General features: G+C 39.3%; 2 protein-coding genes across 2 annotated transcripts; one reads left to right on the top strand and one right to left on the bottom strand.

Annotated features, from left to right (window-relative positions):
• The first annotated feature begins 25244 nt into the window (after positions 1-25244).
• On the top strand, positions 25245-25616 carry LOC107824753 (uncharacterized). The gene has a single exon (XM_016651566.1). It carries the CDS (start codon positions 25245-25247, stop codon positions 25614-25616), a length of 372 nt encoding a protein of 123 aa, XP_016507052.1.
• Positions 25617-28481: 2865 nt separating this feature from the next.
• LOC107824755 (uncharacterized) lies at positions 28482-29721 on the bottom strand. Its single transcript, XM_016651567.2, has one exon. The coding sequence runs from the start codon at positions 29627-29629 to the stop codon at positions 28751-28753; it is 879 nt and encodes a 292-aa protein (XP_016507053.2). The 5' UTR covers positions 29630-29721; the 3' UTR covers positions 28482-28750.
• Positions 29722-72089: the final 42368 nt, after the last annotated feature.

Raw genomic sequence — 72089 nt, 5'->3', positions numbered from 1 at the left:
TGCACGGCATCACCCTTCGTGCTTTATCACTCTTCCTCACCATATGCATAAATAGAAATGTGCGGCATCACCCTTCGTGCTTTATCACTCTTCCTCACCATATGCATAAATAGAAATGTGCACGGCATCACCCTTCGTGCTTTAACTCTTTCATAATCATGGTGCGGCATCGGAATCACCCTTCGTGCATTAACACTCACTCACAATATCATGCACGGCATCACTCTTCATATTTTACACTCTTCCTCACCCAAACAATAGAAACAATAACATTCTGGCAAGGGAATCAACAATGGAAACAATAACATCCCGGCAATGGAATCAACAATGGAAACAATAACATCCCGGCAAGGGAATCAACAATAGAAACAATAACATTCCGGCAAGGGAATCAACAATAGAAACAATAACCTCCCGGGAAGGGAATCAACAATAACCAATCTTGTTTCAACAGTTACCTTCGCAATATAGATCTCAACTTGAGTCAATACTCAACAGTGGTCAATTATCGAGAGAATATCATAAGTCTTGTTCAACATGAATAATCGTCAATTTAAGCATGAATAGTACATAATAAGGATCATAAAAAAAACTAAGAAGCACAACAACCCTAACAAAACAACAAGACATAATAAGCACGTGATAACTACACTAGTAACCACAACAATTGGATATATAACATATTTGCACAAAATCATAGAGGAACTCACAATCAAGAAGTATCAAAACAATGAGGAAGGCAATCACTTCAATTAAGAAAATTAAGGGTCAAGTAACAAGTAAGAATTAGAGGAAAGATAACAACGTCAAATGGAGCATATAGAGGTAATTTAGGCAATTAGGAAACTCAATCATAATGGAATACTTTCCACATAATGAACATAAGGACCTAAGAACCCTAAAGGCAAATTTCCCACAAATAAGTCCGAGCACACACTCGTCACCTCGCGTGCACAGACTACAATTAGCATAGAAAACTCAAATACTAAGGGAAAGTCCCCCACATAAGGTTAGGCAAGATACTTACCTCAAAGACGACAAATCAATACTCTAAAATGTACTTCTCGGGTGAAAAGACCTCTGGATGGCTCAAATCTAATCAAGTTAACTTCAAAACACAAATAAAACACATAAGAAACTATTTCTGAAAAAAAGTCTCAATCTTTAACAAAATCCAAAAATCGGTCCAAAAGTCGACCCCCTGGCCCGCGCCTCGGAACCCAACAAATTTTACAAAAACTGAATACCCATTCCAATATGAGTTCAATCATAAAAAATTTATTAAATTCCAATACCATTTGGTCCCTCAAATTGTGATTTTTTATTTTAGAAATTTTCTTCAAAAACCAACATTTTCCTCAACCCAAATCACAAATTAAATGATAAAAATACAGACAAATTCATGGAATATAATCAATTCTAGGTGAAGAACACTTACCCAATCGTTTTGCTTGAAAACACCACAAGGAATCGCCCAAAACCGAGCTCTAGAACTTCAAAAATGGTGAAAATGGCAAACTCTCGGAATAGAGTACTATATATTCTGCCCAGGTCTTAAAGCATCACGAACGAGGAGGAAGTATCGGGTTCGCGAAGAAGAAAAAGGAAGGTGCCCAGGTTACTCATTGCGAACGCGACAACACGTCTGCAAACGCAAAGAAGAGTGGAAAAGCATAACTACGCGAACACGTGAGGGGAACGCGAACGCGATGAAGGAGAAGGCAGAGCTTCGCGAACGCGAGGTGTTAAACGTGAACGCGAAGAAGAATTTTCAGGTGGTTAGCAACAAAGCTTCGCGAATGCGAAAGGTGGTTCGCGATCGCGAAAGAGGATACTAGAAGCTGAAAACAGCAATTCAAAAACAAGGGAAAATGACACGTAGCCCACCCGGAACACATCCGAGGATCCCGGGACCCCGTCCACACACACAAACAAGTCATAACCTAACACGGACTCGCTCGAGGTCACAAATCACATCAAACAAATCTGAAACGATGAATCACACCATGAATCGAACTTAGGAACTTTCAAACCTTCCTACTTCCAAAACTCGTGCCGAAACCTATCAAATCAACCCGAAACGATGCCAAATTTTGCAGACAAGTCCAAAATGACATAACGGAGCTGTTCCAACTTTCGGAATTGCATTTCGACCCCGATATCACAAAAGCCAACTATGGGTCAAACTTCTCCATTTTTCAAACTTCAACTTTTCCAACTTTCCCCAAAACGCCTCAAATTACCCTACGGACCTCCAAATCTGAATCTGGACGTGCCTAAGTCCAAAATCACCATACAAAGCTGTTGAGATCACCCACAACTCATTTCGGGACCGTTTACTCAAAAGTCCAATTCTGGTCAAATTCTCACTGTTTAAACTTCCAAAACTAGTTTTCTTCTTCCAATTTAACTCTAAAGCATCCGTTAATTGAATTCAACCATGCATGCAAGTCGATACACATATTATGAAGCTGTTCGTGACCTCAAACTGCCGAACCGGAGAAAATTGTTCAAAACGACTAGTCGGATCGTTACACTAAGATTCGGGTAAGGGTATGTATGATGATTGTGAGCACGTGATTTTTGCCTCATATGAATTACTCCAAAATAATTCCCAAAATTAGGTCTTTTCTTTAATTATGTGTTATTTTTAGGAAATATTGTGCGATTTTCCTGTTTGTTTGCATAGATCTGTGTGCATGTTTAATTTTATTAATGCATTAAAAAAATACAAAAAATATAGCATTTGCATTTAGGATTGGATTTTTATATTTTGGAATTAATTAATAATTAGGTATTTTACAAAAATAAAAATTCACAAAAATAACATATTATTTGTATTTTGGTCAAATTGTGTGATTTTCTTTGAATTTAAGTGTTTAATTGTTTGTGATGGGTGTTATTTAAAGTTAATTAATATTTTTAAGTTAACTTAGGTCTTCTATAATTTAATTTAGGATCTTTAAGTTTAAGTTTTGAGAGAAAAAGAAGAAAAGAAAAGAAAAAGAGTTAATAAAAAGAGAGGAACTCAAATTTGGGCCAGAAGATCCTCAAGCCCAAACAAAATCCGTCCATACCCACGCCAAACCAGCCCAGACCTGTCTACCATACCTGGTCTACCCCCACCAGAACCAAACGATGTCATTTGGACACGTTTCAATCTGGACCATTGATCTCAGCCGATCAAACGGTCCCAAAGCTTTGACCAAACCCGACCCCCGACCCGCTTACCCCGAACCACGCCCGCCCCAGCACTACCCCAAAATGACACTGTCTCCCTTAAATGAACTAATCCAGGCCATTGATCGTGCCTGGTCCAACGGCCAGGATTAGACCATCCCCTCCGTATATAAACCTAACCCCTCTCCTCACACCCCCCTAAGCCATACCCTGTTCATCGTCTCTTTCAGAGACGAACCCAAGCAACCCTCCCAAACCCTAGCCGCCCTGAAACACCCTTCGCTTGAAAGCTGGCGGCAACAACGCCGGTGACCACCAAAATAACACCCCTGAACCTCCTAACCACCCTCTCCACAAATCCCTTAACCGTTTTGCTCGAATCAGACTCCAGCTTCTCGAATCTTCAATCGAAGATTCGAGCAAACTTGAAACCCACCCCAATCAGTCCCAAACTCACACCAAGGCACCCCCTAACCACCCTCATTATAGATCTGTTAACCATTGTCCTCGAATCATCATCGGCTTCTTCGAATCTTCGATCGAAGCTCAGGACCCAAAACCCTAGTTCATCTAATGAACCCCAAACTCACACCAGTTATCCACCTGACCTCCCTCGTACCTAAAACGCCCTTGGTTCGGCTCGAACCTTGCCAAAACTGTTCGAATCCCAAATCAAACAAACGGAACCCTAGAAAAAAAAAAGAAAACTGGTTTCTGTCCGAAGTTTGAGGCAATTTGGCTGTTTAACTGACCTTAGTCGAAGTGTTCTCAGTTAAGAACACTTGATTAAGGTCCGTTTGACCTCAAAAAAGTTCAAATTCGAGTCGATTCGAGTCCATCTGTTCCTTGTTCCATTTAAGGTATTTTTCCTTTTTTATTTTATTCTATTTTCTGATGTTTTAAGTGTCTGTTTATGTGTTTAGTATTGTTATATTCATTTTTCAGTTTTGTCGATTATTCTTTCCTTCTCCATCAGACCTTTTTATTTGGTCGAATTTGTTTCTGTTCTTTGTTGTATATAATTATATGTTGTATGATCAATTCAAATAAGTTTCGTCGATTAGTTGTTTTATTATAAACCTCTGTTCTTGTCAATGCCGTTTGAAATTGCCTGATTATCTATTTTCAGATTGATTGTTATCAATTGTTGTAGGTAATCGGTTAATTAGTTCTCGTCGATTAATTCGTTCTTGTTTGTAAACCAATAAGCACCTCAAATGGTTGTTGTGTATGCTTGATCTGTGGACACTTAGCTTCAGGGCATTGTCAGTAGGCTGACAATGAACCTGCATTCTTGTGCATTTTTTATTCAATTTTCAATTTCAGTTTAAATGATTCTATTGAGTTCTGTGTGGTGATTTAAATTCAGTTCATTTGTTTCAATTGGAATTCAACCTTAGTCATTTAGCTGTCAATAAGTTTGGTTATAGTTGTTAGTCAGGTTTAGTTTTTAAATCTTTGTTAGCTTGAACAGATTTCAGAATTGAGTTTTAATACAGTTGAATAATTGTATTAGGGGCAGTAATATTAAGGGGTTTCAGGGTGGATTTGGGAATGAAACAGTTAGGATAATATTTTAATGTTAGTGTTTTGTTAGTGGGATATTAATGTCTTTAAATTAATTTGGTAATTAGGAATAAAAGGGAATGGGGGGCTGAAAATAAGGAAAAGTATTCCTTAGTGGGATTTTAAGTGGAAAAATTCAGATTTTAGTGGAAAAAAAGGGTCGGGCAGTAGGTTTAAAAGGTAAGGCAGGTATGTATAAGAGAGAGAGAACATTCTGAGAGAGTGGGAGAGGAAATAGATACAGCAAGAGAGCTTAAGAGATTTATTAGGAGAAAAGATTTAAACTCTAAGAATTCTGAAAATTGAGGGCTAAGACATACACGGATATACACACACAGGAAGACAATTCTACTGTTCCATTGAATTTTTCACTGATTGAGAATTATTTTAAAACTTCTGAAACAATTTCAATTCACCTGAGTGAGAAAGGTTTAGAATTGGTCTTCAAATTTGGTTTAAAGTTGTACGAGATATTGTTTGATTGGGGTTGTTTGTTGCTGCTGGTGATTGTTGTTGTTATTACTGCTGGTCTTACCTCCTTTGGACTTTCATTTCCAGGTATGTAAGGACATTTGAACCTTGAAGTAAATCTAGACCAGAAGCCTATGAAATCGAGAGGAAATTGTTGTTTTATTCTTTCAAATAGAAGCTATTTGTTTTTTGATTTCTGCACATTTATCTCGTCAATCATTATGAGTAGTTAGTCATATAGTTTGTAGTCTATTTCCTTTTCAGACTTGGGATTTTCACCAATGTGTTATAAATAATGTTAGATTATTGGATTATTATAATGATGTAAGTCAGTGCTAAGCTAAGCCACACCTATGTTTTGTTCATGAATGTCATTCATGTCTTTGGGAAACTGTTAGAATGTGTAGAGGAGTTTGACCTTCCCTATATCAGGCTACTCATGATATAGGTTTGGTTACTGAGGAGAATTTTCCCAGGACCTACCTGCATTTTTCAGGAAATATGCATTTGTTCTAATGTGTTCATCGTAAGGTTTATCTTTCAGAAGTTGGGGTTTTGCTATCTCTATCCGTTCTTATATCGAAATTTGTTTTATTCCGCTAAAGTTTGCTGGATTCGGGTCATAGCTTTACTGTCAGTCTTCACAATTCAATCGTTAGTTTTAATATACGCCCGGAGGTATGATTCTTTGCTAGGGCGTTTCAAATGTATTATTAGAAAAATAGCTTTGGGCTTTAAGAAATCAGGTTTTGGACAATGGTTTGTGCTAATTCTTGGGGATTATGTCCAGCTCGCCTGGATCTTCGAACTGGTCATGTAACCAGATTTAAAGGATGTAATTTCAAGCAAAGAATATGGGCCTAGCAAATAAGCTGCTAGGCCCTTCTCCACATTAACATTTCTGGGCTGCAAATCCATGTGCTTCGAATTAGCCCATTTGTTTTTTCACAATGTAGCTGGCCCATAACTTGTGGCCCTAGCAATACTAATTCGATTCAGGGATAATTGTTGAATATTCGTAGAGAAACCTCTAAGGCCATTTAAAATACAATTGTGATTGCGCACACGTTCGCATGGCATGATTACAATTCTAAAAGCTAAATTCGGAGTATGCGTTTGCGCAACTCTGAGCAAACCTTCTTAATAATAAAAAATGAGTTTTCGGAGGTTATTAAATTAAATTAGCTCATATAGTCTGAGGTGTGCCGCCTACCATTTAATCATACAAAATTAACAAATGTTCGTAGTTTGTTTTAAGCACGCGCAACTTCGGCCAAATTCATTTTTATAATAAAAAATGTTATTAATTTAATTATGTACACGTACGCGTGACATGATTCCTTACATAAAAAATAAAATAAAACGAATATACGTACGCGTGATTCGTTTCAAGACAATTCTATAATTACAAATAATCAAGTTAAAAGTGGTAATAAAAGTTAAAAATACGCGATAAGTTTAAAATGTGTAATAAGTCAGATAATTAGGCCAAGTATAAATTGTTAAGCGACCGTGCTAGAACCACGAAATTCGGGAGTGCCTAACACCTTCTCCCGGGTTAACAGAATTCCTTACTCGGATTTCTGGTTCGCAGACTGTTAAACAGAGTCATATTTTCCTCGATTCGGGATTAAAACCGGTGACTTGGGACACCATAAATCTCCCATGTGGCGACTCTGAAATAAATAAAAAAATCCCGTTTTGATTGTCCTTTGATTGGAAAAACTCCTTTATATACTCCCTTCTCGGGGGTATAGGTAAGAAGGAGGTGTGACAGCTCTGGCGACTCTGCTGGAGACCGAACCCAGAATCTCTGGTTCAAGGTTCAAGAATTCGAGCTTAGAATAATTGTATTATTTGGCTTTATTTATTATCTGATTTTTACATGTTGATGCCTAATGTGCTAAATGTTGTTTTTTACCGCTTTGATATTATCTGAATTGTATATATAAAACTGCTACGAAACCCTTCTTCTTTCTGAGTCTTCTGAATTTATGGTGCACACGTGCGCGTGGCCCACCTTTCTGTTAGAAGTCATACCAAATAGAACAAAGTTGGGACAAGTAACTAGGCCGGGTAGACTTTCGTGCTCCTGGTACGTTGCCCCCACTTCGGCTCAAGATGTCCGCTTGGGTAAGCCAGGTCTAGAACAGTATACCCCAGGTTTTACACTTAGAATAACTCAACTTCATGCCGGATCCCTAGTAGGAACGTTGTTTGCATCATGTGCATTTGACTTTGGAGACTCAACACAAGGGTTGGGTCTGTCTAGGACAGGTGCACCGAGATGAAAAGACCATCCTGATGGATCTTACTTGCTATTTGTGCATTCATTTGTTTCGGATTTGCATTTTGACCAGCTATAGGAAAAAGTTAGAAAAGGAAGATCAATGTGAGAACCGAGAAAGAAAAATCGGCTGTTTTCGAAAAAATATAATTTCCAAAACATTTTGAAATTCTGTCGAAATTTTGAGTAGGGAAGGAAATGTCGTGTTTCTTTTAAAAATAGTTTTATTATTTCAAACTACGTAAGTTTGATTCTCGCCAGATGTGAGATACGTAGGCAACCTACATCGGGCCCAACTATTTATTAAAAAAATAGATAATAAATAATTAAAAGTGTGGGTACATAAATATCATTGTATTGTCATAAGTAAGGAGATGTCATTCTTGTCCAAAATATGTCGAATGTCCCCAAAAGGACGCCGGAAGGCTGTTTTTGCAAGAACGGCCGCCTTTGGTCGTTTTTCTTCAAAAAAAATATTTTGTCGGTCAACAAACACAGCCTTTAAACCTTCTTCATCGAAGTGTTTTTTTTAATACCTGATTTTTTCAAGATGAGTCTTGATTTTGGGTTTTTAAAATTAACATCGCTCATAGGTACAAAATGAGCACCATCCAAAACTCACCGTTCACAGATGTAGATGAGTTTCTATTTCGGCTTCAGATGTGGTGGAATGAGTTAGGAGGAGATGGTCAGAAATGGGTCATTAAGTATTTGGGAGCTCTCACAGATATTATGAATGTTAAACCACGCAATAATTTGATTATGGCGCTAGTGACTTTTTGGGACCCTGTTCACAATGTCTTTCGCTTCTCTGATTTCGAGCTTACTCCCACATTGGAAGAAATAGCTGGATATTCCGGTTTTGACGGAGATCTGAGAAACCAGAATCTTATATTCCCAAAGGCTCCCTCAGTACACCGATTCTTTAGTCTTCTGAATATCAGTAATCAAATCAGAAAAAGCAATGTTGTCAAAGGGTGTTGTTCTTTCAACTTCCTATATTCAAGGTTCGGAAGGCCGGATGGATTTGAAATTCATGAAAAGGGCCTTACCAACAAACAAAACAAGGACACCTGGCAGATTCACCGACGCTTCGCTTTCATGGTGGTTTTTCTGAGAAGCATGGTCTTCCCAAACAAAGAGAGGACGATTGATATTCGCATAGCCAGAGTCGTACAAGTCCTCACTACCAAGGAACGTCACACCCTTGCCCCGATAATTCTCTCAGACATTTATCGGGCATTGACTTTATGTAAATCCGGGGCAAAATTCTTCGAAGGATGCAATATTTTGTTACAAATGTGGTTGACTGAACATCTCCGACATAACCCCAAGCTCATGCAGTATGGTCCAAGCAAGGACAATTTTATCGAGAGTTATGAAGAAAGAATAAAAGATTATAAATCTCCAGAAGGGGTGGAAGCCTGGATATCCCATTTAAGATCTTTAATGGCAAGTCAAGTTGACTGGACTTTGGGATGGCTCCCGATAAGAGAGGTGATACACATGTCAACCTTGAAGAGTTATTTGCTGCCGTTGGGTTTAAGAAGCGTCCAGCTGTATGCACCACAGAGAGTTCTAAGACAGCTAGGGAGATACCAAGTGGTGCCTGATGATGAAGATTTGAGTGTGCAAGTGATCGAGCTACACCCCGAAGCCACTCTCCCTGAGGCTTTAATCCAGCAGATTTGGAATGGTTGTCGATACTTGAAAGATGATACTTAAGTTCCAGATCCTGCGAAAGGCGAGATAAATCCGGGATATGCTAGGTGGTTTGAGAAAAGATCCTGCGTGGATGATGCACCAGAACCTGATCTTAGAAGGCCCATAAAAAGACCGCATGTTCAAACCTTTGATGACAAAATCCAAGAACGGTTGGCTTGGGGTGAAAAGGAAAAGGGGTACAAAGCAATTATTCATGCCTTAGAAGAAAGTCTGAGGAACCTTAATTTGGAGAAAGACTTACAAGCACAAGAAGCAGAAGGTGAAAAGAAGAGTCTGATTAGTGAAAATAAAACTCTCCACGCTCAGTTTCAACAGATAAAGAAAGCCTCTGAAGCGCCAGTGAGAAGTTGGAAAGATCAGAAAATCATTGCCAATCTGATGGAAAAAATGCAAGATTATGACTCCATCTTGACAAAGACTGAAAAGGCGTTAGACAAAGCTAAGAAAAAAATCATACAGTTAAATGAGGAGGCCAAATCTAATGAGGAACGCCAAGTAATGAGATTCGAAGAAAACATGGCTCAATTCAAGAGAGAGAAGGACCATTGGATACATTCAGAAGCTCAACTCCATGCACAGTTGGAAGAAATAAGAAGGTACAATAGAGAACATCAGCACGCAGATATTAATAGGGAAAGAGCACAGGCAAGACTCGATCAGGCCAGACTTCGAGTTCAATTGGAGTCAGCTTTAGATCACGAAGACCGCATAAGAGATATATCCACCACTCGCCAACAGCAATTGCAAAACCAAGACAAAAATCTCCAAGATTTCAGAGCACAAATCCATGATTTGGCTGTTTACACCTCTCAAAGTTATGTAAACTGCCAAGGGATGGATTATGAAAGGTTTCTAGAACATGCACCCACTTTTGCCCGTCATCTTGAAATAGAGTTAGAGAGAATGTACCGTACACTAGGAGGTCATCCGGGTCAAGCCCCACCATGAGCAGATGTTCAATTAATTGAAAGCAAAAGATTATAGAGTGGAGCGTAGTCATAGTTGTTGGAACTTTTTATATAATAGTCATGTTTTAGGTTGAGTCTGTGTCAAGTCTTTTAAACCATTTTCTTAAAGTGTTGTCCAAATGTAATGTCATTTTTGTCTTTGTACTGTTTCGTTTGTTAAAAAATAAATAACAGTATTAATAATTGTTTCCGTCAGAACTACGCACGGTCTGATTCATGCGGGGACATGATACGTAGGCAATCTCTATAAGATTCGACTACAACCAAAAGAAAAGAATAAAATGAAAAGGGGGAGGGAAATAAAAACAGGCGTGAGTGACAATAAAAGGAAAGATCAGGAAAAGCTGGGATGACACAAGCAACCGAGCAAATAAATGATAGAAAATGGTTAATTGCCTAGGTGCATTGCATCCCAACGTGTAATTGCATATGTGTTAAACTCTAAAAACTAACAAGTTTGTTCATTTCCAGAATTCAATCAGTTAGTTTATCTAGAGTATACTGACACATTATCATTACCAAACCAGATCAAAAGGACCAATACCCGAAATCATGTCTATCCCGGATGTCGACGCAAGTGTTGAGGTAGAGGAGCTGGACGTCAGTAAAATGAAAGAGGAGATGCTTAAACTTAAGCAACAGATGGCCGAGATGTATCAGGCCTGGTCTAAAGGACAATCACCCCCAGCTTACCCTTCTAACCCTACTTCCACCCCACCACCGGCTCAAACTCAGGATCATCCTGCCACCGATCTATCCCCGAGTTTTCCCATTTACCAGCACTACCGGGGCACCACTTCTCATACACCACAATCTCCACCCCCTAAACCAATTCCATACCCTCCTCCACCAGTAACTCCTGTCTTCGTAGCACCTCCACCAGCTACACTCCACAAATCTCCTAGCGAGCCTATGTTCCAGGCCCATGACGAACCAATACTACCCCTCGGAGCCCACTTTCAAAGCTTTAGAAACCCATTCATATACTCCTCGCTTTGACCTCCCAATAGAAGCTGATAAACCAGTCAAAAATACCGAACATGAGGAAATGTTCAGGAAAGTTAAAAGCTTAGAACAATCATTCCGAGACATGCGGGGGTTAGGAGGGCAAGTCAGTGTGGCCTACAAGGACCTATGTCTGTTCCCAAATGTGCAATTACTGGCCGGTTTCAAGATGCCCAAGTTCGATCTATACAACGGGCACGGTGATCCAGTGGCCCACTTGAGGGGTTTTTGCAGCAAGATGAGGGGAGCTGGAGGAAAAGACGAATTGTTAATGGCTTACTTCAGTCAGAGTTTGAGTGGATCAGCATTGGAATGGTATACCCGCCAAGACCATGGGAGATGGTACACATGGGATGATCTGGCGCAAGCATTTGCTTTTCACTTCCAATACAATCTTGAGATCATTCCAGATCGACTATCCTTGACTAAATTTGAGAAGAAGCATAGTGAAAGCTTTAGAGAATATGGCTTCCGGTGGAGGGAACAAGCAGCAAGGGTGGATCCCCCAATGAAGGAAAGTGAGATGGTAGATTACTTCCTACAGGCTTTGGAACCCACTTACTATGGTCATTTGGTCTTAGCTGTTGGAAAATCATTCAACGAAGTAGTAAAGATGGGGGGGCATGGTAGAAGAAGGCCTCAAGTCGAATAAAATCATGAGCTATTCGGCTATCAAAGCGACTACTCAGGCTATTCAAGGCGGCATAGGAGGGATTGGGAAGAAGAAAAGAGAGGAAACGGCAATGGTTGATTTAGGAACTTGGTCCGGATCCAGAGGTTCACCTTACCACTACAATCAACCTCGACCCCACCAACAAACCTATCACCATAATCCACCCCAACACTACTATCCCCCACCGGAACCTCATTTTTCCGTCCACCATGCACAAGTCTACAACCAACCTCCTGCCCACGCTCAATGGCGCGCTCCTGTCCTACCAAATACTTATCCACATCCACGAGCCTACCAAAACACTCCCGGACCAAGTTTCAGGCCGAGTCAAGCACTCAAGGGTGAAAGGTTGCAGAAAAAGAAAACCTTTACTCCGTTGGGAGAATCATACACTAGTCTGTTCTACAGGCTAAAACATCTAGATATGCTAAGGCCGATACAGTCTAAACTGCCAAATCCTCCTCCAAAGAATCTTGACTATACTGTCAGCTGTGAATATTATTCTGGTACTACGGGTCATGATACAGAAAGGTGCTGGCACTTGAAAAGTGCGATACAGGAGCTGATTGATACCAATAGAATTGAAGTTCAAGCTTCTGAAGCACCCAATATCAACAGGAATCCGATGCCAGCCCATCAGGAGGCGAATATGATCGAAATAGTGCATGTGGAGGGGGAACCCAAGAAGCCATCACAAACCGTCATGATGATTCGGTCTAGTGGAGTCAAGACAGATGAACAATCAGCAGATGAGAAGTTGGTGCTCAAGCAGAGCAAAAAGAGTGTTGAGCCATCTGTGGCAGTTGAGAAGGGGTCTTTAAGCAAAGTTGCAACGAAACAGGAAGGGGTAAAGGTGATTGTACCGGGAACGGCCAGCAAAACCCATCATAATCGTGGAAGGAGTTCGCTCAGATCGGGTTATTATCAAGCTAGTAACCTAGCTACCAGTAATCAACAGCAAGGCTATTTCATGGAATTACGAACGGGTAACAGTGATGTACAAAGGGAAGGAAGTCAAGGAAGAAATCTGTGAAGCACAGGGTTTGACTCGCTCAGGAAGGTGTTTTACTCCCGAGGAGTTAAGAAGAGCTAAAAATAATCCAACACCAATGAAGAAAGCCGTAATTGAAGAAGAATCAGAAGAATTCTTGAGGAAGATGAAGCTGCATGACTATTCTATCGTGGAACAATTAAGAAAGACGCCCGCTCAAATTTCACTATTGTCATTACTGATCCATTCGGACGAGCACCGTCAAGCTTTAATGAAGATCTTGAATGAGGCACACGTTCCCGATAAGATCTCCGTGAATCACTTGAAAAAAATAGCCAACAAAATCTTCGAAGCAAACAGAGTCACGTTTTCTGATAATGAATTGCCTGTAGAAGGTACTGAGCACAACAAAGCTCTTTACCTCACATTAAAATGTGAAAACTCTGTGGTGACCCGGGTATTGGTTGACAATGGGTCAAGCGCAAACATATGTCCTCTCTAAACTCTAAGCAAGTTGAAAATAGAAGAGGAGAGGATCCATAAGATCAGTATTTGTGTGCGGGGATTTGACGGCGAAGGTAAAGATTCAGTTGGGGACATAGTGCTGGAGCTGACGATAGGGCCAGTCGAGTTCACAATGGAGTTTCAGGTGCTGGATATAGCTGTTTCCTATAACTTACTGTTGGGTCGACCCTGGATCCATGTCGCTAAAGAGGTCCCATCAACACTACACCAGGTAGTCAAATTTGAATGGGATAGACAAGAAATAGTTGTGCATGGGGAAGACAGTTTATGTGCTCGCAGCAATGTCATCATACCAGTCATTGAGGTGGAAGATGACCAAGGACCATGGGTCTACCAGGTTTCTGACACGATGTTGGTAGAGAAAGTTCCGGAGGGGAAATACATTCCAAATCCAAAGATAACCGCCGCATCAGTCATGGTAGCCTATGAGATGTTGAAGAATGATTTTGTACTCGGTAAAGGTTTGGGCTCGTCTTTGCAAGGCATCATACATCCGGTGTCTCTTCCCGAAAACTTGGGAACATTTGGTTTGGGATTCAAGCCCACTTCCGCAGACATAAGAAAGGCTAGAAAGCTAAAACAGAAGGTCTGGGTCCTTCCAAAGCCAGTCCCACATCTTTCCAAATCATTTGACAAGTCCGGTACCAGAAGTCGCCCGGTAACAACAATTCCCAATTCTATGATTAATCCTGACGAGGACTTAATTGAAAGATTTGAAAAGTTGTTTGACGGTGTGAACATGGTGGAAAGCGGTGAAGGTCCTAGCAATGTAGAAATTCAATTCGTTGGGCCAGAAACAAAGCTTAATAATTGGAAAGTCACTCCTCTCCCCGTTCGAAGGGAGTCTTGGTAGTTTATTTTGATTTTCCTTCAGTTTGTTTGGGTTATTCCAGGGTTGTAATCCAGATTTTTATCTTGCAGTCTGTTTGAAGTGTGCAAACCTTGTTATCTTTCATCATTCAATGAAATGCAGTTTCCCTTTCTTTATCATTCCTGATAGTTTTTCTTTTGTTTTCTGTACAGTTTTTTTTACGCTGGTTCTAGTGATATGGCATGCATAAGGAATCCTCAGCCCAGTCTTAAAAATCAATCTAATTCCGAAATAATAGTTCAAGAAGTAGATTGTGATTACGAATCAGAATACGATGAGGATGAGGCCTTCGAAGAGATTAGTAAGGAGTTAATTCACTTTAAAGAAAAACCCAAACCAAACCTGAATGATACAGAAGCCGTCAATTTAGGAGACACAGATAATATCTGAGAGACTAAAATAAGTGTCCACCTTGAGCCAAAGATCCGGGAAGAGTTAATTAAAGCACTCATCGAATTCAAAGATGTTTTTGCGTGGTCATATGACGACACGCCGGGTTTGAGCACTGATTTAGTGGTCCATAAATTGCCCACTGATCCAATGGTTCCTCCCGTCAAACAAAAGTTGAGAAAATTCAAAACTGATATGAGTGTGAAAATTAAAGAAGAAATCACCAAACAGTTGGATGCAAAGGTCATTCGGGTCACTCGATATCCTATTTGGTTGGTTAATGTTGTTCCTTTTCCAAAGAAAGACGGCAAGATCAGAGTATGCATCGATTACCACAATCTCAACAAAGCAAGTCCGAAGGATAACTTCCCATTACCCAATATCCATATTTTGATCGATAATTATGCCAAGCATGAGATAGGATCTTTTGTGGATTGCTATGCCGGGTATCATCAGATTCTAATGGATGAAGAAGATGCAGAAAAGACAGCATTCATCACACCATGGGGAACTTATTACTACCGGGTAATGTCATTTGATTTGAAGAACGCCGGGGCAACTTACATGAGAGCAATGACTACGGTGGTTCATGATATGATACATAAGGAGATTGAGGTATATTTGGATGATGTGATCATAAAATTAAAGCATCAGGCCGACCACATTGGGGATTTGAGGAAATTCTTCCTGAGACTTCGCAGGTACAACCTCAAGCTTAACCCTGCCAAGTGCACATTTGGTGTTCCATCTGGAAAGTTGTTGGGATTCATAGTCATCCGGCGAGGCATCGAGTTGGACCCATCAAAGATCAAAGCCATCCAAGAATTGCCACCTCCGAGGAACAAGACTGAAGTAATGAGTCTGTTAGGGAGGTTGAACTACATCAGCAGGTTTATTGCTCAGCTCACGACAACTTGTGAGCCTATTTTCAAATTGCTGAAGAAGGATGTTGCGGTCAAGTGGACTGATGAGTGTCAAGAAGCGTTTGATAAGATAAAAGGATACTTGTCAAACCCACCCGTGCTAGTTCCGCCAGAACCAGGAAGACCTTTGATTCTTTACTTGACAGTCTTGGAAAATTCATTTGGTTGTGTACTGGGGCAGCATGACATCACCACCAGAAAGGAACAGGCCATCTACTATCTTAGCAAGAAGTTCACGGATTATGAGGTTAAATACACTCATCTGGAAAGGACATGTTGCGCCCTAACTTGGGTAGCTCAGAAATTGAAACATTATTTGTCATCCTACACTACTTACCTCATTTCGCGTTTGGATCCGTTGAAGTATATCTTTCAAAAGCCTATGCCGACAGGGATACTTGCGAAGTGGCAGATATTGCTCACAGAGTTTGACATCATCTATGTGACTCGGACTGCGATGAAAGCCCAAGCATTGGCCGATCATTTAGCCGAAAACCCGGTCGACGAAGATTACGAGCCATTAAGAACTTATTTTCCCGATGAAGAAGTGATGCATATCGATGAACCGGAGCAAATTGAAAACCAGGCTGGAAACTTTTCTTTTATGGGGATGCCAACATGAAAGGAGTCGGGATATGAGCTGTGATTATTTCTGAAATAGGGCATCACTATCCTGTTACGGCTCAGCTTCGATTTTATTGCACCAACAATATGGCTGAGTATGAAGCATGTATTTTGGGTCTAAGGCTAGCTGCAGACATGGATATCCAGGAAATCTTGGTCTTGGGAGACTCGGATCTTCTGGTACATCAAATTCAAGGAGAATGGGAAACGCGAGACTTGAAGCTCATACCATACCAATAATGTTTACATGATCTTTGTCAACGGTTTCGATCAGTAGAGTTCAGACATATTCCAAGGGTCCATAATGAGGTCGCCGATGCATTGGCTACCCTGGCATCAATGTTGCACCATCCGGACAAAGCTTATGTGGATCCACTGCATATTCAAGTCCGAGATCAGCACGCTTACTGCAACATGATTGAAGAAGAAATTGATGGTGAACCATGGTTCCATGATATCAAGGAATACATCAGAATGGGGATATATCCAGTGCAAGCCACAGGGGATCAAAAGAGAACAATGAGATGGTTGGAAAATGGATTCTTCTTAAGTGGAGGAGTTTTGTATAAGAGAACACCTGACCTTGGATTATTAAGATGCATAGATGCTAGACAAACTACGGTTGCCATGTCCGAAGTACATTCAGGAGTCTACGGACCACATATGAGTGGATATGTGTTGGCAAAGAAAATTCTCCGAGCAAGATATTATTGGCTTACCATGGAGCGAGACTGTATCAATTTTGTGCGCAAATGTCATCAGTGCCAGATACATGGAGATTTGATTCATTCTCCACCATCGGAATTGCACACAATGTCGGCACCATGGCCCTTCGTCGCTTGGGGCATGGATGTCATTGGACCAATTGAGCCAGCAGCATCCAATGGGCACAGGTTCATTCTGGTAGCCATTGATTATTTCACCAAGTGGGTTGAGGCCAAAACATTCAAATCGGTGACCAAGAAAGCAGTGGTCGATTTTGTTCACTCAAATATCATCTGTCGATTCGGAATCCCAAAGGTGATCATCACAGATAATGGTGCTAATCTTAACAGTAACTTGATGGAAGAGGTATGTCAACAGTTTAAGATTACACATCGCAATTCTACCCCATATCGGCCCAAGGCGAATGGAGCAGTCGAGGCAGCCAACAAAAACATAAAGAAGATACTTCGGAAAATGGTAGAAGGTTCGAGGCAATGGCACGAAAAATTACCATTTGCGTTGTTGGGATATCGCACTACTGTTCGCACTTCGGTAGGTGCAACTCCTTATTTGTTAGTATATGGCACTGAAGCAGTAGTACCTACAGAAGTTCAAATCCCTTCCCTTCAGATTGTCGCTGAGGCTAAGATTGATGATGATGAGTGGGTCAAAACCCGTTTGGAGCAGTTGAACTTGATTGATGAAAAACGATTGGCAGCAGTATGTCATGGCCAGTTATATCAAAGAAGAATAGCAAGAGAATACAACAAAAGGATACGTCCCCGAAAGTTTGAAGTGGGTCAGCAAGTGCTGAAACGTATTCTTCCACATCAGGTTGAAGCAAAAGGCAAGTTCGCCCCGAATTGGCAAGGGTCATTCATTGTGACTAGAGTATTATCCAATGGCGCTTTATGTTTAACAGATATCGAAGGAAAATGCATAGACATGGCCATCAATTCCGACGCGGTCAAGAGATATTATGTATGATTTCTTTGTTATAATTGTTGATTGTTTCTACTTGGCATTGTTTCAAAGATTGGAATGACGAAGGCAATTTATTTTTCTACCTAAACACTTTACCCTTTGTTTCCCCTTTTTGAGCCGCATTTGTTTCTTTCATACCCCACTCTTGGAATCAATAACAAAAAGAAAAAGGGAAAGAAAGAAAAAGAGAAAAGAAAAGAAGTGAAAAGAGAAAATATAACAACAAGGAAATTCAGGTGTGAACTACGTTTGACCTGATTCCTGTTAAGGATACGTAGGCAGCCTCACGGCTCGGTCATAGTAAAATAAAATATCAAAAGATCCCCAAGAAAGAAACTGGGGCAGAAGTTGTACTTGTAATAAGAAATGTGATTCCAAGAGTTGTAATTTTAAACCCATGTCAAATTGTTTTGAGCCTTTGATACCCTTTTCTTTCTAACCCCATCCAAAAACCCACATTACGGTCCAAAGAAAGACCTTCCGATCAGTCTTCAAGAGATGCCAATTTGAGCAAATGGAGGTGATTCATATCAGGATAACGCTCTGGTCCAAACAGGAAAAGTAATGAAAATGAGAGAGTCTTATGGGTGAAAACCCTCACGGGCACCATAAGGCGACGAAAGCTGAGAAAAAGTAAAAATGAGAGAGTCTTATCGGTGAAAACCTTCGCGGGCACCATAAGTCGATAAGGAATTGAGGAATAAACAAATGATAGAGGTTTGTCGGTGAAAACCCTTCTGGTCACTGCAAGTCTAACAAGGTCCGTAAGTTGGCGGAAAGTAAAATTGGGTTGTGGAAATCTTGGAGAACAAAGTAAAACAATTGGAAAGGAGATTGGTTAAATAGACTGGGTTGATTAATCCAAAATGCATACCATGATCATTGGTGTCAGTGACTCCACTCAGATAAGTTCATTGTTCCTATCTCCAACAGTCATCCAAATTTGGATTTTCTTCTTTATTCTTAATTCTCAAAATCGTCGCATTTCATTGTTGTTAATTTTTACTCCTCTAAAGCTATTCCAAGGTTAGCCTGATTCCAACAAATAAGAAGGAATGTCAAAGTGTACTGCCAGATTCAAAATTGCACAAAGCAAAATACGGCCAGGATATGCTGGAGGCAATATGATGAAAAAGGAGACATAGGGTGTAAGCAAAAGTTAAATCGGTTAAACGGTTCAGTAATGTCATGAGAGATGTATGGTTATGAATAGAAGGGTCAGAAGTGAAAACAACAGTTGGGGATCCTGCAGTTAAGGATCAATCATGAGGTCAAAACAGTCCTTTCGACCGGTTCAAGGCAGTCTGATGAAGCAAAGCAGGGCAAAGAGAAAACCCTCCCCAGCAAGAATGCCACAACTAACTACCACATTTTAAACTGACAAGATTTTCTTTGATTTGAAAACAGGGGCAAAGACGGCATTTGTTTTAGGAAGCACCTTGTGAGGAAAGCAAGTACCATGCAGGTTTGATCGTATAAATTCTCAGGACCCTCCTGGAAAATGGGACTTAGCTTTAATTCAAAACATTCATGAATACAAGATCTAGCATAAGCTCTACTTCGTGAAAATATAAGTTGGTTTGAATTTTTTTTTTAAAAAAGACAAGGCTCATTATGAAACTTCAGGACCCTCCTAAAAAATGGGACCTAGGTTAAACCCTAAAACAATCATAAGTAGTAAATGTAGGACAAATGTGCACCAAAGGGAATATAAGTTGGCTTCAAAGTTCGCGTAAGAGTTATCAGGACCCTCCTGTATAATGGGACATAGTTTAAAACTGATTTAGATAACAAGATTTAGCAGAAGTCATGCATTTAAAAGATATAGCTTAGATTTAGAATTGTCGTTTAGTTAAGAGTTGTCAGGACCCCCCTGGATAATGGGACATAACTTTCAAATTCTTGATAATATTTGGTAATATGATTTAGTTTTACAATCACATATGTCCCCAACTACCAAACTGGGGCAGAAATCTTTCTTTGCTTTTGTCTATTTTGTTGAAATCAGGCATCCACCTGGAAAACAAGGAACAACAATTCAAGTATCAACAATCAGGCGTCCACCTGGAGAACAAGGAACAACAGTTGAAGTACCAGCAATCAGGCGTCCACCTGGAGAACAAGGAACAACAGTTAAAATATCAGCAATCAGGCGTCCACCTGGAGAACAAGGAACAACAGTTAAAATATCAGCAATCAGGCGCCCACCTGGAGAACAAGGGAATACATTTCGAGTTTCAGCAATCAGGAACCCACCTGGAGAACAAGGGAATACAACTCAAGTTTCAGCAATTAGGAGCCCACCTGGAGAACAAGGGAATACATTTCGAGTTGCAACAATCAGGAGCCCACTTGGAGAATAAGGGAATACAATTCAAGTTTCAGCAATCAGGAGCCCACCTGGAGAACAAGGGAATACAACTCAAGTTAGGGCAATCAGGAACCCACCTGGAGAACAAGGGAATACATTTTGAGTCGCAGCAATCAGGAGCCCACCTGGAGAACAAGGGAATACAACTCAAGTTTCAGCAATCAGGAGCCCACCTGGAGAACAAGGGAATACAACTCAAGTTTCAGCAATCAGGAGCCCACCTGGAGAACAAGGGAATACATTTCGAGTCGTAGCAATCAGGAGCCCACCTGGAGAATAAGGGAATACAATTCAAGTTTCAGCAATCAGGAGCCCACCTGGAGAACAAGGGAATACAACTCAAGTTTCAGCAATCAGGAGCCCACCTGGAGAACAAGGGAATACATTTCGAGTCGCAACAATCAGGAGCCCACCTAGAGAGCAAGGGAATGCAATTCAAATTTCAAATAATTAGGAGCCCTCCTAGAGAACAGAGGAAAGGAAACAATAGTCAAAGGAAGACATTTAAAGGGTCAGCAGTCAGGAGCCCGCCTGAAGAACGGAATGGTGTTATATTTTTAAGAAGTTGTTGAAGTCAGAAGCTCGCCTGGAGAATGGAGGTGCTATATTTTAAGAAGTAATTGTTGTTGAAGTCAGTAAAGCAACGGGAAACAACAAAAATCCCCAGTAGAGGAAGGCAGTTCAAGATTCGAAGGAAAATAACGCGAAGGAAATAAACAATTCGAGATCGGTGATCAAGGGAGAATACAAGGCAAGTCAGAAGTAAAAGCAACATCAGAGGAAAGACAAGGCAACGAGGCAACACCAATCAAATGACCAAGTTTGAGAATAAATTTTTGTAATGCATAGATCATAGCTTAGTATAACTTCTTTATCTTTCATCAAGGTGTAATAAGGAGGTCAGTAAGAGGTAACATCAGCAGCAACAGCAGTAACAACAAAAGGCAGTCCCATGGTAGTCTTAGCTACCCAGAACTTCCCGAACTACATTGACCTGATTCCTTTATAGCCAAGGATATGTAGAAAACCTTTGAAGCAGAAGTTCGGTCAAATCTTTCAAAAGATGCTTCCCACGGAGTATTCAAACAGGCAAAAATCGCTCTTATCCGCTCACTTTATCTTTGCACGAAAACTCTTCGTGTTTCCGGACAAAGAGGGGCAGCTGTGAGCACGTGATTTTTGTCTCATACGAATTACTCCAAAATAATTCCCAAAATTAGGTCTTTTCTTTAATTATGTGTTATTTTTAGGAAATATTGTGCGATTTTCCTGTTTGTTTGCATAGATCTGTGTGCATGTTTAATTTTATTAATGCATTAAAAAAATACAAAAAATATAGCATTTGCATTTAGGATTGGATTTTTATATTTTGGAATTAATTAATAATTAGGTGTTTTACAAAAATGAAAATTCACACAAATAACATATTATTTGTATTTTGGTCAAATTGTGTGATTTTCTTTTAATTTAAGTATTAATTATTTGTGATGGGTGTTACTTAAAGTTAATTAATATTTTTAAGTTAACTTAGGTCTTCTATAATTTAATTTAGGATCTTTAAGTTTAATTTTTGAGAGAAAAAGAAGAAAAGAAAAGAAAAAGAGTTAATAAAAAGAGAGGAACTCAAATTTGGGCCAGAAGATCCTCAAGCCCAAACAAAATCCGTCCAAACCCACACCAAACCAGCCCAGACCCGTCTACCATACCTGGTCTACCCCCACCAGAACCAAACGACGTCGTTTGGACACGTTTCAATCTGGACCGTTGATCTCAGCCGATCAAACGGTCCCAAAGCTTTGACCAAACCTGACCCCCGACCCGCTTACCCCGAACCACACCCGCCCCAGCACTACCCCAAAACGACACTGTCTCCCTTAAATGAACTAATCCAGGCCATTGATCGTGCCTGATCCAACGGCCAGGATTAGACCATCCCTTCTGTATATAAACCTAACCCCTCTCCTCACACACCCCCCTAAGCCATACCCTGTTCATCGTCTCTTTCAGAGACGAACCCAAGCAACCCTCCCAAACCCTAGCCGCCCTGAAACCCCTTCGCTTGAAAGCCGGCGGCAACAACGCCGGTGACCACCAAAATAACACCCTTGAACCTCCTAACCACCCTCTTCACAAATCTCTTAACCGTTTTGCTCGAATCAGACTCCAGCTTCTCGAATCTTCAATCGAAGATTCGAGCAAACTTGAAACCCACCCCAATAAGTCCCAAACTCACACCAAGGCACCCCCTGACCACCCTCGGTTAATTAGGTAATCGGTTAATTAGTTCTCGTCAATTAATTCGTTCTTGTTTGTAAACCAATAAGCTCATCAAATGGTTGTTGTGTATGCTTGATCTGTGGACACTTAGCTTCAGGGCATTGTCAGTAGGCTGACAATGAACCTGCATTCATGTGCATTTTTTATTCAATTTTCAATTTCAGTTTAAATGAGTCTGTTGAGTTCTGTGTGGTGATTTAAATTCAGTTCATTTGTTTCAATTGGAATTCAACCTTAGTCATTTAGCTGTCAATAAGTTTGGTTATAGTTGTTAGTCAGGTTTAGTTTTTAAATCTTTGTTAGCTTGAACAGATTTCAGAATTGAGTTTTAATACAGTTGAATAATTGTATTAGGGGCAGTAATATTAAAAGGTTTCAGGGTTGATTTGGGAATGAAACAGTTAGGATAATATTTTAATGTTAGTGTATTGTTAGTGGGATATTAATGTCTTTAAATTAATTTGGTAATGGGGAACAAAAGGGAATGGGGGCTGAAAATAAGGAAAAATTTTCCTTAGTGGGATTTTAAGTGGAAAAATTCAGATTTTAGTGGAAAAAAGGGTCGGGCAGTAGGTTTAAAAGGTAAGGAAGGTCTGTATAAGAGAGAGAGAGAGAACATTCTGAGAGAGGGGGAGAGGAAATAGATACAGCAAGAGAGCTTAAGAGATTTATTAGGATAAAGAGATTTAAACTCTAAGAATTCTTAAAATTGAGGGCTAAGACATACACGGATATACACACACAGGAAGACAATTCTACTATTCCATTGAATTTTTCACTGATTGAGAATTATTTTAAACTTCTGAAACAATTTCAATTCACCTGAGTGAGAAAGGTTTAGAATTGGTCTTCAAATTTGGTATAAAGTTGTACGAGATATTGTTTGATTGGGGCTGTTTGTTGCTGTTGGTGATTGCTGTTGTTATTACTGCTGGTCTTACCTCTTTTGGACTTTCATTTCCAGGTATGTAAGGACATTTGAACCTTGAAGTAAATCTAGAACAGAAGCCTATGAAATCGAGAGGAAATTGTTGTTTTATTCTTTCAAATAGAAGCTATATTTTTTTTGATTTCTGCACATTTATCTCGTCAATCATTATGAGTAGTTAGTCATATAGTTTGTAGTCTATTTCCTTTTCAGACTTGGGATTTTCACCAATGTGTTATAAATAATGTTAGATTATTGGATTATTATAATGATGTAAGTCAGTCCTAAGCTAAGCCACACCTATGTTTTGTTCATGAATGTTATTCATGTCTTTGGGAAACTGTTAGAATGTGTAGAGGAGTTTGACCTTCCCCATATCAGGCTACTCATGATATAGGTTTGGTTACTGAGGAGAATTTTCCCAGGACCTACCTGCATTTTTCAGGAAATATGCATTTGTTCTAATGTGTTCATCGTAAGGTTTATCTTTCAGAAGTTGGGGTTTTGCTATCTTTGTCCATTCTTATATCGAAATTTGTTTTATTCCGCTAAAGTTTGCTGGATTCGGGTCATAGCTTTACTGTCAGTCTTCACAATTCAATCGTTAGTTTTAATATACGCCCGGAGGTATGATTCTTTGCGAGGGCGTTTCAAATGTATTATTAGAAAAATAGCTTTGGGCTTTAAGAAATCAGGTTTTGGACAATGGTTTGTGCTAATTCTTGGGGATTATGTCCAGCTCACCTAGATCTTCGAACTGGTCATGTGACCAGATTTAAAGGATGTAATTTCAAGCAAAGAATATGGGCCTAGCAAATAAGCTGCCAGGCCCTTCTCCACATTAACATTTCTGGGCTACAAATCCATGTGCTTCGAATTAGCCCATTTGTTTTTTCACAATGTAGCTGGCCCATAACTTGTGGCCCTAGCAATACTAATTCGATTTAGGGATAATTGTTGAATATTCATAGAGAAACCTTTAAGGCCGTTTAAAATACAATTGTGATTGCGCACACGTTCGCATGGCATGATTACAATTCTAAAAGCTAAATTCGGAGTATGCGTTCGCGCAACTCCGAGCAAACCTTCTTAATAATAAAAAATGGGTTTTCGGAGGTTATTAAATTAAATTAGCTCATATAGTCTGAGGTGTGCCGCCTACCATTTAATCATACAAAATTAACAAATGTTCGTAGTTTGTTTTAAGCACGCGCAACTTCGGCCAAATTCATTTTTATAATAAAAAATGTTATTAATTTAATTATGTACACGTACGCGTGACATGATTCCTTACATAAAAAATAAAATAAAACGAATATACGTACGCGTGATTCGTTTCAAGACAATTCTATAATTACAAATAATCAAGTTAAAAGTGGTAATAAAAGTTAAAAATACGCAATAAGTTTAAAATGTGTAATAAGTCAGATAATTAGGCCAAGTATAAATTGTTAAGCGATCATGCTAGAACCACGGAATTCGGTAGTGCCCAACACACTTTCTCCCGGGTTAACAGAATTCCTTACTCGGATTTCTGGTTCGCAGACTGTTAAACAGAGTCATATTTTCCTCGATTCGGTGACTTGGGACACCATAAATCTCCCAAGTGGCGACTCTGAAATAAATAAAAAAATCCCGTTTCGATTGTCCTTTGATTGGAAAAACTCCCTTATATACTCCCTTCTCGGGGGGTGTAGGTAAGAAGGAGGTGTGATAATGATGCTAAGACTCGGGTGAGGATCAGGGATTGCCTCTTAGCCCATTTTTATTTGCCTTGACGATGGATGTACTGTCGCGACACATCCAAGGGGGGGTGCTTTGGTGCATGCTATTTGCCGATGATATAGTGTTGATTGATGAAACACAGAGCGGAGTTATCGCGAAGTTGGAGGTTTGGAGACAAACCATGGAGTCTAAAAGTTTCAAACTTAGTAGAACAAAGACAGAATACTTGGAGTGCAAATTCAGTGACGGGACCCATAAGATAAACGTAGAGGTTAATCTTGATGCTCAAGTTATCCCCAAGAGAGCGAGTTTTAAGTATCTTGGGTCTATTATCCAAGGTAATGGGGATATTGACGAAGATGTCGCACATCACATCGGAGCGGGATGGATGAAGTGGAAGCTTGCTTCCGATGTTTTATGTGATTAGAATGTGCCGCCAAGACTTAAAGATAAGTTTTATAGAGTGGTGGTTCGACCGGCTATGTTGTATGGGGCTGAGTGTTGGCCAGTCAAGAACTTCCACGTGCAGAAGATGAAAGTAGCAGAGATGAGGATGTTGAGATGGATATGTGGGTGTACCAGGACAGATAGGATTAAGAATGAAGCTATCCAGGACAGAGTGGGAGTAGCCTCCGTGGAGGATAAGATGTGGGAGTCGATGCTGAGATGGTTCGGACATGTTAAGAGAAGAAGTATTGATGCTCCTGTCAGGAGGTGTGAGAGGTTGGCCATGGAGAGTTTGAGAAGAGGTCGAGGTAGGCCTAAGAAGTACTGGGGAGAGGTGATTAGACAGGACATGGTGCTGCTTCAGCTCACTGAGGACATGACCCTTGATAGGACGGTGTGGAGATCGTGGAGGTCGAGGATTAAGGTAGAAGGTTAGTGGGTAGTTTTTGGTTGTTCACCAATAGTCTTAGTATCATGCAAGTCCCTTCATATTCTTAGATTTTTATTACGTTATGTGATTTTATTTGCCTCAGGTATTGTATTCCCTGTTGCTATTATTTGGTACTACTTATTCTTTATCTCTCCCTTTTTTTCTTTTCTCTTCCTTCTTTCTTCCTTCCTTGCTTTCCTCTTTTTCTTCTTACCCTTCCTGAGCCGAGGGTCTATTGGAAATAGTCTCTCTACCTGCATTAGGTAGGGGTAAGGTCTACGTACAGACTACCCTCCCCAGACCCCACCTGTTAGGATCATGCTGGGTTTTTTTTTTTTGTATTCTACCCTTAATATTAATTGTTCTTGAAGACTACAAATATCTTAATTATGACTAAGTATTAAACAAAGAGAGAATATATCTTAATACATAAATAAGGTTAAAATAGTCAAAGCCCTTTCCTGTTCAATATTTTCTTAAGGGCGTGTAAAAGAAAAAAATAATAGATAATTTGGGACGGAAGAAGTATAAATTTTCATATTTACCTATATATTAATGGTGCAAATAATTTTAATGCTATCAATATTATTCTAACTTGTTGTATTACGTGACATGTCTTATTTTTTTAAGTTATTAATCTTACTTTTTTATAATAATTACTTGTAATTATTGCTTAAGCAATCCGATAATGTAAAAATTACTTTTCCGTATTAGTGAATAAAAATTGAATTCCCTCATTTCTAGCTAGACTACTACCAAAGTTAATCAACAAAGACTGCATCCTTCTATGGTAAGAATCTCATTACCATATGTGAATCGCAATGTCAATTTGTGTCCTTCAATTGTTAATGCTCAGCTCCATAATTGTGTTTAATTGTTTATTTGCAAAATAAAAATAACAACGTGGAAGCAGCGCCTTTGAAGCAGAATCATGTGCGTTCTGCCTTCGACAGTGTACGATTTAAGGTCCCTACATATGCCATTGTTTTTTCTTCTCCCAATGGGCATGTTTTTCCTCACAAATTTAACTTTTAATTTACCTTTATGGTTTGTTGATCTGCTCTCCTTAATTACCGTTTTTTCAGGTCATTACCTTATTGTTAATTAGAGCCTCTTTGGCTAAGCTTTTCGGACTCTAAAAGTACTTTTTTAAAAATTTAATGTGTTTCGCCAAATTGGAGGAGTGCTTTTGAGTAGTAGCAGAAGAATTTTTTTTGCTTTTGGGATGAATCTACAAATTTTAGCTTCTTTCAACCAGAAAATTAATTGGTTTAAGACAAAAGTATCCTTAGTATAAATTTATTCTTTTCAAGTTATCCTTCATTAATCCTTAAATAGATTTTTAATTTATACTGAATGAATATATTTAGATTTATTTAAATCATTATATAAACAATAAGTAATGGTGGATACCTAATATTATTGCTTTGGATAATTATATTATTTTATATTGATTTAAAACCTTAAAATATATTTTTACTTTATATTTTATTCTAACTAAATAAAAAGAACAATAATTAAATTTTTATAATTAATTTATAAATTGATTTTATCTTTTAAATAGTATAATAATTGTAAACTCAATATTTACTGTCATTTTTTTGGTCTTGAGTACTTTTTAAAAAGATTAGCCAAACACAATTTTTCAGAAAGTACTTCTCAAATTAATTGGTCAAATACAAACTGTAACTTTTTAAAGAGTACATTTTAGAAGATACTTTTGAATAAAAACACTTCTCAAAATAAATACTAGTAATTTTTAGCAGTTTGGCCAAACGAGCTCTTAGACAATTATTTATGATTATCGAAGTATAAAAGTTATCCTTTCTATCACTTGAATCTTGGCAAACCCCTATCTCACTAAAGATGTTTGAGAGTATTCAAAATGTAATATAGATTTATGAAAAGTAATATTTAATTTATATAATATTCCAGATCGAGAAAAGTGTCCAAGTGATAATCCTTCGTTCAGTGTAACTCCGCCCTTCTACATGCACACCAATATTTTAACACGTCATATTATTCAAAGTCGTCCCAATTCCAAAGAAATCAATTACTACTAATCAAGAAATTACAACTTTAACCGTAATATCACAAGTGCGAATTCTAACTTGTTGACCACTATTGTTTCCTCGGATGCTTTCTAATGGACCTATTAATTAAGTGAAAATTCATACAAAGTATACTAAATATAAGTAGCAACTGCGGTGGGCAGGCATTAATGCACAACTATATATTGTTAATAATAAAGTTAAAAATATGTTTAAAGTATTTACTGTAATATGTGAAACTTATAAACTTTTGCTTTGCTAAGGTACTTAAGTAAAAAAATGATAGATTCTATAATGTACGGAAAATATTATTAAAAATGTGTAGTATGTCAATAGATTTGAACATACATATATTTTAATTAAATTAATTATCCCATAATTTATGCAGAAATTTTTATATCTTGCATTATAATATCTACCTTATTCATAACAAAATTTACATTATAATTCTCGAAATACTAGTGCATGAACAAGCAAAAATCGAAAAAAAAAGTGCCGTTCTATTTTTACCTCAACTAGTGAAAATGCTGGTTGAAACGAAAAAGAAAAAGTGAAAATTGCCGTCAATTTTACTGCCACGTCGGACTAACGACCTCACATAGTGCAATTTTAACCATCACTTAAGACTGGAATTCAATTTCTTCTATTGGGACCCACTTTCTGATCTGAACCCAAAGCCTCTGCAATTACTATGCCGATTTCCTCGGCGGCCCAGGATCCCGATCTCCGGCCCGACTTGAACCGCATCATCCCTCCCAAACCGGCTGGCTCTGACACCCGTTCAACACTCACAGCGTTGCTCTTTCTCGGTTGAACCGGCTCTTCCGGTCTAGAATCATTCGTTGTCTCTATACTAGACTTGACCGGTTTAATGTTACTCCGACCAAACCCGAGCAACGAAAGTACACGTGAATAAAATCCGGTTTTGCGTTTAGCGCCTCTGCTCTTTGATCTCTCCAGAGATATTCCACATTTTTTCGCATCTTCACATGATTGCCGGCGGCGACCTTTCTTCGATCTTACTCTTCCAATGCATGATACCTTCGGCGATACCGGTTCAGGAGCGGTAACCGCTTTCAATGCCGATTCAGACCGTTTAGTCGGGAAAAAACGTATATTCGCCGGTTTACACGTTTTTCGCTTCGAATCAACTGAGCTACTCTTCGGTAATCCGAAAAACGAAGTCGTCTTAGTCTTCAAAGTCAACGGAAGTCTTTGAGAGCTCGCATTCGAATTCGCATGAATCAAGTTCGTAGTGTGTGAAGTGTTACCTTTGGCGGATTCTTTACGCTCCAAAACGGCGTTTCTATCAAACCAATCGAATTCGGCATCTTTTGGAAGACAGATTGATTCCGGCGGGAAATCCGGTGGAAGTTCCTTTTCGTCTTCGGGAATATCAGCGTTCTCCAGTTTGACGACGGTGACGTTCGCCAGAGTTTCACATGCAATTTTCCGGTCACTATTGCCGCCGGCATAGGTTGGAACTGGTGGTTCTAAATCAACTTGAGGCATTATTGAGAGTTGAGAGAGAGAGAGAGAGAGTTGAAAGGAATTTCCAAACTCTCGGGCGATTTGGGTTTGCGGACTGGAATTAGCATTAGCGTGTATCTTTAAAAAGGACTCGCAAATAAATGTTATTAAATAAAAGTATTTAAAAAAAAATAACTTTGAAACAATATATCTTTAATTTAACAAACCACCAGCCTGACAATTTAGGAGTTTATACACAATATAATGGTTGCAAGTTTAGTTCTCACTGTCCTTAAAAAATAATTCGAAAAATTAAAAATAAATTGTGACCAATAAATTCAAGGTGTATGTTATATAGGAGTAGTCTGCAACTTGTATGCAGTGCTAACAATATTATATATTTGTGAAAATATAATTCAAAAATTTATTGTAAATCGTTAGGAGTATTACAAAAGAAAACTAATTTTTAAAACTAGAATAAGATTACTTAAAATATTGTACATATTTGAGGAAAATGAGTTGTAAAATGACAAATGGATCATGCGCAAAGAAAATTTCTTTTTATCATAAAAAGGGGAAACCAAGTTTGCACTACATATATAGAATTTAGTGTTTTGTGTGTATAATAATTCAAAATACTAACACATAAAGGATATCTTATAAACTAGTATTAGTATTCGCGCGGATGCGTGGACACTAATTATGTCAAATATTTAAGTTATTTGGATTGTATGTAAATAATCTTAGAATTTACACTTTCTCAGTAAATATAGATAATCATTGGATGTTCACTACATGAAAAAAATTAACCATTTCTTCTATTTTTCTTTTTTGATATCATTCTTGTCGGTGTCATTGGATCCTAAAAATAGTGAGGAAGCAAAATAATAACTCATATTTATGGCAAAACAATCAAATGTTGAGACAATGAATGACTCTTTGGATAAGACTTAACTCTTTTACTACTACTTGAATTCTTATTTGGTGTGTTGATATCTCTTAAAAATATTTCTTTCTTAAAATTTCAGTTTCTAAAATATTATTTTTATAATAATGTAATTGAAAATTGTGACGAGCCGGCCGGTCGTCTTAAGAATTAACGCTCCAATCCCCTATTAACTGCTTTCCCCGATTTTATTTCTGCTATTTTGATTTGCCGGGATGTTCGGTTTTAAGTTTCGGAGAGTTTTGGGACACTTAGTCCCTAAATGAGAGTGTTAGTTTGGAAATTTGACTGTAGTCGGAACAGTGTGAAGACGGACTCAAAATGGAATTCTGATGGTTCTGTTAGCTCCGTTGGGTGATTTCGGGTTTAGGAGCGTGTCCGGATTGTGTTATGGAGGTCCGTAGCTAATTTAGGCTTGAAATGCCGAAAGTTGAATTTTTGAAGTTTCTGGTTCGATAGTGAGATTTTGATCTGAGGGTTGGAATGGAATTTCAAAATTTGGAGTAGCTCCGTAGTGTTGAATGTGACGTGTGTGCAAAATTTCTGATCATTCGGACGAGGTTTGATAGACTTTTTGATCGAAAGCGTATTTTTAGAGTTTTTGAAGTTCTTAGGTTTGAATCTGATGCTAAATTGGTGTTTTGATGTTGTTTTGAGCGTTCTGAAGGTTGGAACAAGTTTGAATGATGTTATGGGATATGTTGGTAGGTTTGGTTGAGGTCCCGAGAGCCTCGGGTGTGTTTCGGATGCTCAACGGACCATTTTTGGACTTGGAGAAGGATCAGATTTTTGCTGGTATTTATTGCAGACTGTTTTTCATCGCGATCGCTTGGGGAGGATCGCGATCGCGAAGAATTAGATGAGGCAGAGGGAAATTTTTCTCTCCGCGTTCGCGTGAAGAGGAATGCGAACGCGTAGTTATGGGCAGTGCTTAATCGCGAAAGCGTGGGCTAGGCCGCGTTCGCGTAGAAGAAATAAGGCAGCAATGGGATTTAGTGTTTCTCTACGCAGTCGCATGAAGCCAACCGCGATCGCGTAGGTTTGAGGGAGATAAAGCATCGCGTTCGCGAACGGGGTTCCGCATTCGCGTAGAGTAAATCTGAGGCGCGTAGGTTTTGCTCTTCGCGATCGCGACTGGGCTTCCGCGATCGCAATGAATGTATTGCCTGGGCAGATTTTAAAACCCAAAATCGAGGGTTTAAGCCATAATTAATATTTTGGATTTAGGAGCTCGGGAGATTGCGATTTTTGAAGAGATTTTCACCTAGGCGATTTGGGTAAGTAATCCCTACTCGGTTTAGACTAATTTCCATGAATTTACACTTAAATCCATCCTTTAATTTCGAATTTATGATGGAAATTGGGGGAAAGTTCCTAGACCTAAACTTTGAGTTTTGATTGGGGATTTGATATTTGATTTGGATAATTTTGGTATGATTAAACTCGTGAGAGTATGAAGATTCTAAAAATATAAATTTTATCTGATTCTGAGACGTGGGCCCAAGAGGCATTTTGGTCTTTTTACCGAATTTTGCATATTAGCTTAGAATTTATTTGTAGAATCAGTTACTTGCGGTGTTATTTACATTATGAAATTGAATTGAATAGATTTGGGTCATTTAGAGTCAAGTACTCATGGCAAGAACGTGGTTTCGAGTTGATTTTGAGCCGGCTCGAGGTAAGTGGCTTGTCTAACCTTTTGTTGGGGACTTTCCCCTTAGGATTGGTATTGTGATAATTGAAATGTCTTGTACGTGAGGTGACGAGTGAGTACTTGTTCTAATTATTGAAAATCCGATTTTCATTAAGTAACTTTAATTGTGTTTTCCTTTTCTATTTATTCTACTTGCAATTTTAAACCTGCTGTTAGTTAGAGAAGCATGTCTAATTGACTTAATTGCTTTATTTGCTTTAACTGCCATATTTGCATTACGTGAAGCATGCTAGGTTAGAATTGTCTGTGTTACCTTGTTATGAAGTTGAGTTTATTTGAGTATTCCTCGTGCCATTGTTGTGTGTTTTACTTTGGGACTATGGGACGGCATCCTGGGAGATCCCCTGTACGCATTTACGATTTGAGCTAAAGTGCGGGATACCGAGAGATCCCCAGCACGTATATTGAGGATACCAAGAGATCCTCGTGATACCAAGATATCCCTAGCATATATGAAGGATATCGAGAGATCCTCGGGATACCAAGAGATCTCTATCATACATTGAGGATGCCAAGAGATCCTTAGGATACCAAGAGATCCCTAGCATATATATATTGAGGATACCGAGAGATCCTCGGGATACCAAGATATCCCTATCATATATTGAGGATACCGAGAGATCATCGGGATACCAAGAGATCCTAGCATATATTAAGGATACCGGGAGATCCTCGGGATTCCAAGAGATCCCTATTATATATTAAGGATACCGAGAGATCCTCGGGATACCAAGAGATCCCTGGCATATATTGAGGGTACTAATAGATCCTCGGAATACTGAAAGATTCCCGGTTATTTTCTTGTGATTGCTTTTGCCTCTGTTTCAGTTATTGAATTCCTTGTTTTCCTGTATTAAATTCTTGTCATTAGATTTCAACTATACTGCTTATCTTATACTGCCATGTCTTTATATTCTTTATTTTATCTCAGTAGGGCCCTGACCTTCCTCGTCACTACCCAACCGAGGTTAGGCTTGGCACTTACTGAGTACCGATGTGGTATACTCATGCCCCTTCTGCGCATGTCTTTCATGTGCAGATCCAAGTACTTTCACTCTGTCTTATCATCCTTGAGGCGAGGTGCTTCTGTAGAGACTTCGAGGTATATCTGCTACGTCCGCAGACCGAGGAGTCCCTTTCTATCTTTCTGTAATAGTATAGCCCTTCAGTATTCCCCTTTTGGTTAGACATTTCTAGAGTTAGAGCTTCTTATGTATCTCTTAGCTTGTGATTCATGGGTTTCCGGGTCTTGGAAGTATGTATTGGTTTGAGAGTAAATATTGTTTATGTCGAGCGGCACTTTTAAACACTGTTTTACCACTCTTCATTCTGTTATCTTCCGCAATTTAGGCTTACCTAATCGTAGAGGACTAGATGCCATCACGATGATTCACTGAAGGCGAACCGGGGTCGTGACAAGTTGGGATCAAAGCTCTAGGTTCATAGGAGTCGTGAATCATAAGCCGGTTTATTAGAGTCTTGCTGATCGGTACGGAGACGTCTGTACTTATCTACGAGAAGCTATGTAACCATTAGGAAAATTCCACTTCATTTGATTTCCCTATCGTGCGAAATTTTTGACATCATGAATCTTAAATCTCTGTCTTCCATTCTCTCACAGATAGTGAGGACAGTGCTACCAGAGATGATCAGACCCTCGCGCTCCCTACAAGAGCCGTCAGAGGTCGGGGCTGGGGTAGAGGCCAAGGACGCGCACGCAGTGCAGCCAGAGAACCCGCGCGAGCTGCCACCGAGGAGCCATCAGCAGTTCCATCCAGAGCCTAGGCACTGGATGCGCCTACTGCTACTACTGCTCCAGCACTTTAGGAGACATTAGCACAATTCTTGAGCATGTTTGGTACATTAGTTCAGGCAGGGTTTATTCAGGTTGTACCAACTACCTTACAGATTGGAGAAGGGACCCAGACTTCCGCCACCCCCACTCCAGAGTAGCGAGTTATCATTAGTCGGGTTCCAGGTGTCATAGCGATGCATCCTGTGGTCCCAGTTCAGCGGGTGGTGAGGACCTCTCGCCGAGTAGAGGACGGGTGGGTCTAGGAGAGAGAGGACAGACGAGGTTAGGAGAGAGAGTATAGGTAAGTGAGGAGACCTCGTAGACTGGAGAGACCAGTGTTTTAGGTGTTCAAGGGTCTTGGAGTACCCGTACCGCATAGTTTTCACTGACACGTCCTCCAGAGCTTGTTTTGAGTGTGGTTACACACGCCATGTGGTGAGGGATTGCCCTAGACTTGGGAGGAGTGCACCTCCACAGACTTCTCAGCGCGCTCCGCAGAGTTCTCAGGCTATGATCACCGCACCAGTTGCTACCCCACCTGCCCAGCCAGCTAGAGGGGAAGGCCAGGCCAAATATTATGTCCTTCCTGCCCGTACCGAGGTTGTTGCCTCCGATTCTATCATCACAAGTATTGTCTTGGTTTGTCATAGAGATGCATCGATTTTATTCGATCTAGGCTCCGCCTATCCTTACGTGTCTTCTTAGTTAGCTCCGCATTTGTGTGTAACTCGGGATTCTTTAAGTTCCCCTATTTATGTTTATACTCATGTAGGAGATTCTCTTGTTGTGGACCATATTTATTGGTCGTGTTTGGTTGCTCTTAGTGGTTTTGAGACCAGAGCCGATTTATTGTTGCTCAGCATGGTAGATTTTGATATTATCTTAGGCATGGACTGGTTTCTCCCCATTATTCTATTCTTGATTGTCACGCCAAAACCATGATGCTGGCTATGCTAGGTGTACTGCGTGTTGAGTGGAGGGGTACTTTAGATCACACTCCTAGTAGAGTTATTTCTTTTCTTAAAGCTCAGCATATGGTTGAGAAGGGGTGTGACACGTATTTAGCTTATGTGAGAGATGTCAGTATTGATACCCCTTCAGTTGATTCAGTACCAATAGTACGGGATTTTCTCGATGTGTTTCCAGTTGATCTTTTGGGCATGCTGCATGATAGAGATACTGATTTTGGCATTGATCTGTTATCGGGCACTCAGCCCATTTCTATTCCTTCGTATCGTATGGCTCCTCCTGAGTTGAAGGAGTTGAAGGATCAATTACAGGAATTGCTTGATAGGGGTTTTATTCGGCCCAGTGTATCACCTTGGGGTGCTCCTATCTTGTTTGTGAAGAAAAAGAATGGTTCTATGAGTATGTGTATTGATTATCGCCAGTTGAACAAAGTCACAGTTAAGAACCGTTATCCTTTGCCTCGTATTGATGATCTGTTTGACCAGTTTCATGGTGCACGAGTGTTTTCTAAGATTGATTTATGCTCAGGTTACCATCAGTTGAAGATTCGGGAGCCAGATATCCCGAAGACTGCTTTCAGGACTTGGTATGGTCATTACGAGTTCTTTGTCATGTCATTTGGGATGACCACTGCCCCAACAACTTTTATGCACTTAATGCATAGTGTGTTCCGACCATATCTTGACTCGTTCGTCATTGTCTTTATTGATGATATTCTGGTGTATTCCCGGAGTCGGGAAGATCATGAGCAGCACCTGAGGACAGTGCTTCAGACCTTGAGAGAAAAGAAATTATATGTTAAGTTCTCAAAATATGAGTTTTGGTTGGATTCTGTGGCATTCTTAGGCCACGTGGTGTCGAGTGAGGGTATTCAGGTGGATCCGAAGAAAGTAGAGGTCGTGCAGAGTTGGCCCAGACCATCCTCAGCTACGAAGATCCGTAGTTTCCTTGGTTTGGCGGGTTATTACCGTTGTTTTGTTGAGGGGTTTTCATCGATTCCATCCCCTATGACCAGACTAACCTAGAAGGGTGCTCTGTTCCAGTGGACAAAGGAGTGTGAGGCGAGCTTTCAGAAGCTCAAGACAATTTTTACTACAGCCCCAATTTTGATACTACCTACAGGTTCGAGGTCTTATACGGTCTATTGTGATGCCTCGAGGATTGGCCTCAGAGCAGTGTTGATGCAGGACGGTAGGGTGATTGCCTACGCGTCCAGACAGTTGAAGATACATTAGAAGAACTACTCTATTCACGACCTTGAGTTAGCTGCCATTGTTCACGCCCTGAAGATTTGGCGCCATTATTTATACGGAGTTCCCTGTGAGATTTACATTGACCATCGGAGCTTGCACCACCTGTTCAAGCAAAAGGATCTAAATTTGCGCCAGAGGAGGTGGTTAGAGTTGTTGAAGGACTACAACATCACTATTTTTATCACACAGGCAAGGCCAATATGGTGGCCGATGCTTTGAGTTGCTGGGTAGAGAGTTTGGCTTATTTACAAGCATCGGAGAGGCCTATAGCGATGGATGTTCGGGTCTTAGCCAGCCAGTTTGTGAGATTGGATCTTTCGGATCCCAGTCGGTTCTAGCTTGCGTGGTTTCTTGGTCTTCCTTATTTGATCGTATCAGGGAGCGTCAGTATGATGACCCTCATTTGCTTGTCCTCAAGGACAAGGTTCAGCATGGTAATGCTAGAGATGTGACTATTGGTAATGATGGGGTGTTGAGGATGCAGGGTTGGATTTGTGTACCCAATGTCGATGGGTTTCAAGAGTTGATTCTAGAGGAGGCTCATAGTTCGCGGTATTTGATAACTAGGGAATATAATGCATTTTACACTCCTTCTTGCTTAAGTTTTGATTAGAAATGTATACAAAATAGTCCCAAAGGCTCACAAGTTGTGCTTGATTGCAGGTTTGATCAACAAGGTGTCAATAACCAACTCAAAAAGGAATGAAACTTGCACAAATATCAAGACAAGACAAAGCTCAGTCAACACAGGACTAGTGTAGCTGCATACCATTCTGTGCGGTCCGCAAAAGTGAAGTTCAGAGAGGTTGCTTTTCAGGCCATAAGGCAATGCGGCCGTAGAGGGTGTTGTGCAGTCCGCATTGGGTTCACCGCGGCCGCACTCGATTTCGTGCGGTCCGCAGAGCCAAGGTTCAGAGAGGTGGCATTTTGGAGGATGAAGCCCAATGCGGTCCGCGGTCCATTTCTTGCGGACCGCACTAGAAGCCACCGCGGCCGCACTCGATTTTGTGCGGTCCGCATTGCCCAAGTTCAGAGAGCAAATTATTGGAGCCTAGAGTCTTAGTGCGGCCGCACTCGATTTTGTGCGGTCCGCACTAACCCCACAGGGGTATTTTTGTCCAGAATTTTCAGCTTAGTATAAATAGCTTCTTTTCCCATTTTTAGGTCATCAGATAATTTTGTACTGAGAGATGCGCTCGTGACTTCATTTCTTTTACATATTTTGAGTTATTTTAGCTTAATTTCAACATTGAATCTTCAAGTTTAAGTTAGAAATTAATTATTATGAGCTTTTCTTCATCTATTGCCTTGTTTTCTTCTCTAATTATGAGTAGCTAGACCCATAAGCTAGGGTTGTGGCTCAACTGTATTGTGGGTAATTAATGGGTCTTGTATTTTAGGGCTTGATTGACTATGAGTGTTTGATATTTAGACTAATTTCATGTTTAATTGTTGAATTGGTGGTTGCAAACACTAGCTATTGTGTAGTTGACTTTGGCTCTTTTTGAGAAAGAGAGCCTAAGTCTCTGAAATTGGTCCAACAAGGAATTGGGACGTACTCAAGAGATTGATAGCCCCAATTAAAGGGTTAAACCTAGAGATAGTAATACCCGACTTGAACCTCAATTGCTTGCACAAATTTGCATACCCAATTGCACTTGAGAAAGTCAATTAGGGCAAAATCACTTGAACCACCGAGAGGTGTAGAGTGAGTAGAATCGTGCAATGGTTATATCATACTCGCCAAATATGACAATCTAACCTTAGACTCAAGATCCATTAAATAACCACCTAGGAGAAAGTCACTACCCTAGTGCCTTTTATCTATTTGATCAATTTTCAATAGTCTAATCTTAGCTTTATTTAGCATAATTTAGCATCGTAGTATTATACAATTAAAAGTAAAATCAAAACCCAAAATGTTTAGAAGTGTAATTTGGAACAAATACACAACTCCACTTTAGATAGACACTCAACTCCAATATCTAACTCCTTGTGGAAATCGATCTCGACCTCATCGGGTAAAAGCTGCTTCAACCTCTTTCGCTACTCAATAGTAGTGCAGGGTTGGCATCGATCAGTATTCCATCCATCCGGGTGCCGCGAAGATGTATCAGGATTTGAGGCAGCACTACTGGTGGAGGCGGATAAAGAAGGGTATAGTTGGATTTGTATCTTGGTGCCTCAATTGTCAGCAGGTGCAGTATGAGCACCAGAGACCGGGTAGGTTGCTTCAGTAGATAGAGATTCCGGAGTGGAAGTGGGAGCGGATCACCATGGACTTTGTAGTTGGGCTCCCACGGGCTTTGAGAAAGTTCGATACTATTTGGGTGATTGTGGATAAGCTGACCAAGTCCGCTCATTTCATTCCTCTGTGTACTACTTATTCTTCGGAGCGGTTGGCAGAGATTTATATCCGGGAGATTATCCGTTTGCATGGTATTCTAGTGTCCATCATTTCGAATAGAGGTACATAGCTCACATCACGGTTCTGGAGGGCCGTTCAGCATGAGTTGGGTACTCGGGTGGAGTTGAGTATAGCATTTTACCCTCATACGGACGGACAGTCTAAGTGCACTATTCATATTCTTGAGGATATGCTCCGTGCGTGTGTGATTGAGTTTGGAGGGTCTTGGGATCAGTTCTTGCCATTGGTGGAATTTGCTTACAACAATAGCTACAGTCCAGCATTCAGATAGCACCGCATGAGGCTTTATGTGGTAGACGGTGTAGATCCCCAGTGGGTTGGTTTGAGTTGGGCGAGGCTAGATTATTGGGCACAGACTTGGTTCAGGATGCTTTAGAGAAGGTTAAGGTGATTCAGGATAGACTCCGTATAGCCCAGTCCAGACAGAAGAGTTACGCGGACCGGAAGGTTCGTGATGTTTCCTATATGGTTGGAGAGTGGGTTCTGCTTCGGGTTTCACCTATAAAGGGCGTTATGAGATTTGGGAAGAAAGGGAAGCTGAGTCCGAGGGTAATTGGCCCTTTTGAGATATTGAGGCATGTTGGGGAGGTTGCTTATGAGATTGCCTTACCTCCCAGCTTGGCAGGAGTTCATCTGGTATTTCATGTTTCGATGCTCCGGAGGTATCACGGTGACCCGTCACACGTGTTGGATTTTAGTTCAGTCTAATTGGACAAGGATCTATCTTATGTTGAGGAGCCAGAGGCAATATTGGACAGGCAGGTTAGAAAGCTGAGGTCAAAGAACATTGCATCGATAAAGGTTTAATGGCAGGGTCAGTCGGTCGAGGAGGCGACCTGGGAGACCGAGTAGGATATGTGCAGTTGCTACCCTCATCTTTTTACTACTTCAGGTATGTCTTTATGCTCGTTCAAGGATGAACGAATGTTTAAGTGTAGGAGGATGTGACGACCCGGCCGGTCGTCTTAAGAATTAATGCCCCGATCCCCTATTAACTGCTTTCTCCGAGTTTATTTTTGCTATTTTGATTTTCCGGGATGTTTGATTTTAAGTTTCGGAGAGTTTTGGGACATTTAGTCCCTAAATGAGAGCTTTAGTTTGGAAATTTGTTTGTAGTTGGAATAGTGTAAAGAAGGCCTCAAAATGGAATTTCGATAGTTTCGTTAGCTCCGTTGGGTGATTTCAGGTTCAGGAGCGTGTTCGGATTGTGTTTTATAGGTCTGTAGCTAATTTAGGCTTGAAATGCTGAAAGTTGAATTTTTGAAGTTTCCGGTTCGATAGTGAGATTTTGACCGAGGTTTGGAATGGAATTCCGGAAGTTAGAGTAGCTCCGTAATGTTGAATGTGACGTGTATGCAAAATTTCAGGTCATTCAGACAAGGTTTGATAGACCTTTTGGTCAATAGCGTATTTTTAGCATTTTTGAAGTTCTTAGGCTTGAATCTGATGCTAAATTGGTGTTTTGATGTTGTTTTGAGCGTTCCGAAGGTTGGAACAAGTTTGAATGATGTTATGGGATATGTTGGTAGGTTTGGTTGAGGTCTCGTGGGCCTCGGGTGTGTTTCGGATGCTCAACGGACCATTTTTGGACTTGGAGAAGGATTAGGTTTTTGCTGGTATTTATTGCAGACTGTTCTTCATCGCGATCGCGTGGGGAGGATCGCGATCGCGAAGGCTTAGATGAGGTAGAGAGAAATTTTGCTCTTCACATTCGTGTGAAGAGGTGTCGCACCTCCTTTTTCCGCCCCCGCGAGGGTGCGTAGGGAGTTTTCTCCAATTAAAGGACAGTCGAAACGGGATTTGTTTGTTTGTTTCAGAGTCGCCACCTGGGAATTTTAAGGCGTCCCAAGTCACCAATTTTAATCCCTGAATCGAGGAGAATATGACTCTGTTTATTATTCTGCGAACCAGAAATTCGGATAAGGAATTCTGTTAACCCGGGAGAAGGTGTTAGGCATTCCCGAGTTCCGTGGTTCTAGCACGGTCGCTCAACTGTTATATTCGGCTTGATTATTTTGATTTGTTAAATACATTTTTATTGCATGATTTTATTGTTACCGCTTCTATTTAGATTGTTTATAATTAAAGACCCTTCTTCGAATAGAATCACGCGTACGTGTATTCGTTTTATATATTAATATTTTTTAACGTGAAAATCGTGTCACGCGTACGTATACACAATGATAATATAATAATTATTATTTTTTTTCGAAATTTTTTATTATATAAAAAAAAAGAAGACTTAAGTTCGAAATTGTGCTAAAAATAAAATTAAGAACGTTCGTCGCTCTTGTATAATTAAATATTGAACCGCACATCTCGAGTTATATGAAATTAATACTGATATTCTCCGAAGAGCCCCCTTTTTATTAAATGTTCGTTCGAAGTTGCGCGAACGCATAATCCGAATTGCTTTTAGAAATATAATCAGGTTACGCGGACGCATCCCTAATCACGCAAAAGATTCTTAATAGTAGTAGATTTTCCATAAATGTTTATTGCATCCATCTATTTTTAAATGTAAGAATCATGGAGAATTACCGATTGGGATGCCACCAATTTTCTTGACAAAGAATTCAAAATTTATTAGGCGTTGCTACAAGTCTTATTTTACGCGTATGAATTATATACCTCAAAACTATTCAAATTTTAAAGAATTAATGATATGAAAAAGAAACAAACAACATGTAACTAAAAATACTATCATTTTTATCGTGGATACAACATTAACATATCCAAAAATCGAATCGCATATAAAACTGGAAAAAGAATTAATTTGATAAACAAATTAATAGTTTCTGAAGAATTTTTATTGTTATATTTAATGCGAATTCTATTTCTACATATCCTTGACATAAAATGTTGCAATTCGTGCTTGTAAATCTCATATCCTTCTCATATACTTGTTTTTAGTCCAAAGTTATAATTGTTTGGTTAATTTGTTTACAAAGATTGAGTTTGAGATAAATAAACCAATTCTTATTCTCTGCCTATGCGACTATTTGCAAACACTTAACTCTATATTTTGTAAAAAAAATTGACATTATTTCATATATTAAAAGAAATGAGTTGATCGCGTTCCTAAAATAACTAAGCCATTAGTTATTAAGAAAGAGAACTAATCTACTAATTGATTTAATACTATATTAACCAACTAAAACAAAACTGAAATGTAAACTAATAAAAATTAAATGAGTAGAAGACATCCTTATAATTCCAAACTTCATTTACTTGCCATGTTGAAGCTCTTCACAACATGAGTTTAAAAGATATGTACCTGATATTGGAAGCAAAAGAAAATGAAGATGAAAATCAGCAACAGTAATAACAGTGCAACAGCAACAACTGCCCAGCAACAGTAACAAACTGGTAACAGACCGGTGGAGTAGTAATCCCAAAAACAAAAGCTTTAAGCTTTAAATGAAACAACAACCATTAATACTAATTTCAAACAAAGAAAGAAAGCAGTAGATTTTTTTAGCTTTTATTTTTATTTTGAAAGCTTAAATATTTTTTCGGAATTTTTCTCTCTTCTATTCTCTATCCGTTTTTTCTCTCTATCTGTGTGTGTATTTTTTCTCGTCTGTATGTGTTCTCTCTCTGTATTTCTTGTTCTTATGTCTTGTGTTCAAGACTTCACATATATATAATCCCATCCCATAAATCCTTTAATCAATTAAATCAATACTTTTTCTCTACCCAACCCATTATCTTTCCACTCATCCCCATTACATTAAATAAACATATCACACCACCCCATTATATTTTGTCCCCCATGCTTCATTTAAAATAATGCAAGATTCCCCCTTTAAATTAAATCTTGTCCCCCCTTTATATTAAATAACCATATCACAACCCACCCCATTTTATTTTGTCCCCCATGCTTCATATAAACAATTACAAAATGTACAATTCCTAAACTACCCCTCTGACCCTATTGCAAATTACTATTTTACCCCCGAAAGTACTATAAATTACCAAACTACCCATCAGCTATAACACATCAATTAATCAAACTTAACCAAAATATAGACAATATGATCAATTTCTAACAATGTTCAAACAACAATATGAACACGGATGAACATCATAACAACAATATCACATGAACACGATTTTAACAACATTTCAACAACAAATCACATGAATACAAATTGAACAACAAAGAACAACTAAAATTTGATTGAACAATATTTTAGCAACAAACCTATTTTTGGATTTAAACAACAACAACAAACAAGTATATTTAGATTTCTAACTTCAATCATATTGAACTTAAAATCAACTACTAACAACATTACAACAAACAATTCTTATATTAAACTTTAAACAAGATTATGAGACCAATTCAAGAAATAATCATAAATGGTAAACAATAAATCAAACTATACAAATTTCGGATTCAAGATCAACCAAACAAAGTATGAACATGAATGAAATAATTCAATAACAATAACAAACAAACTTTGTTCAAACTTCGAGTTAAACTTAAATAAAACAAATAAACATATTCAAATCACTAATCTTCAAATAATCAACTAATCTTTCTTAAATTAAATCCAATGAAACTTATAACAAAGATGCATGATCCAAAAATTAAAACCAAAACATAACTTCACATTAAATCACTAAATTAAAACCAACTTCAAAAAATGAATACGAATTAAATCTATATTAACAACAAACAACGGATTTAAACGATTTAAACTAACACCTTTCTACATTAAAACTAAATCCTCTTAAAATTAATAAAACAAACTGAAAATAATTAAATTGAATCTTCAACTTAAATCTAACGACAATATAATTAAACTAACAATTTTTATCTAAAACAAAATAAGAAAAATAAAGCAAACTTATGCTAATTCAAAATCTGAAAATATCCAACAAATTATGGACGTAATAGAACTTAGAATAACTAACCGTGAATGACCAACGACGAACATCGAACGAACTCTAAACGAAACCAACGAACTTGGGCATAAACGGACTTGAAGACGACAAAGAAACAAGCATCATTTGAGGTGAAAGATGAAGAAAAACGCAGCAAGAAGCAGCTGGAACGGAGCAGCAGTAGCGCGATGGAGTTGGGCTTCGATGAAGAAGAAACAGCGGCGTCCATGGATGTCGAGCTCAAGCTTGAGCTCGACGAAGAGGACGAAGGCAGACCCGGCGAGAAGCAGCTGGAGCAGAAACGTGAGCAGCAGCAACAATGGTGAAGCTGAAGACGCAGCGACGCAGCAACACGACGGAGCGACAATGGAGCTCGTTTTTGGGCTGGTTTCGAGCAGCTCTCATTGCTGCGTTTTTGGAGAATGGAGCAGCTTGGTCGTTTGGACTTGAGGTTGAGAAGATGGAAGCAGAAGGACCTCCATGGATGACGAAGGAACAGCAGTAGCAGCTGCAACGACTGGAAGAAAACGCAGCAACAATGGCGGACGTGAAGCTACTCCAATGGTCGTTTGGTTTCGACAACGGGAAATGGGGGGAAAGCATCCATGGCTGCTCGTGTTGGGGTCGATGGGACGATGGAGAATGTCATGTGTGTGTGTGTGTTGAGGTGGTGGAGGCGTGAGGAAGGGCTGCCATGGATGTGTGCTTGAGAAAGCTTGAGGAAGAAGAAGAAGATAGGAGGGGTGAGGGCGAATTGGTTTAGTGTTAGGGTTTCTTGTCTTTTAATTTTTGTTTTGTTTTGTAAAATGTAAGACAAAGGGGTTTGGGTCTTTTGGGATATGGACTGGGTCGACCCAGTTCGAAATGGACTGGGTCGTAGGGAAGATTGGGCCATTTTTTGGGCCTATGGCTTGAAATCGAAGACGAGGCCCAATTCCGACTTTCTTTATATTTTCGCTCTTTTTTCTTCTTTTATTTCTCTAAAACTAAATTATAAAAATACTTAAACTATTATTGAGAATTGAATTAAGTTATAAAAGCGCAAATTAACTCCCAATAACAATTAACGCACAATTAAGTAATAATTAAGCATAAAATTGTATATTTGGACATTAAATGCTAAAAATGCAAACGATGCCTATTTTTGTAATTTTTAATTTTTTGTAAACAAATTTAATTACTAACAATTGTAGAATTAAATCCTCCATGCGAAATGCAACATATTTTTGTATTTTTAATAATTTAACAAATAAACATGCACAGACAAACATACAAATAGTTACACAAAATATCACAAAATATCACAAAAATTGCACACCAATGAAAATTATTTTATTTTTGAATTTTTTGGGAGTAATTCTCATATAGGGCAAAAATCACGTGCTTACAGCTGCCCCTCTTTGCCCGGATACACGAAGGGTTTTCGTGCAAAGAAAAAGCGAGCGATTTTTGCCCATCCGAGTACTCCGTGTGAAGCATTTTTTTGAAAAAGATTTGACCGAACCTTTGCTTCAAAGGTTTCCTACATATCCTGGGCTAAACAGGAATCAGGTCAATGTAGTTCGGGAAGTTTTTGGTAGCTGGGACTACCGTGAGACTGCAATGTTACTGTTGTTGCATGCTATTACTACTGCTTACCGATCTCCTTGTTACATCTTGCTTAAAAGAAAACAAGAAGCTAGGCTAAAGTACAATTTGTTTTTGTTGCCTTGCTTCCTTGTCTGCTTGCATTTCTTCCGGTGCTTTTCTTCTTTTGACACATGTACTTGAGTTTGTACTGTGACCTCTTGTTGCAACCTTCTGTTTCCCGGTGCCGGGGAATTTTATTGTTTCCTGCTGGGGATTCCTATTGTAACCCTCTGTTTTATTGTCCTCTGACTTGATCTTGAAATGTATGCCTCTGTTATCTGGGCGAGCTCCCAACTTCAATACTTGAAAATTAAAGACTTGAAATGTATGCCTCTGTTATCAAGGCGGGCTCCCAAGTTCAATGCTTGAAATGTAAAGACTGCAATGTATGCCTCTGTTGTCTGGGCGGGCTCCCAACTTCGACGCTTGAAATATAAAGACTGAAATGTATGCCTCTGTTATCTGGGCGGGCTCCCAACATCAATAACAACTTTAGAAATAAACGCCATTCCTCTCTTCAGGCGGGCTCCTGACTTCAACAACAACTTTGAAAATAATCGCCATTCCTCTCTTCAGGCGGGCTCCTGACTTCAACCAATACATCGCCATTCCTTTCTTTAGGTTGGCAAGATTTCAACAATTTTCTAAAAACGCCTTTCCTCTCTTCAGGCGGGCTCCTGACTTCAACAACAACTTTGAAAATAATCGTCATTCCTCTCTTCAGGCGGGCTCCTGACTTCAACCAATACATCGCCATTCCTTTCTTTAGGTTGGCAAGATTTCAACAACTTTTAAAAATGCCTTTCCTCTCTTCAGGCGGGCTCCTGACAACAACTTTGAAAATAATCGCCATTCCTCTCTTCAGGCGGGCTCCTGACTTCAAACCATACATCGCCATTCCTTTCTTTAGGTTGGCAAGATTTCAACAACTTTTTTAAAACGCCTTTCCTCTCTTCAGGCGGGCTCCTGACAACAACTTTGAAAATAATCGTCATTCCTCTCTTCAGGCGGGCTCCTGACTTCAAACAATACATCGCCATTCCTTTCTTTAGGTTGGCAAGATTTCAACAACTTTTAAAAATGCCTTTCCTCTCTTCAGGCGGGCTCCTGACAACAACTTTGAAAATAATCGCCATTCCTCTCTTCAGGCGGGCTCCTGACTTCAAACAATACATCGCCATTCCTTTCTTTAGGTTGGCAAGATTTCAACAACTTTTAAAAATGCCTTTCCTCTCTTCAGGCGGGCTCCTGACAACAACTTTGAAAATAATCGCCATTCCTCTCTTCAGGCGGGCTCCTGACTTCAAACAATACATCGCCATTCCTTTCTTTAGGTTGGCAAGATTTCAACAACTTTTAAAAATGCCTTTCCTCTCTTCAGGCGGGCTCCTGACAACAACTTTGAAAATAATCGCCATTCCTCTCTTCAGGCGGGCTCCTGACTTCAAACAATACATCGCCATTCCTTTCTTTAGGTTGGCAAGATTTCAACAACTTTTAAAAATGCCTTTCCTCTCTTCAGGCGGGCTCCTGACAACAACTTTGAAAATAATCGTCATTCCTCTCTTCAGGCGGGCTCCTGACTTCAAACAATACATCGCCATTCCTTTCTTTAGGTTGGCAAGATTTCAACAACTTTTAAAAATGTCTTTCCTCTCTTCAGGCGGGCTCCTGACAACAACTTTGAAAATAATCGTCATTCCTCTCTTCAGGCGGGCTCCTGACTTCAAACAATACATCGTCATTCCTTTCTTTAGGTTGGCAAGATTTCAACAACTTTTAAAAATGCCTTTCCTCTCTTCAGGCGGGCTCCTGACAACAACTTTGAAAATAATCGCCATTCCTCTCTTCAGGCGGGCTCCTGACTTCAAACAATACATCGCCATTCCTTTCTTTAGGTTGGCAAGATTTCAACAACTTTTAAAAATGCCTTTCCTCTCTTCAGGCGGGCTCCTGACAACAACTTTGAAAATAATCGCCATTCCTCTCTTCAGGCGGGCTCCTGACTTCAAACAATACATCGCCATTCCTTTCTTTAGGTTGGCAAGATTTCAACAACTTTTTAAAAACGCCTTTCCTCTCTTCAGGCGGGCTCCTGACAACAACTTTGAAAATAATCGCCATTCCTCTCTTCAGGCGGGCTCCTGACTTCAAACAATACATCGTCATTCCTTTCTTTAGGTTGGCAAGATTTCAACAACTTTTAAAAATGCCTTTCCTCTCTTCAGGCGGGCTCGTGACAACAACTTTGAAAATAATCGCCATTCCTCTCTTCAGACGGGCTCCTGACTTCAACCAATATATCGTCATTCTGTTTTTCAGGTGGGCTCCTGACTTCTTCTTAAATTCTTCATCCTCGTTCTCCAGGTGGACGCCTGACTTCTTCTTAAATTCTTCATCCTCATTCTCCAGGTGGATGCCTGACTTCTTCTTTAATTCTTCATCCTCATTCTCCAGGTGGACGCCTGACTTCTTCTTCAATTTTTTTTCATCCTCATTCTCCAGGTGGACGCCTGACTTCTTCTTCAATTTTTTCATCCTCATTCTCCAGGTGGACGCCTGACTTCTTTAATTCTTCATCCTCATTCTCCAGGTGGACGCCTGACTTCTTTAATTCTTCATCCTCATTCTCCAGGTGGACGCCTGACTTCTTCTTTTCTTCATCCTCATTCTCCAGGTGGACGCCTGACTTCTTTAATTCTCATCCTCATTCTCCAGGTGGACGCCTGACTTCTTTAATTCTTCATCCTCATTCTCCAGGTGGACGCCTGACTTCTTTTTAATTCTTCATCCTCATTCTCCAGGTGGACGCCTGACTTCTTCTTAAATTTTTCTTTTTTTTTTCATCCTCATTCTCCAGGTGGACGCCTGACTTTTTCTTTTCTTTTTCCTTCGCTATGCTTTGTTCTTGCTTGCTGGGGATAATACCACTGTGGGAGTCTCCTTTCTTCCCCTCCTTTAAATTCAATTTTTATTTTTTTTTCAGAATTTATTTTCGAACAAACTGAAAATAATTAAATTGAATCTTCAACTTAAATCTAACGACAATATAATTAAACTAACAATTTTTATCTAAAACAAAATAAGAAAAATAAAGCAAACTTATGCTAATTCAAAATCTGAAAATATCCAACAAATTATGGACGTAATAGAACTTAGAATAACTAACCGTGAATGACCAACGACGAACATCGAACGAACTCTAAACGAAACCAACGAACTTGGGCATAAACGGACTTGAAGACGACAAAGAAACAAGCATCATTTGAGGTGAAAGATGAAGAAAAACGCAGCAAGAAGCAGCTGGAACGGAGCAGCAGTAGCGCGATGGAGTTGGGCTTCGATGAAGAAGAAACAGCGGCGTCCATGGATGTCGAGCTCAAGCTTGAGCTCGACGAAGAGGACGAAGGCAGACCCGGCGAGAAGCAGCTGGAGCAGAAACGTGAGCAGCAGCAGCAATGGTGAAGCTGAAGACGCATCGACGCAGCAACACGACGGAGCGACAATGGAGCTCGTTTTTGGGCTGGTTTCGAGCAGCTCTCATTGCTGCGTTTTTGGAGAATGGAGCAGCTTGGTCGTTTGGACTTGAGGTTGAGAAGATGGAAGCAGAAGGACCTCCATGGATGACAAAGGAACAGCAGTAGCAGCTGCAACGACTGGAAGAAAACGCAGCAACAATGGCGGACGTGAAGCTACTCCAATGGTCGTTTGGTTTCGACAACGGGAAATGGGGGGAAAGCATCCATGGCTGCTCGTGTTGGGGTCGATGGGACGATGGAGAATGTCATGTGTGTGTGTGTGTGTTGAGGTGGTGGAGGCGTGAGGAAGGGCTGCCATGGATGTGTGCTTGAGAAAGCTTGAGGAAGAAGAAGAAGATAGGAGGGGTGGGGGCGGATTGGTTTAGTGTTAGGGTTTCTTGTCTTTTAATTTTTGTTTTGTTTTGTAAAATGTAAGACAAAGGGGTTTGGGTCTTTTGGGTTATGGACTGGGTCGACCCAGTTCGAAATGGACTGGGTCGTAGGGAAGATTGGGCCATTTTTTGGGCCTATGGCTTGAAATCGAAGACGAGGCCCAATTCCAACTTTCTTTATATTTTCGCTCTTTTTTCTTCTTTTATTTCTCTAAAACTAAATTATAAAAATACTTAAACTATTATTAAGAATTGAATTAAGTTATAAAAGTGCAAATTAACTCCCAATAACAATTAACGCACAATTAAGTAATAATTAAGCATAAAATTGTATATTTGGACATTAAATGCTAAAAATGCAAACGATGCCTATTTTTGTAATTTTTAATTTTTTGTAAACAAATTTAATTACTAACAATTGTAGAATTAAATCCTCCATGCGAAATGCAACATATTTTTGTATTTTTAATAATTTAACAAATAAACATGCACAGACAAACATACAAATAGTTACACAAAATATCACAAAATATCACAAAAATTGCACACCAATGAAAATTATTTTATTTTTGAATTTTTTGAAAGTAATTCTCATATAGGGCAAAAATCACGTGCTTACAAGAGGAATGCGAATGCGTAGTTATGGGCAATGCTTAATCGCGAACGCGTGGGCTAGGTCGCGTTCGTGTAGAAGAAATAAGGCAGTAGTGGGATTTAGTGTTTCTCTACGCGATCGCGTGAAGCCAACCGTGATTGCGTAGGTTTGACGGAGATAAAGCATCACGTTCGCGGACGGGGTTCCGCGATCGCAATGAATGTATTGCCTGGGCAGATTTTAAAACCCAAAATTGAGGGTTTAAGCCGTAATTCATATTTTGGATTTGGGAGCTCGGGAGATTGCGATTTTTGAAGAGATTTTTGCCTGGGTGATTTGGGTAAGTAATCCCTACTCGGTTTAGACTAATTTCCATGAATCTACACTTAAATTCATCCTTTAATTTCGAATTTATGGTGAAAATTGGGGGAAAGTTCCTAGACCTAAACTTTGAGTTTTGATTGGGGATTTGATATTTGATTTAGATAATTTTGGTATGGTTAGACTCGTGAGAGTATGAAGATTCTGAAAATATAAATTTTATCCGATTCCGAGACGTGGGCACGAGGGGCATTTTGGTATTTTTACCTAATTTTGCGTATTAGCTTCGAATTTATTTGTAGAATCAATTACTTGAGATGTTATTTACATTATGCAATTGAATTGAATAGATTTGGGTTATTTGGAGTCGAGTACTCGTGGCAAGAATGTGGTTTCGGGTTGATTTTGAGCCGGCTCGAGGTAAGTGGCTTGTCTAACCTTGTGTGGAGGACTTTCCTCTTAGGATTGGTATTGTGATAATTGAAATGCCTTGTACGTGACGTGACGAGTGCGTACTTGTACTAATTGTTGAAAATCCGATTTTCATTAAGTAACTTTAATTGTGTTTTCCCTTTCTATTTATTCTATTTGCACTTTTAAACCTGTTGTTAGTTAGAGAAACATGTCTAATTGACTTAATTGATTTATTTGCTTTAACTGCCTTATTTGTATTACGTGAAGCATGCTAGGTTAGAATTGTCTGTGTTACCTTGTTATGAAGTTGAGTTTATTTGAGTATTCCCCGTGCCTTTGTTGTGTGTTTTACTTTGGGACTACGGGGTGGCATCCTGGGAGATCTCCTGTACGCATTTACGATTTGAGCTGAAGTGCGGGATACCGAGAGATTCCCAGCACATATATTGAGGATACCAAGAGATCCTCGGGATACCAAGAGATCCCTAGCATATATGGAGGATACCAAGAGATCCTCGGGATACCAAGAGATCCCTAGCATATATTGAGGATACCGAGAGATCCTCAGGATACTAAGAGATCCCTATCATACATTGAGGATACCGAGAGATCCTCGGGATACCAAGAGATCCCTAGCATATATTGAGGATACCAAGAGATCCTCGGGATACTAAGAGATCCCTAGCATATATTGAGGATACCGACAGATCCTCGGTATACCAAGAGATCCCTAGCATATATTGTGGATACCGAGAGATCCTCGGGATACCAAGAGATCCCTGGCATATATTGAGGGTACTAAGAGATGCTCGGGATACTGAGAGATCTCCGGTTATTTCCTTATGATTGTTTTTGCCTTTATTTCAGTTATTGAATTCCTTATTTTCCTGTATTAAATTTTTATCGTTAGTTTTCAACTGTACTGATTATCTTATATTGTCATGTCTTATATTCTTTATTTTATCTCAGTAGGGCCCTGACCTTCCTCGTCACTACCCGACCGAGGTTAGGCTTGGCACTTACTGAGTACCGCTGTGGTGTACTCATGCCCCTTCTGCGCATGTCTTTCATGTGCAGATCCAGGTACTGCGACTTAGTCCTATAACCCTTGAGGCGAGACGACTGCTCCAGTGACTTCGAGGTATATTTGTCGCGTCCGCAGACTGAGGGGTCCCTTTCTATTCTAGCTTTTAAACATTTGCCCTTCTGTATTTCTTTTCCTAGTTAGATATTCTGGAGTTAGAGTACTGTGTGTATCTCTTAGCTTGTGATTCATGGGTTTCCGGATCTTGGAAGTATGTATTGGTTTGAGAGTAAATATTGTGTATGCCGAGTGGCACTTTTCAACACTATTTTATCACTCTTCATTCTGTTTTAATTTATTTTTATTTCGCATTTTGGTTTATCTACCACAATTTTGGCTTACCTAGTCGTAGAGGATTAGGTGCCTTCACGATGGTTCACGGAGGACGAACCGGGGTCGTGACAAAAATATTATTCTTAATTCAAAACTCATTTTAGTTGGATATCTAAAAATATAAAAAACTCTTTAACTAGTGAATTGTTTTACTTCATTTTGATATTTGATATTAACCATGTTAAATATCTGAGTTATTTGAATTATATGTAAATAACCTTAACATTTAAACCTTCTAAATAATTATAGATAATCGTCAAATATTAATTAAGAAACACTATATGAAAAAAGACTAACATTTTCTCAATTCTCGTACTGATACTTTTATTTTTGCACTATTCTCATAGGTTTCATTACAACAACAAACAACAACAACGACCCAGTATAATCCCACAAGTGGAGTCTGGGGAGGGTAATATGTACGCAGACCTTACCCCTACCCCGAAGGGTAGAGAGGCTGTTAAATCCCACAATGCTTCTCATAGGTTTCATTGGAACCTAAAAATAGCCACAAAGTGAAATAATAACTCATATGTATGGAAAAGCTCAAAAATTGATACAATATAAATGATTCTTTGATTACGACGTGGCTTTTATACTACGACTTGAACTCTTATTTTGTGATGACCCAAAAGGTCATCACTTGTGTTGCAAGTGCATTAAGTGTTCCGAGGCCTAAAAACCTCCCTTTCACCTCACCTTGATTTACGTGCGTGATCCGGACCTATATCCGTAAAGCCTTCTATGTTAAAATATGAAAAATAGAAATTTTAGAGTTAAAAAATTAATTATGGTTGACTTTGGTCAACATTTTTAGCAAACGGACCCGTATCCGTATTTCGACGATCCCAAGAGGTCCGCAGTAAAATATGGGACTTGGGCGTATTCCCAGAAATGAATTATGAGGTCCCAAGCCTTAGAAATCAATTTTTGAAAGAAATTGTTTTACTGATTATCTAAGAAATAAAGAAAAGAATTAATGTTTGAAACCATTGTTATCAGGCCCGTATTTTGGTTCCAGAGCACGGTACAAACTTGTTATAGTATTTGAAAGATAACTGTGAAATTTGGTGAAAAATGGAGTTTATTTGACGTGAGTTGGACTTCCGGTTGAAGAGTTATGAACTTTGAGAGTTCTTGATGAAAATGTTGAGTTTCGAGGTTTAATTCATGATTTTACATGTTATTTTGATGATGTGATCGCATGAGTAGGTCCATATGATACATTTGAGTTAGTATGCACATTTGGTTTGGAGTTCCGAGGGCTCGGGTGAGTTTCGGGTAGGTTCCGGGATGTTTTAGGCTTAAAAACATAGTTGTTACAGGTTCAGAGAAGTGGAAGGCCTCTGAACAGACCAGTGCGGTCCGCACAAAGAGGAATGCTGTCGCGGAGGGGCTTGTGCGGCCGTACTGGATTTTTTGTGGACCGCGGTGAGGGCTTTGCGGCCGCACTAGATTCTGTGCGGTCCGCGGTGAAGAGCATTTCACTAGTCCGACTTCGGAAGCCTATATCTTTTTATCTACAAGGAATTTTGAGATAATTCAAAAATAAAAGTTATAGCCCTTTATGTCTAGTTTTTAGAACGCTAAAGAAATAATAATTTGGACATGTTTAGAGAAAGTTATGGCCAAAATACTACAGCATGTCACTGCAGTCCACGTGGGAGCTGTGCGACCGAAGTTGATTTTGTGCGGTCCGCACAGGGCAGCTGAAAGTAGTATATTAAGACGAGATTTTAAGTTATTTTTCATTTTTTAAAACCTTAAAAATATAAGAGGCGATTTTTCAAATAACATTTCTTCTCCAAAACATTCGTAAGTGATTTCTAACTCGTTTTCTTCAATCATTAACATCTTTTAACATGATTTCAACTCAAAATCAATGATTTTCATGGGGGAAATTGGATGTTTTGGGTAGAACCTAGGTTTTTCAAAATTAGGGATTTGGAACTCGATTTGAGGTCCGATTTCAAAACAAATTATATATTTGGGTTCATGGGGGAATGAGTAATCGGGTTTTGGTTCGAACCTCGGGTTTTGACCATGTGGGCCCAGGGGCGATTTTTGACTTTTTGGGTAAAACTTTAGAAAATTCATTTTCATGCATTGGGGTTGATTCATTTAGCATTTATTGACATAATTAAGTAACTTGTGACTAGATATGAGCGAATTGGTGGTGGAATCAATGGGTAAAGCTATAGTTGGATCGTGAATTGTGTTCGTGGAGTCGAGGTAAGTGTTTGGCCGAACCTTAGCTTGAGGGATTAGGAGTTGTGTCTTACTTTCTACATGTTAATTTTGGAGTACGACATATAGGCATGGTGACGAGTATCTATACGTTGGTGTCAAGCATGACTGTGAGTCTTGTATTATAATTGTTATGACTCTGTTGTGGTTTATTGTGCTTCATATGTTATTATCACCATTGTTCCCTTGCTAGGATGTTTGTTTGATATTAATGATCCCTTGCCGGGATATTTGTTTTGATAGTATTGTTCCCTTGCCGAGATGTTGAAATATCATTGTTCCCTTGTCGGGAAGTTGTTATATTACTCTTGTTCCCTTGTCGGGATTCCTTGTGATTATTGTTGGCATGAAATAGGAGCGGGTGATATGCCTACCACAAGATATAATGAAATGGGAACGGGTGGTACGCCTACCACAAGATATAATGAAATGGGAGCGGGTGGTATGCCTACCACGAGATAAATGAAATGGGAGCGGGTGGCACGCCTGCCACGAGATAAATGAAATGGAAGCGGGTGGCACGCCTGCCACGAGACACAGGAAATGGGATCGGGTTGCACGCTTGCAACAAGATGTGAAAAGAAAGTGAAATCTGCCTTTGTTTTCCTTATTCTTGTTAGTGGTTAGATTTTGATTCCTTTATAGTTCTCTTGATATTCTGCTTTACCTGTTTTCCCCGAAGCATGTTTCCCCTTCCCATCTTTATTTGTTTATTCTGCTTTACTTTCTGCTATATATTGTATAACTACATAGGTTTATTTGGTAGTCTGGTCCTAGCCTCGTCACTACTTTGCCGAGGTTAGGCTAGACACTTACCAACACATGGGGTTGGTTGTGCTGATACTACACTCTACACTATGTGCAGATCCCGGAGCATCTTTTGGACCGTAGTGTGGAGGCTACCTTCAGTCCACGCGGAGATCCAAGGTAGACCTGCAGGCGTCCGCAGGCTCTGGAGTCTCCTCTATTCCTATTTCCTATTTCATTTTCCTTTTATTTAGAAGCAGTGTATTGTCATTTTCTTTGGACTTTGTATGTTGTAATCTCTTAGACCGCCTGCGACACTGTGACACCAGGTTTTGGTTGCTTTAGGTTTTACGAGTTGTAATAAATGCAAATGTCAGATACTTAATTGTTATCTTTCGCTTAATTATTTAAAGTTCCGCTATTTTCATGTTATCGTCTTATATTTGTTAAAAAGAAATAATTGGTTAATGAAGTAATTAGATTAAAGGTTTGGCTTGCCTAGCTCATATTAGAAGGCGCCATCACGACTCTTGAGGGTGGAAAATTCGGGTCGTGAGAAGTTGGTATCAGAGCTCTAGGTTACATGGGTCTCACAATGCATAGACAAGCTTAGTAGAGTCTAAGGGATCAGTATAGAAACGTCTGTATTTACCCCCCAGAGGCTACAGAGTTAGGAAGAACTTCACATTTATTCTTTCCTATCGTGTGGTTTGGTTCCTCATTGCTAATTGAATTTCTACTCTGTTCTTTCGCAAATGGCGAGGACACGCGCTTCCTCATCCACTGACCAGCAGCCCGAGCCCCCAGTAGCAGCTTCCACGAGGGGTAGAGGGAGGGCGAGGCCGGGGCCGTGCTAGAGGCTGAGGTAGGGGCAGAGCTTAGCCCCGAGCAGCAGCACTAGTGGCGGAGCCTCGGGTTGATTTTGATGACGAGGTTCCAGCCCTAGCAGTTCCGGTGGGCCCAGATCAGGTCCTATAGGGGTTTATTGCCACCCTAGTTCTTCAGGACTCTGGTCCGACTAGTGGGCCTTATGGAGAGTGTCACCTGGGCAGGTTTACTTCCTATAGCACCAGCCGTCTCTCAGGCCGGAGGAGGAGCCCAGACTCCTACTACTTGCACTCCGGAGCAGGTAGCTCCCCAAATTCAGACTCCAGCGGTTTAGCCAGTTGGAGCAGTTCCGCCGGGTGTGGTAGCTCAGACCGGTGATGGAGCAGCTATGTCTGCCTTTGCTTTGTGGAGGCTGTATAGGTTCACCAAGCTCTTCACTACCACTTTCAGTGGTGCATCTACCAAGGATCCCTAGGATTATCTAGACAGCTGTCACGAGGTTCTCAGGAACATGAGGATAGTTGAGACCAATGGGGTCAATTTTGCTACTTTTCACTTGTCTGGATCCGCCAAGACTTGGTGGAGGAATTTCTATTTGGCTAGACCAGCCGGATCGCCAGCTTTGACTTGGGAGCAGTTTACTCAGCTATTTCTGGAGAAGTTTCTCCCCATCACCCAGAGAGAGGTCTATCGGAGGCAGTTTGAGCATCTCCAGTAGGGTTCTATGACTGTTACCCAGTATGATACCAGATTCATTGACCTTGCTCGTCATGCTTTTGTCATATTTCCCACCGAGAGATAGAGAGGGTGAGGAGGTTCATTAATGGACTTATTCAGCAGATTCGGCTTCAGATGGCTAGGGAGACTGGGAGTGAGATATCTTTCTAGGAGGCGGCCAATGTGGCCCGGAGAGTTAAGATGGTTCTATCACAGAGAGGTGGTCATGGGTCGGACAAGAGGCCTCGTCATTAAGGTAGATTCAGTGGTACCTCGTCTGGAGGTAGGGATTCATATGGTAGGGGCCATCCTCCCAGGCCTTTCCAGTCAGCACTTTAGGTTTCTCACAGTGCTTCAGGTGGCCGTGGTTCTTAGATGCAGTATTCTGATCAGCAGTCCTACAGTGCATCACTAACTCCTATTGGTGCACCACCGCTTCAGAGTTTCCAGGATCGTCAGCCCCAGCAGCCGAGGGCCTGTTTCACTTGTGGCGACACGAGGCACATTGTTAGGTATTGCCCTCGAGCATCGAGCAGTTCTCCGTATTAGAGTTCTCGTGCCATGGTTCAGGTACTAGGTGTTCCACAGCCCGCCCAGCCAGCTAGAGGTGGGGGTAGAGGTGCTAGAGGAGGAGGTAGAGGTATTAGAGGTGGAGCTTAGGCCGCTAAAAGTGGAGGCCAGCCAGCAGCAGGCCGTCCCAGAGATGTAGTTTAAGGCGGTGGGGCACAGCCCCGATGTTATGCTCTTCCAGCCAGGCCCGAGGCTAAGGCTTCTGATGCAGTTATTACAGGTACGATTCTGGTTTGTGATAGAGATGTTTCAGTGTTATTCTGGTCATGCCTAGTGATTCTTTGAGTGATCCTGTTTATGTGTCTACACTGATGGGTTATTCTATTGTGGTAGATCGAGTCTATCGTTCATGTATAGTTGTGATTGGAGGTCTTGAGACTCGTGCAGATTTGCTTCTTTTGGACATGGTCGATTTTGATGTCATCTTAGGGATAGACTGGTTATCACCTTATCACGATATCTTGGACTATCATGCCAAGACTGTGACCTTAGTCTTACCGGGTTTACCTCGTTTAGAGTGGAGAGGGACTCCTGATGATTCTACCTGTAGTGTTATCTCTTATGTGAAGGCTAGGCGTATGGTCGAGAATGGGTGTTTGGCCTATTTGGCATATGTTCGTGATTCTAGTGGTGAGGTTCCTTCTATTGATTCGGTGCCCATTGTTCGTGAGTTTCCTGAGGTTTTCCCTTCAGACCTGCCGGGTATGCCACCCGACAGGAATATTGACTTTTACATTAATTTGGCTCCGGGCACTCAGCCCATTTCTATCCCGCCGTATCGTATGGCCCCGCCTGAGTTGAAAGAGTTGAAGGAGCAGTTGCAAGACTTGCTTGAGAAGGGTTTTATTAGTCCGCGTGTTTCGCCTTGGGGTGCGCCGATGTTGTTTGTTAAGAAAAAGGACGGATCGATGAGAATGTGTATTGATTACCGGTAGTTAAACAAGGTTACAATCAAGAATAAGTATCCATTGTCGAGTATTGATGATTTGTTTGATCAGCTTCAGGGTGAAGGTATTTTCGAAGATTGACTTGAGATCTGGCTACCATCAGTTGAGGATTAGGGCATCCGATGTCCCTAAGACAGCTTTCCGCACTCGGTACGACACTATGAGTTCTTGGTTATGTCATTCAGGTTGACAAATGCCTGTTGACATCCAATTTTGTCCCTCCTTTCTTCCAAACTATTTCTTTAAGCCTCCAATATTACTACTAATATAAGAATATCTATTCTACTATTTTTAACACCAACTAGGCCTTTTATTATTTAAAACTATTACAACTCTCATCATCATCATCATCATCATCATCATTATTACTTTATTATTATCAATATTTATGTTTTTGCAAAAAAGCATCTTATTCTCCTCTATTTTATCAAGTAGTAACATTTCTTTAATTCTATATTTTTAAAATCATTTAATGCTATAGTATTGTATTTAGCAAAACTAGCGTAGTAGTAATTTTGCAATGTCTTCTACCTATTTTAATACTAACAAATATTGCCTATATAATATTAATGTGATATAATATTATGAAATTTTTATCTCCTATAGCAAATGTTAACACCTTATTTATTTTAAATAAATATTATTTTAAAAAATTATATTCTATAGATACCTTTTAATGTTTATAGCAAAATATCTAATTTTGGTTACCTCATACACCTAAGCCACTAAATACGCTATTCAGTTACACTATTTTCTTTCTTTCTCTACTTTGATATATGTCATTCTCCTCTCCACACTCTCTCCTCTCTCTTTATTCTCTTCTCCTCCCCGCCGGTGCAATTATGCTCACCGCCACACCACCATCTTCTGCTTCTAAAATCAGAAGAACAAATAGCGTTGTTGGTTCAACGACTAAACTCTTTGTAAAGTTAAGTCCTTCGAGGCTTCTGGTAGATAAGCTCTCCAGTACCAATCCATATCTTGAACTGTTACAAAGTATTTACCATCCAATCTCTTCTCGGATTCGGTCCTCTTTTGGCCACCAAACATTGGATGAAGTAGAATATTACCCAATACCTTAATATCGGCTTTAGCAGATCTCACAACAACATGATTAGATAGTGCCTCTTAATTTCAAATATACCATGACCAAATTGTTTCTGATTTGATCGGATTGGTTCTTGAGGCGGCAATTGGTAATTTATTGGATCGGATTCAGGGACCCATTGGGGCTGAGCAACTTGATTTTCTATTATTATATTTCAATGTATTTTTAATGTATCACACTGTATTTTCATGTATTTCATTGTATTCATTGTCTATTTTTTCATTGTAATTCAATGTATTTCATGTATTTCATTGTATTCACTATTCTTTCCATTGTATTCTATGTATTTCATTGTATTTACTGTCTCGTTATATGCCATGAATGTATTCATATATTTTTTTTATTAATATAATTTATGTATTCAGATGTATTATATAATTTCTCTGAAGATTGCTATGTTTCTAGGGTATTTTCGGTTGAGAATCTTTTTTATAACTGGAAATACAAAATTTGTGTATTGTAATTGAGTTTGTTGAGTTATATTAGGAGTCTATTATGTTAATTGATTCACTTTCCTTTTAAAAACAGTGTAATCTCCTGTTTTATGTCGTGAATACAGTCGAATACAATAATTTATCCAGCAGTAATCCCATGTTTCACGCCATGAATACAGTCGAATACACTTGAATACAATAATTGGTTAGCTGGACTTCCCTGATTCACGCCTATTTTTGCTATTATATTCATGAATACAGTAGCTTAAATACATCTAATACATCTTATAACAACAGAAAACGTATCTACAATCCGTAATATAGTAAATGGTATCTATAGATAGCTAATTACCATTAAAAATAGTGCTTTATGAAAATTTATCTATAATCTAAGGCTAAAATTGTGCCAATTCCTATTATGTGTTGTCACTTGGTGTCAATTTATGTATAAAATCTGGATGGCCCAAGTTTTAACTCTTTAATCAGTCCATTTATTGACCAACTACTTGGCCCAAAATATCAACCCAACTTAACAACCCATTGTCTATTTGGTTCATATGTTCTAGACCTTTCTTAAATAACTGAAAAAACCCAAATGGCTCTCGTTTGTTATAAAATAAAGACTATAAAGTAAAGACAAGTATAGAGAGAAACTGATATATTATTCGAATTCAAACTGATGTACATAATGAACTGAAATCTCTTCTATTTATAGAAGAAAGGAAGCTGCTGTGTAAACTGCTATTACAAGCTGCTGTGTAAGCTGCTATTACAAGCTGATGTGTAAGCTGCTACGCAAGCTGTTGTGTAAGCTGCTACGCAAGCTGCTGTGTAAGCTGATACTACAAGCTGTTGTGTAAGCTGCTATTACAAGCTGCTGTGTAAGCTGCTACACAAGCTGCCGTGTAAGCTGCTACGCAAGTTGTTGTGTAAGCTGCTACTGTACCAGATATGGATAATCTTCTATTGAGAGCAATGTTTATCCATAACAGAGTACTGAATGGATAAGCTTATTATACCCGGTATGGATAATCTTCTACCTAGGGTAATGTTTATCCATAACCGGGTACCGAAGTGATAAGCTTCTTCAGGAAGCTTATTTCCAATAGAGTACTAAATAGATAAACATATTTACGGTGGAGTCCCATATGGATAAGCTTCTTCAGGAAGATTATTTACAACGGAGTACTAAATGAACATCCATAATATAATATATTTATAACACTCCCCCTTGGATGTTCATTAAAAGATAATGTGTCTCATTAAAAACTTACTAGGAAAAATCACGTGGGAAAAAATCCCAGTGAAGGAAAATGAGTACACATATTTAGTAAGATGCATTGCTAGGTGCCTCATTAAAAACCTTATAAGGAAAACCCCATGGGAAAAAACCTTAGTAAGGGAAAAAGAGTGCATCGCGTATTTTACTCCCCTGATGAAAACCTTGTTTCAAATATTTGAGTCTCCGCATTCCAATCTTGTATACCATCTTCTCAAAAGTTGAAGTTGGCAAAGATTTAGTGAATAAATTTGATGGATTATCACTTGAACGGATTTGTTGCACATCAATGTCACCACTTTTCTGAAGATCGTGTGTGTAGAATAATTTTGGTGAAATGTGCTTCATTCTATCTCTTTTTATAAATACTCCCTTCAATTGGGCTATGCATGCAACATTGTCTTCGTATAAAATTGTGGGTCTTTTCTCACATTTCAAACCATATTTTTCTCAAATAAAATGAATTATTGATCTCAACCATACGCATTCCCTACTTGCTTCATGAATAGCTATTATCTCAGCGTGATTTGAAGAAGTAGCAACAATAGATTGATTTGTGGAGCGCCATGATATGATAGTACCTCCATATGTAAATACATAGCCGGTTTGAGATCGAGCTTTATGGAGATCAGATAAATAACCTGCATCTGCATAACCAACAAGGTCTGCACTATCTCTGTTAGCATAAAACAAACCCATATCAAGAGTTCCCTTTAAATATCGCAATATATGCTTAATCCTATTCCAATGTCTCTGTGTAGGAGAAGAACTATATCTTGCTAGTAAATTAACAGAAAATGTTATATCAGGCCTTGTAGCATTAGCAAGATACATTAGTGCACCAATTGTACTGAGATAGGGTACTTCGGGACCAAGGAGTTCCTCGTCCTCTTCTGGAGGTCGGAACAAATTCTTATTCACTTCAAGTGATCGAACAACCATTGGTGTACTCAATGGGTGCGCTTTGTCCATGTAAAAGCGTTTTAAGACCCTTTCTGTATAGGCAGATTGATGGATAAAGATCTCGTCTGCTAAATATTCAATTTGCAGACCAATACAAAGTTTTGTCTTTCCAAGATCTTTCATCTCAAATTCTTTCTTAAGATATTCAGTTGCCTTTTGGATCTCTTCTGGAGTTCCAACAAGATTTATGTCATCAACATAAACAGCAAGTATAACAAATTCTGATGTCATTTTCTTTATAAAAATACATGGACAAATAACATCATTTATGTAACCTTCTTTCAGCAAATATTCACTAAGGCGATTATACCACATGCGCCCAGATTGCTTTAAACCATACAAAGATCTTTGTAATCTGATTGAATACATTTCCTGAGATTTTGCTTCAGGCATTTTAAATCCTTCAAGGATTTTCATATAAATTTCATTATCAAGTGAACCGTACAGATAAGCTGTAACTACATCCATTAGATGTATTTCAAGCTTTTCATGTTGTGCTAAAATGATGAGATATCGAAATGTTATGGCATCCATAACAGGTGAATATGTTTCATCAAAATCGACTCCAGGTCGTTGTGAGAATCTGTGTGCAACAAGGCGGCCTTTGTATCTTTCAACTTCATTTTTATCATTCCTTTTTCGCACAAAAACCCATTTATGACCAACTGGTTTTATACCAGCAGGTGTTTGGACTACTGGTCCAAAGACCTCTCTTTTAGCAAGTGACTTCAATTTCGATTGAATTGCCTCTTGCCATTTTGGCCAATCAGATCTTTGTCGACATTCTTCGACAGATCGAGGTTCAAGATCCTCACTATCTTGCATAATATTAAGTGCAACATTATATGCAAAAATATTATCCACCACTATTTCAGATCGATTTAAATTAATCACATCACCGATCGAACTTATTAAAAGTTCCTCACTCATATGAGCTTCGGGTTCATTAATTTCTTCAGGAATCTCAGAACTAATCAGATTTTGGGTCTCTTCAGGAGATCCCTTCATAGTATCATTTTGATCATTTGTCGATTTTCTTTTTCGAGGATTTCGATCCTTAGAACCCAAAGGCCTACCATGCTTCAGGCGTGCTTTAGGTTCACTATCTCTCATGCTAGTAGATGGTCCTACTGGGACATCAATTCGGATAGGCACATTCTCTGCTAGGATATGTGACTTAGTTATCCTTTTCAAATCAGTAAATGTGTGGCATTTGATTTGCTATATTCTGTAAATGGATGATCTTCTGGACCTCCTGATTACATATAGGGGTATGGGGATCAAAGTGAGATAATGATGAAAGTTTTCACACAATTTCTCTTTTGATTTCCTTTTTCTCTCCCCCTAATTGTGGAAAATTTGTTTCATCAAACCGACAATCTGCAAATCGAGCAGTAAATAAATCTCCTGTTAATGGTTCAAGATAGCGAATAATAGAGGGTGATTCAAACCCAACATATATTCCTATCCTTCTTTGTGGTCCCATCTTACTATGTTGTGGTGGTGCTACTGGCACATATACAGCACATCCGAAAATTCGTAGATGGGCAATATTTGGTTCATGACCAAAAACTAATTGTGACGGAGAATATTTATTATAATGTGTCGGTCTGAGACGGATAAGTGATGCTACATGCAAGATAGCATGGCCCCAAGCAGTAGTGGGCAATTTTGTTTTCATAAGTAGTGGTCTTGCAATCAATTGCAGGCGTTTAATAAATGACTCTGCAAGGCCATTTTGAGTATGAACATAAGCTATAGGATGTTCAACTTTTATCCCAACGGATAAACAATAATCATCAAAAGCTTGAGATGAGAATTCTCCAGCATTATCAAGGCGAATAGCCTTTATAGGATAATCTGGGAATTGTGCCTTTAATCGAATTATTTGGGCTAATAGCTTTGCAAACGCCAGGTTGCGAGATGATAGTAGGCACACATGAGACCATCTTGAAGATGCACCTATTAGGACCATAAAATATCTAAACAACTCACTTGGTGGGTGAATAGGTCCACATATATCCCCATGTATACGCTCTAAAAAGGCAGGGGATCCAATACCAACCTTCATTAGTGATGGTCTAGTGATCATTTTTCCTTGATAACAAGCATCACAAGAAAATTCGTCATTTGTAAGAATCTTCAAGTTCTTTAATGGATGCCCACTCGAATTTTCAGTAATTCGTCTCATCATTATTGATGCGAGATGACCCAAACGGCCATGCCAAAGCACAAAAGTATTTGAATCCGTAAACTTCTGGTTTACGATAGAGTGTGCTTCAATTGTACTAATTTTTGAATAGTATAAGCCAGAAGATAAAGTTGGTAACTTTTCTATAATGCATTTCTGGCCAGAAATATTCTTTGTAATACAAAGATATTCCCTGTTCATTTCATCTATTGTCTCAACATGATACCCATTTCGGCGGATATCTATAAAACTCAACAAGTTTCTTCGGGACTTGGAGGAGAACAATGCATTGTCTATAATAAGTTTTGTTCCCTTAGACAGAAATATTATGGCTCTTCCGGAGCCTTCAATCAAACTTATATTACCAGAAATTGTTGAAACATTTGTTTTTTCCTTATGCAAATAAGAAAAGTATTTCTGATCGTTGAATATGGTATGAGTTGTTCCACTATCAATAACACAAATATCTTCATGATTTGTCTTTGATCCAAACATAATTTGAGGGTTATCCATATTCTTCAAAATAACATAAATAAAATATATTATAGTAAACATCATTATCAAAGCATAACTTTTATTTATGTACAACAATTACATAACCATACTATCTATTACAAACAACAAAAATTAAAATATTTACATTTCTACAGATTCACTACCGATTACATGACTTGTTTCTCCTTCTGGGAGTGCAAAGTAATCAGCTACATCCAAATGCATGAAGTCTAAATTATCTTCAGAAATAAAATTTGCTTCAGCATTTTTCTCTGTCTTCTTTAGGGAGGCTTGATAAAGCTCAATCAGGTACTTTGGCGTACGACAGGTACGTGACCAGTGCCCTTTTCCTCCACATCTATAGCATGCATTTTCTGCATTTGGCGCTTGCACCGCTTCGTGCTTTTGTTCCTTCCTTTTCCACTGCTGGTGGTGAGGAGGCTTCTTTGGTGCATTATTATTACCATGATTGGGGTTTCTTCCCCGCCACGGCCATGACCACGACTGGGGCCACGACCTCTTCCACGTTTAGCTTGGTGGAAGTTCGTCTCATTCACTTCAGGGAATGGACAAGAACCAATAGGTCGGCTTTCATGATTTTTCATTAATAGCCCATTATGTTGCTCTGCTATAAGAAGATGTGAGATAAGTTCAGAATACTTTTTAAATCCCATCTCTCGATATTGCTGCTGCAGGAGCATATTCGAGGCATGAAAAGTGGTGAAAGTTTTCTCCAACATATCATGATCAGTAATATTATCACCACATAATTTCAATTGGGAAATAATTCTGAACATAACAGAATTATACTCACTGATAGATTTAAAATCTTGTAGCCTTAGATGAGTCCAATCATAACGTGCCTGTGGAAGAACGACCATCTTCAGGTGGTCATATCTATCTTTCAAATTATTCCACAGTATGACTGGATCTTTAATAGTGAGATATTCCATTTTCAGGCCCTCATCAAGGTGATGGCGTAGGAATATCATTGCTTTGGCACGGTCTTGGTTTGATGCCTGATTTTTATCCTTGATGGTGTCTGCCAGACCCATCGCATCAAGATGAATTTCAGCATCAAGCACCTAAGACCGGGTACCGAAGTGATAAGCTTCTTCAAGAAGCTTATTTCCAATAGAGTACTAAATAGATAAACATATTTACGGTGGAGTCACATATGGATAAGCTTCTTCAGGAAGATTATTTACAACGGAGTACTAAATGAACATCCATAATATAATATATTTATAACATCGTTCAAATTTTGGTCAAAAAAATCTTTAAAAAAAAAAAAGATCCATTGTCACGTGATCTTTTGAAAGCTCTTCAGAAACCCTTACCATTTTCTTGCATTCCTCTGCTTTTGCTTTCTTACAATACAAAAATGACTTCTCCATTTTGGTGTAAGACACGGCAACCATTAGCGGCAATATCGCTGCCCGCTTCTGCCACAATTTGCCCGTTTGAAATCCCACACTTTTTTTTCAAAATTCAACTTCAAAAAACCTAACCCTAACTCTTTTCTTCCATCTATAAATAGACCCCTTTATAACTTCAGCAAGGGATTCAGCGGCCTCTCCTTTTCTCATAGCTCACTGTTTTTTCCAAAAAATAAAGCAAAAACTGTAGTCTGTTCTTCCTTTTCTGCTCCGTTTTGTTGGTTTCTAATCCTGAACAGAGATTATTTTATACCGGTATTTGGCGTCGTCCGAAGTAGCGAGTTCAAGGTCGGATTTCGATGGATAATCAAAGACCCCAACCCCAGTTTACTGCCCTGCAAAAGGTCAGTGATTTCGAGCTATAGCTCCTTTTAAATTTGATGTCATAGAAAGCATGTTAATAGGCATTGTATATGTTCAGTTTATATATATATTTGTGTTGAGATTTATGAGAAATCATGTTCTAGAGTTTTAAGCTAGAGATTATGTCCTTAAGAAAACTTGCGTTCAAGACCTATAATTCGAAATGTGACCCATTAATATCTTGACCAAATGTTTACATGAAAAGTCTGTTTTGTTCTATTTTATTTGCATATTAGCTTTAGTTTATTATGTTTCCCTTATTTTGTAAGTGTCATGAGCATAGGACATTCTGATTTGGATCTAATTGTATAAGAAGCTAACATAGTTGTATTTAATTTGTATTTAGATACCATGCTCATAAAATGTCATAGCTTATAAACAAAAGATCCATATTTTGTTCTTGAATTTTTGAAGGCAAAAGATTCTGTCAAATCCACATGACTCATGAATATGAGTTTAAATCTATCAATTTTGCTCATCTCAAGTGTTGTGTAAAAGAGAAGGGCAGTGTTCTATTTTAGAAGTTAAAACTTTCAAGCTTTTTCTCTAAAAGAGATTGTTAGAATTCATGCCTATTGTGTTAAAGCTTTGACTTATTGCCTGATGACAATTAAATCTGAACTTGTTGCAGTTTTTAGAACCTTCATTATTGAATATAGGTATCTTTGTCATGACACTAAGATGAAATTTGGATTTTATAGACTTAAGCCTATCTACTACTAAACTTTTTCTTTAGACATCATCTCCCCTAGGACATAAAACTTTTTGTTAAAAAATACATGTGCCTTTATCTAATACTAATAAATACTAGTAACCACTTATGTGTTTTGCTATTAGGTGTTGGTATCTTATATATACCAATTTAAATAGCTTTGTAGAAATAGGAAACGTTTCTGTTTGCTGGATTATTTTTTTTGCTCTTAAAAAGACACGTTAAAATGGTGCCCCCCTATTTTGAATACTGTTTATATAGAGTCTGCTACTGTTCTTAGGTTTCTGGACTGTTACAGAGTAAAACAAATAGTTATACTCTTGTCTTGCGTGTTTCATTCTTGTATTGTATCTTTGCCTCTAATTTTCTTCTTCTTCTTCTTCCCCTTTGCATATGCACTTGGAGCAAATGGAGTTTCACTCAGAGACTCAGTACTATCCGAGCATGGAGTCATCATATCTCATATTCCTATAAATGCACCGGATAGCAAGAAAACAAGCGAATCGCTTGGGGCACCTATGGCGTTCTTCTTCTTTTTTTTTTTTTTTTTTCTGTTATCATTCATTTTATCTATCTTCTTTTTATGGTTGTTTATTTATTTGTGGGTTTGGGATTTATCTTACGATTAACATAAAATTAACAGTGAAGTCTATTTAATCATTCAGGATCCTGGTCTAATTATTAATAAACCTTTTTTCCATCACATAGAATAATGCATCTAGATATGAAGACTTAAAATCAGATACTAATTGGAGTTTTTATTCTAGAAGCTAGTTAGGTGATTTATTAAACATCCTTAAGGAAAATCAGCCTTGGATATTTCCATTATAACCAAAATTGATTTTTCTTTGCTTTAGGCCTTTAAAAAGGGTTTTACAAATCGCTGCGTTTTCCAACAAAATCCAAATCCAAATTGGTTTCAAACGTCAACAAATCAGAATTTTTCTTAACTGAGTTATCCCATTTGGTAATGGATTTTCGCTTGATTTTATTCCTATATTTTAATCTTAAGTTTGGTTTTGAATTACTCTTTAAACCATTTCAAGAATTACTTCGCATCTAGCTTTTGCCACTGACACTTTTTTTTTTCAATCATTATAAAAGATTTTAATCACTTCACATTAATTATTTTATATTGGTCCCACATTTTTTTTTAAAAACTATTATTTAACCTAAGTTTGGCCGGTTAACTGTAATTAACGGATCACATAGGGTGCTTTTATAATCTTCCTTATAAGATTAATTAGAACTCTTAACCCTAATCTTAAGGTTAAGCAGGCCGTAAAAATAGAGTTAACTTTAACCATTATTTAGTAAATAGGTGTCCTAATTCACCTCTAAAATAATTAGGTGGCGACTCTCTTAATTAATTAAACCTCATATTTACCAATATGTTATACTCTAATTCGACCTGTGTTAAAATGGGGTATAACAATGCCCCAACAACTTTTATGGATTTGATGAACCGAGTGTTCAGGCCTTAATTGGATTCATTCATGATAGTCTTTATTGATGATATTTTGATATATTCCCGCAGCCGGGAGGAGCACGAGTAGCATCTTAGAGTGGTTCTTCGGACCTTGAGGGATAGTCAGTTATATGCTAAGTTCTCGAAGTGTGAGTTCTGGTTGAGTTCAGTTGCATTCCTGGATCATGTTGTATCAGTGGAGGGTATTCAGGTTGATCCGAAGAAGATTGAAGCAGTCAAGAACTGGTCTAGACCAGCATCAGCTACAGAGATTCGGAGTTTCTTGGGATTGGCAGGCTACTATAGTCGGTTCGTGGAGGGGTTTTCATCTATCGCAACCCCGATAACTAGGTTGATCCAAAAGGGTGCCCAGTTCAGATGGTCGGATGAGTGTGAGGCGAGCTTTCAGAAGCTCAAGACAGCTCTGACTATGACACCTGTGTTGGTTTTGCCCACAGGTTCAGGGCCTTATACAGTCTATTGTGATGCATCTCGTATTGGACTCGGTGCAGTGTTGATGCAGGATGGCAAGGTCATTGCTTATGCTTCACAGCAATTGAAGATTCATGAGAAGAATTATCCGGTTCATGATTTGAAGTTGGCAGCCATTGTTCACGCGTTGAAGATTTGGAGGCATTATCTGTATAGCATGGCATGTGAGGTGTTCACGGATCACAAGAGTCTTCAGTATTTGTTCAAGCAAAAGGAGTTGAATTTGAGGCAGAGGGGGTAGTTGGAGTTGTTGAAAGATTATGATATCACCATCTTATATCATCCAGGAAAGGCCAATGTGGTGACTGATGCTTTGAGTAGGAAGTCAGCCAGTATGAGCAGTCTTGCTTATATTTCGGTCGATGAGAGATCGCTTGCTTTGGATGTTCAGGCTTTGGCCAATCAGTTCGTGATATTGGATGTTTCTGAGCCAGTCGTGTGTTAGTTTGCACGGTCGCTCGTTCTTCTTTATTGGAGCATATCCGTGATCGGCAGTATGATGATCCCCATTTGTGTGTCCTTAGAGACACGGTGCAGCACGGAGGTGCCAAGCAGGTTATCTTAGGTGATGATGGAGTTTTGAGATTGCAGGGTCGAGTTTGTGTGCCTAATGCGGATGGGCTCCGAGAGTTAATTTTAGTGGAGGCCCATAGTTCCAGGTACTCTATTCATCCGGGCGCCGCTAAGATGTATCAAGATTTGCGGCAACATTATTAGTGGAGAAGAATAAAGAAGGACATCGTTGCATATGTGACTCGGTGTTTGAATTGTCAGCAGGTCAAGTATGAGCATTAGAGGCCTGGCGGTTTGTTCCAGAAGATTGAGATTCCTAAGTGGAAATGGGAGCGGATCACTATGTACTTCGTTGTTGGACTCCCACTGACTCAGAGGAAGTTCGATGCAGTGTGAGTTATTGTTGATAGGCTGACCAAGTCAGTGCATTTCATTCCTGTGGCAGTCTCCTATTCTTCCGAGAGGTTAGCTGAGATCTATATTCAGGAGATTCTTCGTCTTCATGGTGTGCCCAAGTCAATCATCTCGGATTGAGGTACGCAGTTTACCTCCTATTTCTGGAGAGCAGTTCAGCGAGAGTTGGGCACGCGGGTTGACTTGAGCACAACGTTTCATCCTCAGACGGACGGGCAGTCCGAGCGGACCATTCAAATTTTGGAGGATATGCTCCGAGCTTGTGTCATTTACTTTGGAGGCTTGTGGGATCAGTTTTTGCCTTTAGCAGAGTTTGCCTACAACAACAGCTACCAGTCGAGTATCCAGATGGCTCCTTTTAAGGCTTTATCTGGTAGGTAGTGTCGGTCTCCGGTTGGATGGTTTGAGCCAGGAGAGGTTCGGTTGTTGGGTACAGATCTGGTTTAGGATGCCTTGGACAAGGTCAGGATTATTCAGGATAGGCTTCGTAAGGTCAGTCCGGGCAAAAGAGTTATGCCGACCACAAGGTTCGAGATTTGGCATTCATGGTCGGTAAGTAGGTATTGCTTCGAGTGTCACATATGAAGGGCGTGATGAGATTTGGGAAGAAGGGCAAGCTTAGCCCTAGGTTCATTGGCTCGTTTGAGATTATTGATTGAGTGGGAGAGGTAGCTTATAGACTTGCGTTATTGCCGAGTTTATCAGTCGTGCATCCAGTGTTTCATATGTCCATGCTTTGGAAGTATCACGAGGATCCATCCCACGTGTTAGATTTCAACACTGTCTAGTTGGACGAGGACTTGTCTTATGAGGAGGAGCCGGTAGCTATTCTAGACCAGCAGGTTCGTCAATTGAGATCGAAGAGTTTTCCTTCTGTTCGTGTTCAGTAGGTCAGTCTCCTGAGGTATCGACCTAGGAGTCCGAGTCCGATATGCGGAGCCGTTATCCTATCTTTTTTCCGAATCAGGTACTTCCTGCTTATGTTCGTTCGAGGACGAACGGTTGTTTTAGAAGTGGTGAATGTGATGACCCAAAAGGTCATTACTTGTGTTGCAAGTGCATTCAGTGTTCCGAGACATAAAAACCTCCCTTTTACCCCATCTTGATTTACGTGTGTGGTCCGAACCTAAATCCGCAAAGCCTTTTAGTGAAAATATGAGAAATAGAAATTTTAGAGTTACAAATTTGATTATGGTTGACTTTGATCAAAATATTTAGCAAACGGACCCTGATCTGTGTTCCGACAATCCCGGGAGGTCCGCAATAAAATATGAGACTTGGGTGTAAGCCCGGAAATGAATTCTGAGGTCCCAAGCCTTAAAAATCAATTTTTGAAAGAAATTATTTTACTGAATTATCTAAGAAATAAAGAAAAGAATTTATATTTAAAACCATTATTATCTAGCTCGTATTTGGGTTCCGGAGCCCGGTACAAACTTGTTATAGTATTTGAAAGATAACTGTGAAATTTGGTGAAAAACGGAGTTTATTTGACGTGAGTTGGACTTCCGGTTGAAGAGTTATGAACTTTGAGAGTTCTTAATGAAAATGTTACGTTTTGAGGTTTAATTCATGATTTTACATGTTATTTTGATGATGTGATCGCACGAGTAGGTCCATATGATGCCTTTGACTTAGTATGCACATTTGGTTTGGAGTTCTGAGGGTTCGGGTGAGTTTCGGGTAGGTTCCGGGATATCTTTGGCTTAAAAACATAGTTGTTAAAGGTTGAGAGAAGTGGAAGGCCTCTGAACAGACCAGTGCGGTCCGCACAAAGAGGAATGCAGCCGCGGAGGGGCTTGTGCGGCCGCACTGGATTTTGTGCGGTCCGCGGTGAGGGCTTTGCGGCCGCACTAGATTCTATGCGGTACGCGGTGAAGAGCATTTCACTGGTCCGACTTTGGAAGCCTATATCTTTTTATCTACAAGGAATTTTAAGATGATTCAAAAAAAATTATAGTCTTTCGTGTCTAGTTTCCAGAAAGCTAAAGAAATCACAATTTGGACATCTATAGAGAAAGTTATGGCCAAAATACTACACAGCATGTCACTGCAGTCCACATGGGAGCTGTGCGGCCGAAGTTGATTTTGTGCTGTCCGCACAGGGCAGTTGAAAGTAGTATATTAAGACGTGATTTTCAGTTATTTTTCATTTTTCAAAATCCCAAACACATAAGAGGCGATTTTTCAAATAACCTTTCTTTTCCAAAATATTGGTAAGTGATTTCTAACTCGTTCTCTTCAATTATTAACATCTTTTAACATGATTTCAACTCAAAATCAATGATTTT

The sequence above is a fragment of the Nicotiana tabacum genome, chromosome 5 (genome assembly GCF_000715075.1).
Source record: "Nicotiana tabacum cultivar K326 chromosome 5, ASM71507v2, whole genome shotgun sequence".
NCBI lineage: Eukaryota > Viridiplantae > Streptophyta > Magnoliopsida > Solanales > Solanaceae > Nicotiana > Nicotiana tabacum.
Note: the sequence above shows the minus strand (reverse complement) of the source record. Positions and strands in the feature narration are given on the sequence as shown.

Coding starts and splice junctions, on each gene's coding strand:
- LOC107824753 (XM_016651566.1), top strand. CDS start 25,245: ATGGATGTACTGTCGCGACACATCCAAGGGGGGGTGCTTTGGTGCATG.
- LOC107824755 (XM_016651567.2), bottom strand. CDS start 29,629: ATGCCTCAAGTTGATTTAGAACCACCAGTTCCAACCTATGCCGGCGGC.